This window comes from Acomys minous (genome assembly GCF_964271855.1).
Source record: "Acomys minous genome assembly, chromosome: 6".
Taxonomy (NCBI): domain Eukaryota; kingdom Metazoa; phylum Chordata; class Mammalia; order Rodentia; family Muridae; genus Acomys; species Acomys minous.
The window spans coordinates 119901195-119962142 of record NC_140487.1 but is presented as its reverse complement, the minus strand read 5'-3'; the positions used below and the strand labels follow the sequence as shown (position 1 = coordinate 119962142).

Below are 60948 nucleotides of genomic sequence, written 5' to 3'. Positions count from 1 at the left end.
TGGCGGCCTTTTTTTTTTCTTCAAAGCGTCAAATTCAGTATTTATACACACACAAAAACCAAAAACCAAAACAAAACAAAAAACAACCAGCGTGTGGTTCTAAAACCATAAAACCAATAAAACTAGCCACACATGCCTCTGTGTGAGTCTCCCTTCTGCCTCATAACAAGGAAAGCATAGATTTTGTGCTTTCCCCTTCAAAACAAAATAGTAAATATAGTAGAAAAATAAATAAAAACTGTAAAGCAGAACTGTTTGTTGTTGCATGTGGTCCCTCTTTCTCCTGTAGTGGAACAAAGTCAAAAGCTTTTTTCTTTTCTTTTCTTTTCTTTTTTTTTTTTCCTTTCTTGGCCTGGGCTGGGCCCCCGCGGCTGAGTCCCTGTAACTTTAAACCTGGCCTGAGGTCATCTTGTGATGCTAGCCAAACAGAATTCGGAGGGCGGTCCTAGATCTTTAGGCTGGGACCACCTGACGCCCACCCGCTCCCGCCTCCGGGGTCGGGAGACATAAATGCTGACTGAGCCGAGAAGTTGCCAGCTGCCAAGTTTTCTGTGCCTTCTGTCTCGAGCCAAGGAAGCCCGGGCACTCTTTGGCGCTGGGACTTTTACGCACAGCCTTCCAGCCTCCTCCCGAGAGCTCTTCCTGGCTGGGCCCGTGGCTGCGAAGCCTTTTTAAATTTTTTTTTTTTCACAACCCACAAAAACCACTAGCTGCTGAGGCTCCAAAGAGATCAAGATGTGGACGGCGCCAGTGTTGTTCTGGGTTTTGGGAAGCGCCTGGTTCTGGGACTCTGCGCTGGGAGGTAAGCGCCCCGCGTGAGTAGCAACCCGCACTTGATGTTGGAGATGGAGGGGAGGCAGGGGTGGCGGCGGGTAGATGCCTGGGCCTGGGATCGGAGAGAGAGAGAGAGCTGGAGCAGCTTAGATGGGGGTAGATCCCCAGGAATGACCCAGTGGGTGTGGCAGAAGGAGCAGGGAGCCACAGGTGGTAGCGGTACGTACTGGCGCTTTCCCCTGTTGCGGGCGTCCGGGTGGGGGTGGGTGGGTCGGGAGGGTGTCTAATGATATGGGAGGGTGACGCCAAGAGCAACTGGGCTTGGCCAAAGATGAGAGGATTAGAGGAAAGTTTCTGAAAAGAGGAGCAGGTGGGGGGGGGGGCGCGGGGGGAACAGAGGTTGGAACTCAGGGTCCCACTCTCGAGGACAGACTTGAAGAGGCCTCGGAGGACGGTGGAACAGCTTTGAGTGGGCGCACTGAGGGCTGCTGTCTTTGTAGCGGTCTTGTCTCTTTCCTTCTTCTTTTTTTTCCCCCCCTAGCACTGGGAATGGATGGAACCACGGGGGAGGGGGGGGGCATCTCGCGTGCTAGAAAGCGCTCTGCCTCTGAGCGACCCCTCCTAACCTGGAGGGTTGCAGTGAGCACTGAGGTTTAAGTGTGTTTGAGGCTAGGCGTTGAACTTGGCCAAGGACTCAGATGGCTGAATTAGTGTCAATAAAAAAAGACCAACGGATCTGAGAATGTAGCTCAGTTTGCCTTGCATACATGGCGCTCTTGTGTTTCATGGCCAGCAAGGTACAAAAACCAGCATAGTGGTGTTCAACGGTGTGATCTCAGCACTGGGCAAGTGGAGACAGGAGAATCAGAGGTTTAAAGGTCATGGGGGTGGGGGGTGGGGGAAGGCGGCGGTGTATATAAAGAGTTTGAAACCAGGCTGCCGAGAAAAAGACTGATGGGACCACCATCAAATCTCCCTCTTATGTCTTACATCTCTCTGCCTGGTGTGCTTTGTGTGTGGCCTCCATGACCGCTTCCCATTATTTTATTTTATTTTATTCCCATTATTTTATTTTATTTTTAATTTAAAAAAATTTTTTTTTGGTTTTTCAAGACAGGGTTTCTCTGTGTAGCCTTGGCTGTCCTGGACTCCCTTTGTAGACCAGGCTGTCCTCGAACTCACAGCGATCCACTTGCCTCTGCCTCCCTGAGTGCTGGGATTAAAGGCGTGGGCCACCACTGCCCGGCTTATTTTCTTTCTTGCTTGAAGTTTTTTTAGCTGCATCTGTTTTCCTGCTTTCGGAACCTAAGCTTTAACCTTGATCCCAGGGAGCCAAAACATCATCTGATCATATGTCGCTCATTAAATACTGACTGAAGTCCTCCTAAGCAAGCTAAGTGGTCTTCGGCAGAGGGGGAACTGTCCTTCCTGGTGAGGGACTGATCTGAGTGAGATGAGTGGGCCTAGCCTAGGCTTCTATAATTCTCCACAGACAACACCTACCTAGTGTGAGGGAAATTATATATAGAGTGTACCGGGCAGGACTGTCTGCTTCCCAAGGGATGAAGCTATTCTTTAAGGGGCTCTGGTCTACCCTGGCAGTCCTATCTTTGAAACTTCTCCTCGGCACTAGGATATATATACAGTTCTGTATTTTGGTTCCATTTCCGTCTTGGCGAGACGATGTGTGTTGAGGACATGGCTTGTCACTCACCAGAGCCAAGGGAGGGGAGGCCCCCACCCAAACCACATCCTAGAAAAACCAGAGGCTGTGGCTAACAACACCCTTCCAGGCAAGGGGAGGCTGCAGCTCTCCTAAGCCAGCTCCGGAGGTGCTCCTAAAACACAGCTGGGGTTTGGTCCTGTCGAGGAAAAGTCACCACTCAAGTTATCCTGGAAACCGGACAGCTAAAGAAAGAGGCCTGGGAAAGGGGTGGCCAGAGAGACGGCCATGTGGCCACTTGTAGGCAGGCTGTTCTGTGGCAAGATTGAGGCCTGCAGGGTTTTTGTGTGAGGATAATGAATATGGATGAGTAACTCCATTGAGTTAAGCTATTAACTGGGGAGCCGGGCTGGGAGCCATTGTGGTGTGCTAATTCTTCTATTAGAGTCATGTGCCACCGATGCGGTGCTATAACCCAACCCCCTTTGCCATCTCTAAGGTGATAGTGGATTCTAAAGAGGCCCATTGGCCTCACATCTGGCATCTCCTCCGTTGCCAGGCCCCACCCTCACTCTGAGCTTTCATCCAAAGTCTGATACCCCAGGGCCTGCCCGTTAGAAGATTTTTTTTTTTTTTTAAATAAGACTCTGCAAGCTGCCGCTTGCCGCTAACCCGTGTGTGCTCTTCCGGGACCAGTCCGAGCAGCATTAATCATGCGGCAAAGAAATCATCCTGTGATTTCCCTGAAGTTCTTGCCAGTTTTGGGGGCCCTGGAATCCTCACAAGTTGCTGAGGGCTTATGTGCCAGAGGCCTTGAATAAAGCTGGTTCTGTTAGAGGTCCTGTGAGGGCAGCTTGGGCGGGTGATCCCAGACTGAGTCCAGAAGAGAACACCTTTGAAGGCCCCGTGTCCCATGGCAGAAGAGGCTGAATGCGCCCGTGTCCAGCAATGCCAAACTCAGCCCAGCACGGACTATGCTGGCACATGTAGAGACCCACATCTCGGCGTGACTCGGGGTGGCCCTGACTAGCGGGCAGGATACCACCTCGTTGCGTTCCCATCCCCCACCACATTTCTAGGAATGTCACAGGCCTACCTCACTTAAGCCCCACAACTCCTGTCAATTAGACACTATTATCTCAGAAGCTGCTGGAACCGGGATTCAAGCTCTTCACTATTACCGAACATCAAAAAAAAAAAAAAAAAAAAAGGGGGGGGGGCTGGAGAGATGGTTCAGAGGTTAAGAGCACTGACTGCTCTTCCAAAGGTCATGAGTTCAATTTCAGCAACCACATGATGGCTCACAACCATCTATAACGAAATCTGTATACATAATAAGTAAATAAATCTTTAAAAAAAAAAAAGACAGTTGATACTAAAGTTGGACTCCACTTTTAGCCCCTTAAACATGAATACAGAAGTTGTCTAGACTTCAGATCTTCATTCAGTTACACACTCCCCCACATTAGAATGGATTTGGCACGGTACATTAAAATGGATTGCCTTAATTCATCCTGCACTCAGGTGCTAAGCATCTTAGAAGGCGAGGGTGCGGCAGGTTGCTGGGTGCAGGGAGGCACCTGCCGAAAAGTGTGCCCTGCCATCCTCGCCGGCCAGGAATGAACCTGTGCTCCGGAGTGCGCTGGCTTATCTGAATTTTTGTCATATTTCTGGCTTCTGAGAGCAGGCATTCCAGGTTACAGCCTGTGGAAGTATTCTCGGGCAGGCTGAAGAGGGAGCAAACTCAAATGCTAGTTTTGTCTGGAACCCTGCAGAGGACACCCACAGCCCAGCCCATCTCCCGAGGAAGCCCATCTCCCTGAAACCGGTTAGGGAAGGAGCCTGTGTGGTCTCCTTAGATGAGGGGCCAATGATTTCAGGGAGGTTGAGATTAGAGGTTTCTCGTAGGATTCTTGTTTGGTACACAACAGATAAAGAGAAGCTTTATCTTGCATGAAATTTTAAGTACTCTCAATAGACTTCTTTTTTTTTTTCTTGTTTGTTTGTTTTGTTCTTTTCTCGAGACAGGGTTTCGCTATGTAGCCTTAGACTCGCTTTGTAGACCAGGTTGGCCTAGAACTCACAGAGATCTGCCTGCCTTTGCCTCCCAAGTACTGGGATTAAAGGTGTGCACCACGCCTGGCTTTTGTGCCCGGCATTGTATGTAAGCCTGGGTGTTGGAGCTCAGATACTCACGCTCACATGGAGAACACTTTACTGACTGAGCAGTCTTCCCAGCCCATGGAATGTTCTGGGGGGAAGGAAAGTTGGTAAGGCTTTGTCATCCAAGAGCTAATACAGGATAGAGCCAGGTTAGGAAACAACTGGCACTCTGCCAAGTTCATCCAGGGCAGGAAATAGAGGTGGCTGTTTCCTCTCACTGTCTCATGACAGTGCCTGGCTGTCCATTATCCCAGACCATTGATGGTCAGCCAGGTGGTAGGAAACTGTTAGACATCAACAGAAAGAGTAGACCAGGCTTGGAGAGGCTTCTGGGTGGGTAAAATGCTTGCTGTGCCAGCATAAGAACCCAAGTTTGGGGCTGGAGAGATGGCTTAGAGGTTAAGAGCACTGTCTATTCTTCCAGAGGTCCTGAGTTCAATTCCCAGCAACCACATGGTGGCTCACAACCATCTACAATGTGATCTGATGCCCTCTTCTGGCTGGCAGGCAGAACACTGTATATATAATAAATAAATCTTTTAAAAAAGAACCCAAGTTTGGTTCCCAGAGCCCTTGTAAAAATGGGAGCTGGTAGCAAGGACTTGTAATCCCATTGCCAAGAATATTGACAGCCACATCCCCAGGCTCCCTGGCCAATCAGGAAGCTCCTGGCCACTGAGATACCCAGTCTCAAAAAAGAAGGTGCCTGGGGAATAATCCCTGAGGTTACCATTAGAACACACACACACACACACACGCACACGCACACGCACACACACACACGCACTCGAGGTAGGAAGATGGGTATGTTTGCATTTGCGTCTGGTCCAGTGTCTTTGCCTGGGAGAACCATTTGTGTTTGGAGATGAGTCAGGTTAAGTTCGGAGGGAGGCTTTCGACCTTGGCCAGCTGATCACTTCGTTGGAGAAACAGAAGGCAACCGTTGTTGAGGCGAGGCAAAGTGGATGCAGTTTCAAAAACAAAACCTCCGGAAAGGACAGTTGCCTTTCCAGATGAAGATGAGCTTTCGGCTTCTAGCCAGAGGGCCAGAAATTGCGGAAAAGCCTGGAGATCAATCAACCTGTGCCATCCCGGGGTTCTCAAAGCCCTGCTGTGTTGGCAGGGTGCAGGGGAATGCCAGTGATTGAAGTACAAACGGAGGCCAGGGAGGGTTGTGTGTGTGTGTGTGTGTGTGTGTGTGTGTGTGTGTGTGTGTGTGTGTGTGTGCGCGCGCAAAATGTGTAAACAGTACAGAGGAGAACAGGGTATTTCCCAGAGTCCGTTGGGCCGAATTCAAAAGCTAACAAGCAAAGCTGTGAGCCGGAGGAGTGTCCCTCACAAAGGAGAAAGGACTTAGTTTGCCTGGGATAGAGAGAGAGAGAGAGAGAGAGAGAGAGAGAGAGAGAGAGAGAGAGAGAGAGAGAGAGAAAAGGAACAGCACTTGTTGACATGAAAGCTGCCCTGCCCAAGGAATTTGCTTATTTGACAAATACTTATAAAACTCTTGCTGTGTGTCCAGGCATTGGAATGTGACGTTACCCCTGCTTTGAGCTCCTACAGGGAAGTCCTGTCTGGCAGCCTTGGTTAGGGTGGGTCCCCGAGAATCAGGAATCTTTTTTCCCTTGCCCTGTAAACACATTCCATCCAGTGCTTTTGCTTTACAGAAGACCCAACAGCTCTGTAAACTTTGTCAATTGAGAAGAGTGTGCCAGGTAGCACACAGAAAAGTATGTGTGTGTGTGTGTGTGTGTGTGTGTGTGTGTGTGTGTGTAGGCCAGAGGAAAATCTCTATCTTGTCCTCCTTGTTTTCTTTCTTTTAAGATTTTTTAAAATTAATTTATTTATTATGTATACAGTGCTCTGTTTGCATGTACACCTGCCAGACAGAAGAATGCATCAGATTACATTACAGATGGTTATGAGCTACCATGTGGTTGCTGGGAATTGAACTCTTTTAAGATTTTAAAAAAATCATGTGTAAGCATACGAGTTTGTGTGTGTGTGTGGGGGGGGGTATGTGCACATGAGTGTAGATGCTCACGTTGGCCAGAGGAGTCCGACCCTTAAAAGACAGAGTCACTGAGAATTGTGAGCAGCCTAAAGTGGGTACTGGGAACCAATCATTTGGAAGCATAGTACAAGCCCTCAAGCACTGAGCCATCTCTCCAGCCCCTCTACCTGGTTTCTTTGAGACAGGCTCTCTCACTGGTCTGGACCTTGTTACGTATGCCTGACTGGGTTGCTCGCAAGCCCTAGAGAGCCGCCTTGTCTCTTCCTCCTCAGCACACCAAGTCACACATTATTACACATATTTTTTTTGGTGATGTTTTGTTTTTTTTTTTAAATAACATGGTTCTGGGGCTTTAGCTGAGGTTCCCGTATTTGCTGGTTTGCATGAGAATAGCCATATGTTTGAATGCTTGGCCCATAGCTGGTGGAATTGTTTGGGAAGGATTAGGAGGCATGGTGTGTCTCTTTCCTCTGTAAGTTGCCCTGGTCACGTGACTCTTCACACCAGTAGAAAAGTATTAAGACAGTGTGCTTACAAGGTAATTAATTACTTTGCTGTCTGAGCCATCTCCCCAGACTCTTGTGGCTCATTCTTTTGATTTTTCGAGACAGAGTCTCTCTGTGTAGCCTTGACTGTCCTGGATTCGCTTTGTAGACCAGGCTGGACTCGAACTCACAGTGATCCACCTGCCTCTGCCTCCCAAGTGCTGGGATTAAAGGCGTGCGCCACCATGCCGGGCTACTTTAACCCTATCTTAATCCTATCTTAATTCTTTCCCTTTGGGGAACACAGATCAGATTAAAACAAGTGTGTGTGTGTGTGTGTGTGTGTGTGTGTGTGTGTGTGTGTGTACAGAAAAAGAGGGCGCTATGTCAGTCTGTGCTAGCTGCTGCCCAGGCAGCCTACGATGTTGGTGAGGTGGTTGTCCATTTTCTTGATGAACTTCACCTCCTCATCCAGGAAGTGGTTTTCCAAGAAATCCCAGAGATCGGGATCTGTGCGAGCAGAACCCGGGGACTGAAGATCCAAGAGAGCCGGGTTCAGGTTCTTTTCAGGTTCTTCTCCAGGGCTGAGGCAGCTTCCGTGGTCTCCTGGGTTTTACCCTACACATCCTGGGAGAGAGCGCGGGCCGCCGCACTCGTTCTGCAACGTGAGGAGATGCTCAGCGGTGTGCTTGTGCTTTCTCTCGGCCAACTCTTGGAGAAAGTGGCCTACACCCTCCAGAACCTCCTCATCCCCCATCAAAACAGTAGCCCAGAGAGAGATAGATGTAGGAGGCCCGCAGGTGCAAGGTGACCAGGCGGTTCACGGCAGCATCCACTTCAGTAGAGTAATTCTGACGAACCTGGGAGGTCCTGGCTGATCCCCAGTATGGAGCTGACCTCAAAGAAACAGTCCTGGCTGGTCCTAGAAGCCTCGTCCTGGAAATGGTCTCCGAGGCTGCGGCTGAAGAGACTGTAAGGTGGATGGAAGCTAACAAAGAGAGAGTCCCCGGGTCTGTTCTGTCCAAACACTGTTGAAGCTCAAGACACAGATCCGCCGGACCTCCAAGGAGCTGCTCTCTCCCCCCCCCCTTTTTTTTGAGACAGGGTTTCTCTGTGTTAGCTTTGGCTATCCTGGACTTGCTTTGTAAGACCAGGCTGGCCTCGAAATGACAGTGATCCACCTGCCTCTGCCTCCCAAGTGCTGGGATTAAAGGCGTGCGCCACCACGCTTGGCTTCGTTCAATTTTTTATTTTTATTTTTTATTTTTTTGGTTTTTCGAGACAGGGTTTCTCTGTGTAGTCTTGGCTGTCCTAGACTCACTTCGTAGTCCAGGCTGGCCTCGAACTCACAGCGATCCGCCTGCCTCTGCCTCCCGAGTGCTGGGATTAAAGGTGTGCGCCACCACGCTTGGCTTCGTTCAATTTTTTAAAAAGTGGGATTTAAAAAAGAAATTGTTGGTCAAAAGCATTGACTTGAACAGTTTTAACCAGCTGTCTGAGAGGCAAAGACAGGTGGATCTCTGTGAGTCCGAGGCCAGCCTGGTCTGGGATAGCCAAGGCTACACAGAGAAACCCTGTCCTGAAAAACAAAACAACACAACAACAATAACAACAAAAAAACCCCCAATATTAGATATTGGACAGGTGTGTATTGGTGTATACTTTTAATCTCACCGCTTGTGAGACAGAGGAAGGCAGATCTCTGTGAGTTCAAAGCCATCTTGGTTTGGTCCACATAGTGGGTTCCAAACCAGCCAGGGTCAGGTGGTAGTGGTGCATACTTTTAATCTCAGCACTCAGGGAGGCAGAGCCAGGTGGATTGCCATGAATTCGAGGCCAGCCTGGTCTACAAAGCAAGTCTAGGACAGCTAAGTCTATACAGAGAAACCCTGTCTCGAAAAACCACCACCACCACCAGCACCACCACCACCACCAACAACAAGAAAAAGCCAAACCAGCCAGGGTAACATATGGAGACTTCATCTCAAAAAACAAACAACAGCCAGGTGGTGCTGGCACATGCCTTTAATCTCATCACTCAGGAGGCAGAGGCAGGTCGATCTCTGTGAGTTCCAGGCCAGCCTGGTCTACAAAGCAAGTCCAGGACAGCCAAGGCTATACAGAGAAACCCTGTCTCAGAAAATCAAAACCAAAACCAAACCAAACAACAATAACAAAAAAAAAAAAAAATAAATTAAAAAAAATTAAAGACACTGGATTTTTATTGGGTAGCTGAACACATTCTTCCCTTAGTTCTGGGGTGTAGGGCTTTAATTCTGGCAGTAGGGCTTTGGTGCTTTTGCCGTACTTTTATGTGAGCCACGGAGCAGCTCCATTCTTTTTTTTTTTTTTTAATTTATGTGCGTTGGTGTGGGGGTGTCAGATCTTGAGTTACAGACAGTTGTGAGCCGCCATGTGGGTGCTGGGAATTGAACCCGGGTCCTTTGGAAGAGCAGGCAGTGCTCTTAACCACTGAGCCATCTCTCCAGCTCCCCACCCCCTGTCCCAGCTCCGTTCTCTGCCATGTGGCTGGTCACATTCTGGGATGAGAAGATAACTCCTCCCCATTGACCATCTTGGGACTTTTACCAAAACCAGCTGCCTGTGAGTCTAAAGGTTTATATCCGGATTCTATTTCATTCTGTTGATGCAAAATCTGCAGTCATTTGTTTAAAAAAATTTTTTTTTGTAAAATAAAAATAAAAAAAATTCCCCATTGCTGGAAATGAAAACACAGGGCCTCTACAGGCTAGGCGCTCCCTCTGCGACTCCTCTGCTCCAAGCTTATTTATATTTTATCTTTTTTTTTTTTTTTTTTTTTTTGAGATAGGGCTCTCTCTGTGCTACACACACTGGCTTTGAGTTCCTGGGCTTATGAGATGCTCCTGCTGGGTTCACAGAGAGACACCATGTCCACTGATGATCAGCCTTGGATTCTGCAGCTTTGCCCCATGTTTTGAAGTCAGAGTACATGAGGCCTTCCCCTTTGTCCTGTCTTAAGAATTGCTTTCTCTCCTCTCATCGCTGTATTTTAAGTGTCTGTGAACCAATCTTGCCTCTTAGGAGAGCCTTAAAAGGACGCTGGGGCTGGGTTGTGGCTCGGCAGTAGGCCACTTGCCTGGCACGGGAGGCCCCGTGTAAAAGCATCTGCTCAGGCTACCGTCAGCATCTGTTGGGATGAAGTGCCCGGATGTGGTATTATCCAAAGCCTTTGGCAAGAAAGGCAGTGAGTACAGTGTAAGGCGGGAGAGATGGCTCAGCAGATGAGAGCACTTCCTACTTTTACAGAGGACTGGGTTCACTTCTGTGAAATCACACGGAGGCCTACCACTGCCTGTACTTTTAGTTTTAGGGGATCTGATGTCCTCTTCTGGACTCCGACAGCACCAGGCACGTGTGCACACATAATACATGCATACATACATACATACACACATACACACATACATACATACATACAGGCAGACACCCATGTACTCAAAATAAGAATAAACCTCCTTTAAAAGGAGGCAGATGCCATGGCAAGTTTGTCACCACTATGGCCAGATACCTGATTGAAGAGCAGCTTAGCGGAGGAGGAAGGGTTTATTTTGGCCCATGGTTTGAGGGCATGGGGTTCATCATGGGAGGGAAGATGTGGGTGCAGGGGTGTGAGGTACCCTGCCACACTGGCTGTCAGGGAGCAGGCAGGGAGGTGAATGCTGATGGCTCAGCTTACTTCCGCCTTTGCCCTTTGTATTCGGTCTGGACCCCAAGCCCACAGGTGCTGTCACTCTCACTCAGTGCTTCTCTCCTGGGTCACACCTCCTTCTACCCTCAGAGACATAGCCAGAGGGGTGTTTTCTACTTGCCTACACATCCAGCTAGCCAATGAACCCACCCATGCTCAATATCTGTGAAAATCCGGGTGGCAAGGATGGGTTGATGAGTTTGGCCGATGTTTGCCCCTACGTTAGACTCTGAGGTGATGGGCCTTATCCATCAAGATGTATCTTACAGGCGCGTGGGGGCCGGTATGCTGAGAGGGTCTGAGCAGTGAGCCAGGAGGTAGGGCTGAGTGCCTGAGTCTTCCATATGCAAGAACTCAGGGAGAAAGACAGCGAGGGAAGTTCTGAAGAGACCTTACTAGCCCACAGCAGCTTTAAAAAAAATTCCTAATCTACCGAGGGCTGAGGTGAAATTCAATCACAGACAGTTGCCTAACCCTGGGTTTGACTCTCCAGCACCATGAAAACAAAACCAAGATTGTTCTAAAACAAAATGAAAATCTCCCCAGATGCAGCTTCCAAAACAGGCTTGAGGATCAAGGCCAAGAGCCGCCACATTGTGCGCCCCCCGCTCCCCTCCACCCCCATCCCCAAACGCTGCTGCTGCTGCCCTGGGCTCTCGGTTGGGCTGTCTGCTGTCTGCATCACAGGTCGGATCTGAATGAGGCACAGCTGCCACTCTTTCGAAATCCCAGCCACTCAGCTGAGGTCCCTGAGTAATCAGAGCTCAGAGTCTAGCTCAGTTCCCGGCATGTGGTGAGTGTTCCTACCCCACTGTGATGTGATTCTCTGGGCAGCACCCCTAAAACATCCTGTGAGGTCACCACTCAGCAATCCTTTCTAGAAGGTGGCCTTTCGTGCATGCCTCCAGCTTGTGCTGGGTCTGGAAAAAATTTTTCTAGGAGGCCTGATTCCTGCCCACAAAACTGAGAGTTTGTTTCCTCTTTTACAGGAAAACTGTCTGCTCTTAGTCAAGAGCAAAAAAACAGTCTCCCCGAGTTGAGTAATAGTGATGAAAGCTGGACTCAGCTGTTTCTGTCTCACCGCTGAGGAGTTGGGGGGCGGGGCGGGGCAGTACACTGATTCACTTCCCGGAGCCCTGAAAAGTGTATCTATCACTCACCTAGTCATTCTGTGTCCTCAGGGTGTGAGGGTGACTGGACAGCAAGCGCAGCAGTGTGGCAGGTCGCTTAAAAGAAAGTTCTAGAACAGTGAAAGGAAGACAGAGTGAATGGTCCAGTCCTGGGCTAATTCATGGAGACACTTCCTCCTGGCTTCCCTGTGGAGACAGGGGCTTTCCCCTGGACAATAGGTATGGTGAAGGATTTGAGTGGGCAGCAGTGGTATTGGAAGATGGACCTCGGCAGCCCGGCTTCAAGTTCTTGTGGAAGCCACCCGTGGTCAGAAGTTTACCCAGCTTTTTCCTTAAAGGGGTAGAGGCTCAGGCCTGGGAAGATGGCTGATTTGGTAAAGTACTTGCCTCGCAAGCATGAGAACCCATGGCCACTTGCTAGCATCCCCACAAAAAGCCAGGCATGGTGGCAAGTGTTTGTAATCTTAGTGCTGGGGAAGGCAGAGGCAGGAGGATTCCCTGGAGCTCGCCAGCCAGCCAATTGGGTCTAATCAGCAAGCTCTGGGTCTTAAGTGAGACACTGCCTCAGAAAACAAGGCGGGAAGATTCTAGAAAGTGTGTCTGAGGCTGACCTCTGGTCTCCATATATATGTGCACACACCTGCCCACATGTGCTCACACATGTATCTGAACATCTAAGGAAAAACACACAGTAGTCTTGTAGTCTTGGCTATCCTGGGCTCACTTTGTAGACCAGGCTGGCCTGGAGCTCACAGTGGATGTGCCTGCCTCTGCCTCCCACGGGCTGGGATTAAAGGTGTGTGCCACCACGCCCAGTTTGTGATGCACGTTTATAATCCAGAGGAAGAAATAGGTGGCTCTCTAGCGGGTCTTGGTTTAGCCAGCTTAGTGGAATTGGCAAGTTTCCATCCAATGAGAGAGTTTGTCTCAAAAAATAAAAATGTAGACAGCATTCTGAAGAATGGTGTTGAGGTTAACCTCTTACACACACACACACACACACACACACACACACACACATACACACACACATACACATGAACTTGACACAATTACAGACACTCAGAGAGGGGAAGTTTCCCAGTGCCTGTCTCTTGGTTAGGTAAACAATTTGGCAAGAAGTGTGCAAGGAGTGAAGAAGAGACATTTTAAAAAAAGAAATCCAGCCGGGCGTGGTGGTGCACACCTTTAGTCCCAGCACTCGGGAGGCAGAGGCAGGTGGATCACCACTGTGAGTTCGAGGCCAGCCTGGTCTACAAAGTGAGTCCAGGACAGCCAAGGCTACACAGAGAGACCCTGTCTCGAAAAACCAAAAAAAAAAAAAAAAAAAAAAAAAAAAAAAACCAAAAGAAATCCTTAGCCGCACCTAGCAAATACCAGGTATCGAGGAGCATGGCTTCTGGGAAATGGCTTTCTTATCAGAGGACTGCTGTAAGTATCTACTGCTGCTGCAGCATCTGAATTCCAAAGAGCAACGCAGCCAGGAGCAGGGCCCGTATAGAACCGTGGTAAGCCCAGGAGAGCTCCTAAAGGAAGAGGCAGGAGCTCCTGGGGACCCCAGCTAGCGGTCAGCAGGGGCCAACACAGTCTACAGGGTGAGGTGTGTTTATTTTGAGATACGATGGGGAAATGAGATGCAAAAGCCTTTACGTGGGTAAAGGAACAAAGAGAGGGCTTGTTTTTTCCAAAATGGATTCTGTGTGTGTGTGATGTAATGTAAGGGTTCATGTGCATGTGTGAACTGTACACACGTGTGAAGGCCAAACATACGTGTTGCTTCTCCACTTGTTTTCTTTCTTTCTTCCTTCCTTCTTTCCTTCCTCTTTTAAAATTATGTGGCTGTGAACGAAGGTGTCTATAGTCAGTCAGACTCCCCTGGGAACTGGAGTTTCCAGCAGTTGGGAGTTGCCTGACCTGGATGCTGAGAACCGAACTCAGGCCTTCAGCAAAGGTTTACACATTTACTTATTTCCTGGAGGAGGAGCAGATGCATGTCACCGTGTGCGTGTGGAGGTCACAGGGCAGCTTTCAGGAGCCGGTTCTCACCTTCATGGTGTGAGCCCTAGGTATTTGAACTCAGGTCCTGAGTCTTGGCTACAAAGTTCCTTTATCCACTGAGCCATGTCACTAACCCAGGGGCCTTATTTTTCCTAACTAAAGATTTCAGGTGAGGGCTGGAGAGATGGCTCAGTGGTTAAGAGCGCCGCCCTGCTCTTCCAAAGGTCCTGAGTTCAATTCCCAGCAACCACATGGTGGCTCACAACCATCTGTAATGTGATCTGACGCCCTCTTCTGGCCTGCAGGTGTACATGCAGGAAGAACACTGTATACATAATAAATAAATAAGTTTTTAAAAATTTCAGGTTAGCATAGGATGGGCAGCACCATGGCGGCTGCAAACATACGTGACATTTTGCTTTGTTCTCAAGTGCCTCTCTACTGTCCCTCCCCAATTCCCCCCACCCCCCTGCCCTTCGCGCCCCTCCCCCTGCCAGCTCCCTTTCTTCCCCATTGTTGCTTCTTCTCCTTTCCTTATTGTGTCTCATTGTCTATTTTTCACCTCCCTTAAGATCTCTTCCCCTTAGGATTTTCTTTCTAGTTTTGTGACTTACACACACACACACACACACACACACACACACACACACACACACACAGGATTTTAAATTTAGGTTCTGCCTGTGTGTCTTCCTGAGGCTGGATTATTTCAGTAAACATAATGATTTTAGTTGAAAATGAGCTTTTATATTTTTATCGCTTTGGGGTTTCCGAGGGAGGCTGTTTTGGCTTGATTTTTTTTGTTTTGTTTTGTTTTGGTTTTTTGTTTTTATTTTTGTTTTGTTTTGCTTAAGACGGTTCTTCCTGTGTAGTAAGCACAGACTAAATTCAAACTCGGGATCCTCCAGCTTCTACCTCCCAATCACACCAGAGGAAACCCTCACAAGTAACTCACTGTGGGTCCTTCCCCAGGGGGTGGGGGGTAGGGGGTTGGGGGGAGGGCACGGGGGGAGGGGGGCTGGCTTTGTGTGGAAGAGATACCTCAGTAGAGCTGAGGTGCCTGAGTTCTCTGGTCCAGCTCCTGGCCAGTGTGTAGGTTTCTGCGCACCACAGGGTGATGACAGCCACTGTCCCTTGGCCATCAACTGCCCAGTTCTTTCCTGGCACATTCTTCCTTCAGAACAGTATGCCAGCATTTGTCTTGCAGGACACATGAAGTACAAGATGCTGAATCTTGGATGCTTTGGTCCTGGGAGTCTTACTTTCTTTGTTAAGGGCTTTGTGACTGCACACGGGCAGGCATCATCTTCTTTAGAGAGATTGGAAAGCTTTCAGATTCTGCTAGCTCTTTTGGGCCCCAAACCACCCAGACACAGTAGTATCTGTCAGTCCAGGAATAAATATCCTTCTCTCTTATTTTTATTTTTATTTATTTACTTATTTTTAAAAGATTTATTTATTTGCTTTGTTTATAATGTTTTGCCTGCGTGTACACCTCCACACCAGAAGATCTCAGCATAGGTAGTTGTGAACCACCGTGTGGTTGCTGGGAATTGAACTCAGGATCTTTGGAAGAGCAGCCAGTGCTCTCAACCTCTGAGCCATCTCTCCAGCCCCCTTATTTTTATTTTTTAAAACAATAACCGAGTAGAGAACACTCAGATTGGATTCCCAATGCATCCACGAACAGACATGCGCTTCTACTCTCCAGGCCTCCCCGCTCTATAGCAAAATGCCCTAGGGCCAGGCTTGGTGGCACACACCTCTAATCCCAGCGCCCAGGACAGCCAGGGTGACACAGAGAAATCCTGTCTCGAAAAACCAAAACCAAACCAAAACAAAACAAAACAAGACTGCCCCTCACCCAACAACAGATAACACCCTGTGCGGGTCAAGACACCTTGCTTTGTGGGAAAACATTGCTTGTCGTTGCCACTGATTCGGACCACAAATTTCTTCCACTTTTCACCTGGAACATCAGCGGCTCCTTCTGTGCCATGTATCTATCTATTTATCATAGAAAGTACAAAGTCTATGTTCCTCATCCACTTCAGTCACTCTCTGACAACCGTGTCTGGGAAGGAGAGATTTCACCTTCACCTTGACACGGTTCATCAGGCACAGCTGTACCATGAAAAAGAGGCCCTTACACGGTTATTTCTGTTGTTTGCTTTGAGTCAGGGTTTCGCACTGTGGCTCAGGGTGAACCTGAACGTATGAGCCTCCCGCCTCAGTTCCGGAGCACTTGTGAGATTACAGGCATCAGGAAAAAAAGCTCTCTTTGTGTTCTGTTGTATGCATGTGTGTAAGCATTATTGGTTTATTTTATGTGATATTAGGGTGTGCACCCAGACGTTGCATGCTTCTAGGATAAATTACATCTCCCCTTAATCCACCTTCCACCGAGGAATGCGTGGCTCCATGACCCCATGACAGCTGTAATGCCATGTTTGATCTCCATTTTAATCTTACAGAACAAATGTTATGCACTGAATCCTGTTACATAAGGCACACTTACGTGTTCCTGTTTTATGGACCGCTTCAAGTAAACACAGACAAATCAAACTATTAAGAATGCAAACAGAGACTCAGGAAAACAGACATGAGTATTCACATAACCTGAGGAGGGCTTTGTGAATGTGGCGTCAGAGGGACAAAGTAAGATGTTTGATTTCTGACCCAGCTTGGCTTTTGCAAAAGAGATGCAAATGCCAACGAATAGAAAAACAGGCTGTAGCATCTAAATAGTGTATTTTCTCCCTGTCTCTGTCTCTCTCTCTCTCTCTCTCTCTCTCTCTCTCTCTCTGTGTGTGTGTGTGTGTGTGTGTGTGTGTGTGTGTGTGTGTGTGTGTGTGTATACCTGTATACTAGTGCAGGTTTAAGGCTGATCTTGGGGTGCCTTCCTCAGTTACACCCCATCTATTTTTTTTATTGAAAAATAAAATCATTCATATTACATCTTAATTGCTATCCCATCCCGTGCATCCTCCCATTCCTCCCTCCCTCCCGCTTTCACCCCATTCCCCTTCCCTATGACTGTGACTGATGGGGTCCCCATCTATTTTTGAGACAGGGGCTCTCAGGGAGCATTCCAGTTCTGCTAGACTGGCTGGCCAGTAAGCTCTAAGGATTGTCCTGTCTCTTCTTGCCACCAGCACCTGGGTTACAGATGTGTGTCATCATTCTCGGCTTTATTGTTGTTATTCATTGGTTTTTTTTTTTCAAGGCAGGGCTTCTCTATGTATCCCTGGCCATCCTGGAACTTGTTTTATGGACAAGGGTGGCTTCGAACTTAGAGATTTACTTGCTTTTGCCTGCACCATTGCTGCCCGGGTATACTCAGTTTTTAAAAACCAATTTCTTTATTTTATGTGTCTTTGTATATGTACATGCATGTTAGTGCAATACCCACGGAGGCCAGAAGAGGGCATCAGACCCTCTAGGACTGGAGTTACTGGCAGTTGTCAGCTTCCATGAGAGTGCTGGAAACTGAACCTGGGTTCTCTGCAGGAGCAACAAGTACTCTTAACCACCGAGCCAAAAATCATTCATAGGGTCTGGAGAGGTTGTTCAGTGGTTAAGGACACTTAACCTTGCAAACCTGGGTTTGGTTCCCAGGACCCGTGTCACAGGTCAAAACAGCCTGCCAACTGTGCCAACTGTGCACAATAGTCTGGTACCCAGTTAGAGCCTTGGCTCCCAAGGTTAAAAACCTTAATGTAAAACTGATTAGTTCAATGGAATGAGTTCAAATTTTGGCCTAGCCTGCCTACCCCATTTATTTATTTATGTATTTATTTATGTATGTATTTATTTATTTATCACTTTACAGCCTGATCCCAGCCCCCTCCCGCTTCTCCCAGTCCCACCCTCATGCTCCCTCCCTCCCTCCCTCCCTCCCTCCCCTTCCTCTCAGAGAAGGGGAGATCCCCAAAGTGTACCAACCCACCCTTGTACCTCAAGTCGCAGCAGGACTAAGTGCATCCTCTCCCACTGAGGCCTGACAAGGCAGGCCAGCTAGGGGAAAGGGACCCAGAGGCAGGTGACAGAGTCAGAGACCGCCCCTACTCCCATTGTTAGGGGACCCACATGTTGACCAAGCTGCACATCTGCTACCTATGTGTAGGGGGTCTAGGTCCAGCCCGCGCATACTCTTTGGTTGGTGGTTCAGTCTCTGTGAGCTGCCCTGGGCCCAGGTTAGTTTACGCTGTGCTGTAGGTCTTCTTGTGGTGTCCTTGACCCCTCTGGCTCTTTCAATTCTTCCTCACACTCTTCAACAACCCCCACTCTTACCCCCCCCCACCCCCCGCTACTGAGCTTGGCCTATTCTTTTTTTAAAATATTTTATTTAATTTTAACTTATATGCATTGGTGTGAGGGTGTCAGATATTGGCGTTACAGACAGTTGTGAGCTGCCATGTGGGTGCTGGGAATTGAACCCGGGTCCTTTGGAAGAGCAGGCAGTGCTCTTAACCACTGAGCCATCTCTCCAGTCCCCTTGGCCTATTCTTTTTTAAGTAATTTTTTTGAGGCTTGTTTATTTTACGTGTGCGGATATTTGTCTGTATGTCTCTTTGTACGTTAAGTGCAAGCTATGCCCATGAATGCCAGAAAAGGGTATCAAATCCCCTGGAACCGAGATTATAGATAGTTATGATGTGTCAGGCGGGTGCTGGGTGTCAAATCTGGGGTCCTCTGTAAGCAGCCAGTGCTCTTAATCTCTGAGCCACACCCCTCCCCTCCAGTCCTCTGCCTTTGCTGATAAAAATGCCAAGGGGGTAGATTTCTGTCATGTGGAGAAAAATCTGTTGAGTCTCACTTCCATGCCAGCTGCAGCTGAGTGCGTCAGGAAAGTGTACTCAGGTGACTGGGAAGGGATACAGATGTTTCCAGAACTTTCCTGGCGAGCCAGACTGTGAGCCTTGGTTGTGATCGCACATTTTTCCCTCTCCACGATAAGCATTTTGTATGCGGGCATGGATGTGCAGCCCTGAATGCTTGTGTGTTGGTGTGTGTATCCTAGGAGGACACTTGAGTCCAAAGACATCAGTCCATGGCTTGAAGGTCACAAGAAAAGAGAGAGGGGCATGTCAGCTGCTGGCTGGAAATTCAGCAGCTGGCCTAGTAGACGCTCTCCACACGGGGAAGCCTTCAGCCAGAATAATTGAGAATCTCGTAAAGCTAGTTTTCCCATGAAGGCAGAGAGACAAAAGACACGCATTGTAATCTTGATGCTCATTCATAAAACACCCTTTGTCTATTCAGGGCCACTTCAGTTCTCGGCTCCTCGGGCCAAGGAGAAGAGAGAACAAGGAGGAATTTTTATCAAGTTACTCTTTCAGTGAACAGAGCTTTCTATGAAGGAATCGAAGCCAGCTTCATTCAGAGCTTTTGTTTTTAAAGCAAGGCTTGTTTTAAGCTAGAGACACCGAATGGAAAAATGATTTTGCCGAATTGATTCCTTTTTAGCAACTTTTTAATATCTGATTTTTTTTTTTAAAGAACTGAATTCAATCCAGGGGATGAATGGTTTGGTTTAGTTTGGTTTTTGTTACTTTTTTTTGTTGTTGTTGTTGTTGTTTTTTGTGTGTGTATGTGTGTGGTTTTTGGTTTTGTTTTGTTTTGTTTGTTTGTTTGGTTGGTTGGTTTTGGTTTTTCAAGACAGGGTTTCTCTGTGTAGCCCTAGCTGTCCTGGACTCCCTTTGTAGACCAGGCTGGCCTTGAACTCACATTAATCTGACTGCCTTTGCCTCCCAAGCACTGGGATTAAAGGTGTGCGCCACCACTGCCCGGCTTTGTTATTGTTTTTTTTTTTAACATTTTCTATTAGCATGTATTAAATGTGGATGATACTGGAATTTATTATGACACATTCGTGCGTATACACAGTGTATCCTGGTCATATTCGCCTCTCTCTCTGGTCCCTCCCAGCCCTTCTAATCTCCTTTCTCTTCCAAACTAACGGACTGTCCCCTTTCCGAGTTCATGTCTTCTTTGTGTGTGTGTGTGTGTGTATGTGTATGTGTGTGTGTGTGTGTGTGTGTGTGTGTGTGTGTGTGTGTGTGATCCAGGGAGTTGCTAGGGCTGCCTACAGGGGCACGGGGGAGGGTCTGCCTGCAGGAGTGTGGATACCTTACCAGTGACTATGCCACTGAAGAAATGTTTGCTCCATGGGATGCTTACCTCTTATTACCTAAGGATTACTTGTCTGCAAAAATGACATTAGACATGTCTACTCCACAGCCATAAGACCTGCCCTCAGCCCACAGTAGCAAATGACCACGTGGGGAGGCCTAGCATTTGTATGCACCAAGTTTTAACCTCAGCTGTCCTAGACTTGCTTTGTACACCAGGCTGGCCTTGAACTCACAGCGATCCACTGCCTCTACCTCCCAGGTGCGGGGATTAAAGGCATGCGCCACCACGCCTGGCTGTTTTTAAGGTTTTTAAAGCATTTGCTGAGATTTTTTTTTTAAAGATGCCTGGGGGTCTGGATGGTGGCTGGAGAGATGGCTCAGTGGTTAAGAGCACTGAATGCTCTTCCGGAGGACCCGGGTTCAATTTCCAGCACCCACATGACAGCTCACAACTGTCTGAACTCCAACATCTGATACCCTCACCCAGGCAAAACACCTATGCGCATAAAGTAAAAATGAAACGAAGGATTCCTATGCTAGGGAGCTCATCCGAAACCATCCATCAGCAACTGAGATAGGGCCAGCTGCAAAGAGAAGGCTCTGGAACGGAGCGGCATTGCTCTAACCCCCTCCCCCCGCCCCCGCCCTGTTGGCATGAGTGTAGTTATGATCAAATATTTATTAGCCATGCTTCTGGCTGGGCCATCTTAACAGAGGCGAAAATAAAGCTTCCAAGGAAGGATTGCTCAGCAGGGCAGCCTCCGAGACTTGGACAAACATCTGCTCTTTAATTACACAGAGCGCTCTCCAAGCACCCTCCCTGCCTTTCCCTGGGATACTCTGGCTTCTTTCACAACTGCATTTAGTCACGGTGTTTCCCGAGCTGTTCCAGTCTAGGGAGGAAGCCCGTAGCCACTGAGTCAGATCTGTAACTCGTGAAAAGGATTAGGTGCGTTAAGAGCAGATGTCACGGTACGGTTAATACAGAAGCTTGTCACCTCTCGCGCTGTTCGGGTCCAGCCAGTGTCCATTGCTGTAACAAATACCCCCAAGCCATGTAATTTATAAAGAATAGATCTGTAGTCTCCTCATGGCTCTGCAAACTGGCAAGTTCAAGAGCACGGCCAACATCTTGTAATGGCATAATTTTGCAGAAGATGTGAGGTCTCCGTAAGAGTGCATGTGTTGCTGGGCATGGCAGCGCACGCCTTTAATCCCAGCATTTCGGGAGGCAGAGGCAGGCGAATCTTTGTGAGTTCGAGGCCAGCCTGGTGTACAAAGAGAGTCCAGGACAGCCAAGGCAACACAGAGAAACCCTGTCTCAAAAAAAACAAAACAAAACAAAAAAAACCAGACTGCATGTCAGTTCAGATCTACCCTCCTCTTACTAAGCCACCAGCCACCTCCTGGAGACCCCATCCTGATGACGTCACTCAATCCTCATCACCTCCCCAAAGCCCCAGCTTCAAACACCATTGACTTAATGACTGTGAGGGGGGGGGGGTATGTGATTTCTAGCACACGGGATCTGGGGAGATAGATTCAGGCCATGGCGCTCCTCCGTTATGGAATTCAACCTGCTGCTGCCTCAGCCCATCCATCAGCCCCCCCACCATTCATCTAAGTGTGAGTGCAGACCAGTGAGGGTCAAGGCTGGGGAGATAACTCAGTGGGGTAAGCACTTGCTCGGGTCTTAGTTTGTCTCTCTGCTGCTGTGATAAGACATCGATCAAAATACAGTCTGGGGAGGCAAGGGTTTTTTTTGCCTTACAGATTACACTCATCATCAAGGGATGCTTCAAGGCAGAAGCCTAGAGGCTGGAACTGAAGTAGAGACTGCTTTACTGCTTACTGGCTTGCTCGCCATAGCTCTCTACCCCTTCCTTCTCCCCCTCCCCTTCCTCCTCCTTTTTTTTCTTCTTCCTCCTTTATTCTTCCTCTCCCTGCCCCCCTCCTCACTCCTTCAAGACAGGGTCTCACTGTGTAGCCCTGGCTGGCCTGGAACTCACTACGTAGACCTCAGTCTGCCTTCTTATACAACCCAAGACTATTTCCCCTGGGGTGGCACCACCCACACTATACTGGACCATCCCACAATAATCCTACATGATGATCCAATAGAGGCAAGGCTCTGTCTCAAACAAGGTAGACACAGAGAACTGATGTCATAGGGTTTCATTCCTGTGAGGAGACACTGTGATCATGGCAACTCTTTATTTTATTATTGTTATTTTATTAGTCTATTATATTTTATTTTTTGGCTTTTTTCTCTGTGTAGCCTTGGGTAGATCAGAGTAGGGGTTCGATGTTTACTACTTGTATTGTCCTTGGTCAGTGCAATAGTTTGAGCAGAACCCCCTGAGCCCCGATCCACCCATCACGATGTTCTTCTTGTAGGTTTCTAGGACCCTCTGGGTCCTTCTATTTTCCCATCTCCTATATTTGTGTCACTTAGAGTACCAGTAAATGTCCTCACGTCTATCCCAATCTGGTAAGTGAAGACTTTCATGGGACAGTTCTTACAAAGGATAACAAACACTTAACTGAGAATGACTTACAGTTTAGTCTATTATCGTCATGGTGGGGAAGCATGGCGCTGTGCAAATAGACGTGGTGCTGGAGGAGCCCAGAGGCTCCTTGATCCACATCTTGATCCACAGGCAGCAGGAGACTGTGTACCACACTGGTCATAGCTTGAGTATAGGAGACCTCAAAGCCCGCCCCCACGGTGACACACTTTCTCCAACAAGGCCACACCTCCTAACAATGCCACTCCCTATGGGCCAAACATTCAAACACGTGAGTCTATGGGAGTGATACCTATTCAAACCTCCACAACTGACACCTAAGGTTTTCTTCTGACCTCTACACACATAACATAGCACATGCATGCACGCATGCGTGCATGCAGGGCAATGGGATCAAATAAATTTAGCTTTTGGTACTAAGCATCCTGTTGTCTCAACACCTTTAAGTGTACTGCTGACTCCATTATGTCACATGGTAGCGCACACCTTTAATCCCAGCACTAGGAGGCAGAGGCAGGTGGATCTCTGTGAGTTCAAGGCCAGCCTGCTCTACATATTGAGTTCCAGGACAGCCAGGGCTATGTAGAGGGGGCCCTGCCTCAAGAGGTTGAAATGAATCTATGAGGTCAGTGAGTCAGTGATTTCAATTATCCAAGTCTGAGCAGAAATCTCAATTAAATAGTAATGGAGATTTGGTTTGTTGTTGTAGCTTTTAAGTTTTATTACATTTTATTTATTTATTGGGGGGGGTGGCAGAAGAGCCATGGCACACATGGGACCATTAGAGGACAACTTTGCAGGTTGGTTTTCTCCCTCCACCATGTGGGTCCCAGGTTTGATCTTGGATTATCAGGCATGGCAGCAAGCACCTTAACCTTCCCAGCCATCTTGCCAGCCCTGTGTTTTTTGGTTTGGTTTTGACTGATTAATTAATGCTTTGGTGTTGGGAATTAAGACCAGGGCCTTGGGCATATCAGGCCTATGCTCTGCTGCTGGGCTAGTCCCCTAAACCTGAGATTTTGGTTATAAAAAAATCTAACAGATGTTCATTTAGTTGGACTCTGGAGGTTTGCACAGAGCATGGACCCAGGCACATTTAGAAAACCTTTCAGATGATTCTGTGGAGCTTTTCTGGTCTGTCCTTTGAGTACGTTAGCCAGGAGGACCTTAACCGAAAAGGGAGGCACAGGCATGTCTGTGCTGACTGCCCAGCTGGCAGTGTCACCGTGTGGTTCCATTTTTTTTTTTTTTTTTGCTTCTCAGTGGGGACAGGCCATGGTGTGTGCCAGAGGTACCACAGGATAGTGCTGTTGGCTTCGGTACTGTGACAGGTCTGAAAGGGCCACACTGCTCGGTGTAAGAAACAAAATCATGCCGCATGGTGGTGGCGGCGGCGGCGGCGGCGGCGGCGGCGCACGCCTTTAATACATACATACATACATAATACATACATACATACATACATACATACATACATAAAAACACAATCATGACTATGAGTGGCCAATTAGCTTCTTCCATGTCATTTGCACACCACAACCCTGACAAGTCGTTCTTTTTCAGGAGCCGTCGGCCGACTAGAAGATGATGTTGTGACCCCAAGTACAAGAGATGGCATGGTGAACCCAGGTCTAGAAGACAGGATAGCCACCACGGCTCCTACTAGAGGAGTGAAGGAATCTACTGGCAAGGCACCTCTGGTGAGTTTCCAGGGTAAAGAGGAGGTGGCATCAAAGGCAGGCTGTCACATGCCAGGGTCTCATGTGTGTTCACGTATGAAAGCAGCTGCCATACAAAGAAATAATTGTGTGGCTCACAACAGGAGTTACATCCAAGTTTCATCTAGTGAAACTTGGGGGCCTGGCCTGGTGGGCACAGATAATTTAAGAGCAACAGACTACATCTTCCCAAAGTAGTAAGAAACCAGATCAGTATTTGCAAACCTGAGCTGAGGCCAGGAGGCAGAAGCAGGCAGATCTCTGTAAATACGGGCCAGCCTGGTCCACCATATTTTTCAGACCATAAGACACACCCAGTTTTTAGGGCAGTAAAACATTAAAAAAACAAAACAAACAAACAAAAACAGTAAAAACAGTGATCGAACCATAAGGCACACCCTAGTCCTCCCCCCCCCCCCCACTTCTGCGGGGTGAGTGTGGGAGGCAAAAAGTGCATCTTATGGTCCGAAAAATACGGTACATAGTGACTTCCAGGATGGTCAGAGCTACATAGTGAGATTCTGTCAAATAAATAAATAGACTGACTAACTAACTAACCAACTAAAAAGGACTGGGTTCGGGGAGCTTTGGTAGGTTCTGGGAAGTAGGGAAAGGTTCCCCCAGAGAGGGCGTGGTCCTGAGTTCAATCCTCAGAGCCAGGCATGATGGTGTATCTGTTTGTAACCCTAACTCTGGCCAGGCAGAGAAAGGTGGTTCCCCAGTGGCTGCTGGCCAGCTAGCTTAGCCTAAGTGGCAAGCCCCAGACCTATCTCAGGAAACAACAAATACATGTTCCCATGCCCACCTCCGCCCTTACACACATTTCCACAGAAAATCAGAACCACTTCCGAGCCTTCCACTGTCAAGGGAATGGCTGTGAGTTCTGGCACACTGTGAAATCCCTGCAGCTTTGTTCATTGACATTACTTCGTAAAGCTGTCCACCGTGGGAATGCACTTAAAGGGCCAGCTACAAAGTAAGCTGTCAGTGGCGGCGAGCTTTCTCTTTCCTCATGGTTCTGCCAAATCAATGTAATGAGAGGAAAGAATGGGGGGGGGGGGAAATGGGGTGCAGAGAATGAATTAGGTGTGAGTTAGCTGGTGGGTTTGTTGTTGTTTGTTTGTTTTGTTTTTTAAAGAATTAAGAGACGTGAAATATCTTAATATTGAAGACTCGTTTCTGGATCAGAACTAGTGTTATAGCCGGGCGGTGGTGGCGCTTGCCTTTAATCCCAGCACTCGGGAGGCAGAGGCAGGCGGATCACTGTAAGTTCGAGGCCAGCCCGGTCTACAAAGTGAGTCCAGGACAGCCAAGGCTACACAGAGAAACCTTGTCTCGGAAAAAAAGAGAACTGGTGTTATTCCCACCTGCGCTCTTGGTTGTTGCTTCCACCTGGAATTTATATGGGTGCTTTTTGAACATTTGCTACCTTAAAACCGTTCCTTCGGGGAGCCAGACACTGCGTATTTCAAACCTTCTATCTTCTTTTTTCGCCTCCCTCACGTCGAACAGGTACCAACACACACACAGAGTGGAATAAAGCCAGCCATCGAGGAACTGCCAACCCCAGGAACCTCAGACCACAAAAGTACAACCACTGTCAAAGTGGTGACCAGCCACTCGGCGGATGAGAAGACAAGTCACCCCAGCAGAGGTGGGGCCGCGCTTACGTAGCACACTTTTACTGAATCTTTTACATTTGCACGCCTGCGCACATAGCACTATCAACAATATTTAACACGTGGAAGCAGCTCAGTGTTCATGAACAGATGAGCGGATAAAACATACATACACACAGTTGGATATGCCGACACATGTGACAATATATGTGAGGCTGGCTCAGCCAGACACAAAGGATGATATTGTGAGTCAACTTGGATGAAACACCTTAAAGTGCTGAACGCAGCAGACACAGACAGCAGAACGGTGGCTCCTAGAAGCTAAGGGAGGGATATACGAGGAATTACTGTCTAGTGTGTTTAATTTCTAAAATTAATTTATTTTTATGTCATGTGCATTGGTGTTTTTGCTTGGATATATGTCTGTGAGGGTGTCAGATCCCCTGGAGCAGGAATTGCACACAGTTGTGGGTGCTGGGAATTGAACCCAGGTCCTCTGGAAGAGGAGTCATAGTGCTCGTCACTGCTGAGCCATCTCTCTGACCCCTAGTCTGGATTAGATCCTTGGCACATTAAAAAAAAAAAAAAGACATTCTCCACTGGTGAGTGGAGAAGGAGATCTAACTTCCACACAAACTCTGGTGCCCCATATTTGAACATGTCCCTTGGATGGAGATGCCTGGTGGCACTCAGAGGAAAGATAATAGGTCACCAAGGAGAGACTTGATACCGTATGAGCATATACAGGGGGAGGAGGTCCCCCTCAGACGCAGACATAGGGGAGGGGAGGGGAGTAGGGGGGAAGTGGGAGGAAGGGAGAATGGGAGGATACATGGGATGGGCTAACAACTGAGATGTAATATGAATAAATTAATTTAAAAAAATACTTAAAAAAAAAAAAGATTTCAGAGCCTGGAGTGGTGGCGCACACCTTTAATCCCAGCACTGGGGAGGCAGAGGCAGGCAGATCTCTGTGAGGTCAGGGCCAGCTTAGTCTACAAAATGAGTCCAGGACAGCCAAAGCTAAATAGAGAAACACTGTCTCAAAAAACAAAAAAGTTCGGTAAATGGATGGAGGTGACTGTTGTACATGATATTCTTTTTTTTTTTTTTCAAGACAGGGTCTCTTCTGTGTAGCCTCGGCTGTTCTGGACTCACTTTGTAGACCATGCTGGCCTTGAACTCACAGTGATCCACCAGCCTCTGCCTCCCAAGTGCTGGGATTAAAGGTGTGAGCCACCACGCCTGGCCGTACATGATATTCTTAATCCCACTGATCTTAAAAGGGTTTATGTTGGCTGGCACGGTAGCACACACCTTTAATCCTAGCACTCAGGAAGCAGAGGCAGGTGGATCTCTGTGAATTTGAGGACAGGCTAGTCTACAAATCGAGTTCCAGAGAAGCCAGCCAGGGCTACTCAGTGAGATCCTGTCTCAAAACAAAACACAAAACCATAATTAACGTCATAATTTTCTTGCCACATACATTTTTGTTTTTTTCCTCACGTGCCGTAGGGTTCTGTTTGTTTATGGTTGGTTTGGTATTTGGGGATGCAGCACCTTCTTCATGGGTAGGCAATGGCTCTACCGCCAAGCTACCCCCTGCAAAGTGCTTTGGAGCAAATCAGAAGCTTGCTGCAGGCGGTTGAGAGAACATTAACACTAACTGCCGGGCAGAACCCAGTCAGACCGAGCAAGGAAAGGATAAGGAGCATCAGAGCACATCGTAGGGAATCCCTCATTTCTAGCGCGATTCAGCAGCCAATAGGAAAGGCGGCCTTCCCCATTCATTGCGCATCCCTGCTACCGTGCCAGCTGCCGAGTGCAGGAGAGATGGTTCAGTGGTTAAGAACGTTGGCTGCTCTTCGCAGAGAACCTGGGTCCAGTTCCTAGCAACCACACAGCAGCTAACAACCATCTGTTACTCTAGCTGACCCCTTCTGGCCACTGCAGGCACATGGTACACATAAGCTCGCTCTCTCTCTCTCTCTCTCTCTACACACACACACACACACACACACACACACACACTATAAATAAATAAATCTTTTAGATAAAGAAATAGTTGGGCAGGGCTGGAGAGATGGCTCAGAAGTTAAGAACACTGCCTGTTCTTCCAACGGTCCTGAGTTAATTCCCAGCAACCACATGGTGGCTCACAACCATCTATAATGTGATCTGGGCCCTCTTCTGGTATGAGGGCCGAGTACTGTATACATAATAAATAAATCTTAAAAAAAAAAAAAAGGAAGACAGAAAGAAATAAAGAAATAGTTGGGCATGGTGGTACACAGCTGTAATCCTAGCACTGGGAGGAGGAACTCCAAAGAGAGAGCGGATACTGTGTCTATGAGCCTGGACTGCACGTAGAAAATCTCAAGGAACAGGGCTGGGAGCCACGAGGGACCAGTTCTCATGCAGCTTAGCAGGGCAGGGCAGGCTGCTGCTGCTCCGTGCTCCGTGAAGTACAGATCCGAGCCCCAAAGAACGACCAGAGAGTAGACAGCAGGAGCTGACTCATGGTCCGGGTGGCCTCTTCCCAAACTAGAAGCCTGCTCCAAACGGCTCAGATGATCTTATCGCTTTCAGTGTTTTCCAGCGTCTTGGTAAGAAGGTGAAGCAGCCACGCCTGGATTCTTTTGCTATCTCCATGTCTCAAAGCCCCCACCATTTACCTCACAGTTCTGTGACGTGGGGTCCTTGACTCTTAAGACTAAGATAAGACAAAATGCAATGCGTGTAAAAGTGCAGAGACCGTGTAGGTGGGGAGTAACAGTTGATGCTAATAGTCACAAAAACAGCCATTTATCAGGGTTTTTTTTTTTTTTTTGAGGAAATTACCGTCTTTGCATATGTTTTGTTACATTCCACTTAAGGTAAATTTATCTGCCAACTGCTAAATTGTAGTCAATAATTCTCTTGTGGCATTTTTCCTCTTTCCAGATAACGCAGATGAGGAGACACAGACAACAGATAAGAAAGGTAAATGAGCTTGTGGTATTCCGTTGGCAGATACAAAGAATATTTCTTTGAATCTAATTGTTTTTTTTTTTCTAAGAAGAATTCCATTCTTTCTTGGATCTCAGACAAGAACAGAATGGAACACCTTCCAAAAAGATGGTGCCCTCCTCCCTCCCTCCCTCCCTCCTTCCCTCTCTTCCTGCCTACTGCCCTCCCTCCCTCCTCTCCCACTTTTTAAAGTACTGGGAATTGAACCTTATGCAATGCTAAGCCAACGAGAAGCCACTAAGCAACATCCCCTGCCCACTTCTAACTTTTTACTCTGAGTCAGACTCACTAAGTTTTGCCCAAGCTGACAACTCAGTAGCCCAGGATGACACTGACTCATCTTCATGGGCAGCTGAGATTAGTGGCCACTCTGCCAGGCCCAGCACCTTCATTTTTTTCCCTCTCTTTTTCCTCTCTCTCTCTCTCTCTCTCTCTCTCTCTCTCTCTCTCTCTTTCCTCTTTCTTCTTTTTTCTTTTGTTTTGCTTTGTTTTTGTTTTTTGTTTTTTGTTTTTTGAGTCAGGGTTTCTCTGTGTAGCCTTGGCTATCCTGGACTCACTTTGTAGACCAGGCTGGCCTTAAACTCACAGCGATCCACCTGCCTCTGCCTCCCAAGTGCTGGGATTAAAGGCATGCGCCACCATGCCTGGCCCATTTTGTTTTTGTTTTTCAAGGCAGGGTTTCTCTGTGTAGCCTTGGGTTTCCTAGAACTCTGTAGACCAGGCTGGCCTTGAAGTCACAGCGATCTGCCTGCCTCTACCTCCCAAGTTCTGAGATTGAAGCTGTGCACACCCAGCACACTTTCATTTCTCTAGTTATTAAGAGAGAAAAAGAAATTGTGCATATTTGAAAAGAAATAGGGCGGGGCCATAGTTCAGTTGTAAAGTACTTTACTAGTATGGGATCCCAGGACTATATAAATGCCTATGTGTGCATGCACAAACACACTCCCCCAGCCCCAATCACACACACAAACAAACATACACACAAACGCACTTAGTGTATTTACTTAATGACACCATATCATAGTTACTCTATTATATTGAATAAGCTGCATCCTTATTGTTCATTGTGGAAATAATTTGAGGTTTTTCTCACTAAAATAATGTTGGCTATAGGTTTGTCCTGTGGCCTTTATTTTGTTGAAATATGTTGCTTCTATTCTGAGTTTTCTGGGGGCCTGTGTCACTGACTAGCCATAAGGAAGGCTGCCCATCAGTGGTGAAGCCAGGGTGCTCTGTGTGATGAATCTAGGACTCGGAAACCTCTCGATTCACAAGATGGGGTTACAGTGGGGCTGGGGCTGGGGCTGGGGCTTGGTGGCACAGTGTTTGGCTAGCATGCTGAAGGCCTGGGTTTGCTTTCTGGTACCAAGAAGAGAAACATAGCTCAACGGTCCCACACTCAACTCAGCTGGTCTTGGGGGAGGAGCACAGCGCAGCAGGGCAGTGTGCTAGCGCTGCTTGTGAGCTGTGACTCTGCGCATCTGGTTCCTCCCGAGACCCAGGATTCTCTCCTGTTCCCTTCAGATGGCTTGGCAGTCGCGACCCTGGTTGGCATCATAGTCGGCGTCTTGTTAGCCATCGGCTTCGTGGGAGGGATCATCATTGTGGTTATGAGGAAGATTTCTGGAAGGTTCTCGTAAGTGACCTCTAATCCCCGTGTGGTGTGTGAATGTGGGTAGTCCTGCTACTACTCAAACCTTGGCACGCACGGAAGAAACCCCTGCCCAAGGTCCTCTTGAGAAGCCCGTGGCCCCCAAAGGCGCAGCCTCTGACATTTTCCCTGGACAGATGCCATTATTGGCTTTAGAAGTTTCTAAAAACACAAGCCTGATTTCCTTTGAAGTCTCAGCGGATTTGCTCAGTGGCCCTAATTTTCCAACTACTGAAACTTGAAAGTAAATCCGAGTTTTAACTTGTTTTCCTAATCTCCTTGCTCCGTCCGCCTTCAAAGGCTAGAGTCAGGCTGGGGGGGGGTGTGAGCGGGTAGGGGGTGTTTGGGGAAGCACCTGTCCCAGCGCCAGGCCCCGGGGCTGAGGAGGGATGGCACTGAAGATGGTGGGGGGGGTGTCTTTTGCATTTAGATACGTCCCTCACACCCGCGCCCCCCCCCACACCTGCACAGCCCCCCCCCCCACACACACACTTGCACATGCTGCCACCACACAGGGTCACATCATTACATACTCCTGGCGTTCATGTTAGGAGGCAAGTCTGACACCTGCTTAAACTTCCTTGGAATTCAGAATGTTCCAACTCAGGACCAGAGGAAAACCAGAGAAATATAATGGGCGGGGAGAGGAGAGGATGAGTCATTTGCAACCGGGAGGGGCACTGGTACACAGCTGTCCATCCATCGTGTTTTGGAAATGTCTGGGGTCCTGACCCCCAGCTATGTAAGGATTAGGTGTGGAGGGGCATATCTGGGGAGCAAGGGAACAAGGTTCTGGGACTGAAACCTCCAGGGAGGGAGAGGGGGAGACTGTAGCATCAATGGCTATGGCGCAAGGAGTGGCGAGTCCCAACAACAGTGAAAGAAGTAACCGTGGGGCTGTAGAGATAGCTCAGAAGTTAATCACTTGCCCCTTGCTCTCCCAGAGGTCCTGAGTTCAATTCCTAGCAACCACATGGCGGCTAACAACCATCAGTAATATGACCCAATGCCCTCTTCTGGTGTGCGTGAGGATACCGTACTCATATACATAAAATAAATAAATAAATATTAAAAAAAAAAAAAAGAAGTAACCGCTCTCTTTATTTTCACAGGCCCTAAAGAGCTGACAGGATCAGGTTGTCCTCCCAACATATCTGAAAACGAGAGAGCTTCCAGCTTCCCCTGCTGCCCGTCCTCTGCTTGTGGAGGAAGATGACCCATGGAACACCCACCGACTCACAACCGTTGTGATTCCTTCACTGGCCAGCAGTACCGAAAGAAGGATACAGGACAGGCCATGGCCCCTCAAAGCTTCTGCCTTTGGGGAACAAAACATTTTTAATATAAATTTTATAATTGATGATTCAAATGACAACATGTGTAGAAAATGGAGCAAAGCCAAAGACAGTGTCACCAGTTGGCTTTAGTAACTGTAACCATGCCTTTGCCCTGGCCATGCCCTGTTACCATTAAGAGGCAAAGGAATCTGGAAATGTTTATTGAATTTGTCGAGTCCTCGGATCCAGTGTTACGTCAAACAGGCACGGGTTTTTTTTTTTTCAGACCTGTTGGTACATTAGCGTTCCAGTCCAGCGGGATCTGTTTTCATATGTGTCTGAATCATTGCATTGAAAGTGTAAACTTAAAATCAGGGATGATAGGCAGCCCTCTAAGGAGTTTGACTGGACCATTTCAGAAAACTTCCACTGTGGGCTTCACTTTCCAGGAAAATACTTTGCTTTTTACAAGTCTCCCAGCTATCTCTAAGCCACTGATGTCTTGATCCAGAAGTCAGTCTCCTCTGTCTCTCTTGGGTGATTGAAAGCCCAAGTTAAGGACCATGTCCTCACCTCCCTGTGACTCAAACCCTCAGTTCAGCGGCTTCTCTCTGCCCTCTGGAGGTCTCATCCAGATGCTTGAGAAAGCTGTTAGATGCCAGAGGCTCAGCAGCTTTAGAACCAAGGACGGAACTCGGTCCTTAAAGAGTGTGTCCTGTGCATGCTTTGGTATAGGAAGTATGTTGATCATTGCAGACAGTCAGCCTGTCAATCTTTCCCACAGAAGTAAGACCGACCGGTTTCAGACACCCGCCTTCTGCCTCCAAGGAAAGACAGGGAAAGCAAAAAATAATCTTATATAATCTTGATTGCTTTTATATGGTTGGATGTAACAGTCTGGTAAAAGGTTAAAGTAAAAGATACTTCCAATCTTCATGACATACCACATCTTTCCATGGGGACTCAGTGCTGCTGGGACAGAGCTGTGGTGTCTTGGTCACCTGTGTTGGTAGTCAATACAGTGTAGATAATCTTTTCAAATAAAATATGATTGTGTACAAGCGTGAGTCCAACCTTTGACTGAACACTTCCGTCAACTTTGGATGTCATTTCAGCTAATATTATAACTTTTTTTTGTTTGTTTGTTTAGTTGTTCGAGACAGGGTTTCTCTGTATAGCCCTGGCTGTACTGGAACTTTCTTTGTAGACCAGGTTGGCCTCAGACTCACAGAGCTCCACCTGCCTCTGCCTCCCAGGTGCTGAGACTAAAGGTGTGCACTACCATGCCTGGCTAAGATTATATCTTTTACACCTTAGTCACAGAAAGTTCATCCTAAGGAAGGAATCCCAGCACTCGGGAGGCAGAGGCAGGCGGATCTCTATGAGTTCGAGGCCAGCCTGGTCTATAAAGTGAGTCTAGGACAGGCAAGACCACACAGAGAAACTGTCTCAAAACACCAAAAGAAAAAAAAATAATAAAGATTTTATTTTTATTTGTACCTGTGAGTGCAAATGTCTACAGAGAGGCCAGAAGAGGGTGTCAAATCTCCTGCAATTGGAGATGTAGACAGTTATGAATTGACCAACATAGGCTGTTGGGATCCAAACTTAGATTCTTTGCAAGAGCCAAAAGTTCTCTTAACCCCCGAGCCTTTGCTTTAGCCATTTCTTTGTTTTAAAGGCAGTGTCCCAGGCTGGCATCAAACTCCACATGTAGCCAACAGTGACATAGAACTGTTTTGTTTCCCCTGTCTCCACTTCTTGAGTGCCAGAATCAGAGTTGTACTCTACCATGGCTGCTGGGGGTCAAACTCGGGAACTGCCCCATTCTAGGCAAGTGCTCTACCAACTGAGGGAACAGCTTTAGCGCCACATTTGTTTAAGATCAATGTTCTCCCCACTAGCTTTACCTTCATGCATAACTCCTTCAGCCAATGGAAGAATAAGAAACCTGCGCTTTTGGGTAGGAAGTACTTATTAGTGCATATAATAAGTGTATGGCAGTGGCAAAGCTCTGTCACTCCTCATCCATCTCAAAGCAAGTTGCAACCCATTCTATGTAATTATCTTTCAGAAATAAAAACTTGCGTGTGTTCTTCCCTGGGCACCTTCTGACAGCAAAGCTGAACTTCCCTGTCCCCCAGAGGGACCACCCTCCTACATTGGATGCATGTCACCTTGAACCAGACACGTTCTTACTCCACGCGTGTGCATCCACAATCAAAGTATGGTACTATGTATGTCCGGGAGGTAGTTCTGTGACAGAGAGAACACTGTGCAGCGTGTGAGGCCCAGGACGCCACTCCCAAACAAGGGATCTTTCTCTAGAACTTGCTTCCTCTGGCTGCATTCGGTCTGTGTGCTACATCTTTGTTGAGGCACAAAACCCGGATGCATCCTGGCAGCTGGTGTGGAGAATTGGGTCATGGCTGCACCACCATTCATGATTTCCCCCATTAGTGGGTATCCAGGCTACTTCTAAATTTTTAAATCTAAAGATAACACCCATAATTAATGAAAATTTATATTTTCCAGAGAACAGAATTTTGTTCCCCACAAAGAAATAAAAGTGAGTTTATTTGTTAGTTATTATTGCTTTAGACTGTTTTTTGTATTGTTTTGTTTTGTTTTTTTTGAGACAGGGTTTCTCTGTATAGCCTTGGCTGTCCTGGACTCCCTTAGACCAGGCTGGCCTCGAACTCACAGCGATCCCCCTGCCTCTGCCTCCTGAGTGCTGGGATTAAAGGCGTGCGCCACCATGCCCAGCTAGCCTTTATTTTTAAGTATGTGCATGTCTGTGAACATGTGTTCAGGTGTCTGCAGAACAACCTGCAGCTGGAGTTGCAGGTGGTTGTCAGCTGCCAAGTGTAGGTGTCAGGAACTGAACTCAGGTCCTCTGTAAGAACGGAAAGTGTTCCTAACTGTTGAGCCGTCTCTTCAGCACCTGCCACCCAACTTTTTGGTTTTGATTTTTTTAAATATTTAAATATTTAGCATCTTTCTTGTAATCTCGTTCCTAAGATCTGAATTAATTGCATTTCTACAGCCAATAACTTCATAATGATTCTTTTCCCCTCTTCATCTACTTTACTTTAGGTGAATATCTGTGTGACTTCATTTCTATATAAAACTATTTGGAAACAGCGTGCTTATTATTTCTTTTCAAAATGATAGAAATGTCTCATCTACACTCCATAAAAATTTATTTGGAGCTGGTAGTTTAATATAAATACAACTTAGCGAAATTGAAGGACTGCATTTGCTTGTAAAGTATAAGACAATTTATCAAAAAGTGGGAACAATTTTCCTCGATTTTGCTGGGTTTTAGGTCCAGGACAAGGGCTGAGGTGCCTATTGAGCATATCAAAGTCAACTTGGCCTCCTGGTTCTCCCAGCATCCCCCAGTCCTTACCTGGCTCAGGGCGTGGCTGGCACACTCTGCCCTCTCCACTGAACTTTCCAGCGCAGCGGCAGGGCTTCCTGTACCCCAGAGGCTCTTCACTATATAATCCAGATGTTTTGGTTTTTTCTCCCCACTCCTTTCTCTCTGGGTGTGACCGATCTTCCCCCTCCCCCTCTCCCTCCACCGAATCTCTGTCTCCCCAGTCTGCATGGCAGCTTCCCTGGCTTCATTCCTTGGGACCAGTGAAACTGCCTGAGAGCTGTCCCCAATAAATCTGGCTTTATACTTTAATTTGGCTTGAAGTGGATCATTTCATTGTCAGGAGGGGGGCGTGTTAATTTTATTTATTTATTATTATGTATTCAGTACTCTGCCTGCGTGTACATCTGCAGGCCAGAAGAGGGCGGCTGATCACATTACAGATGATTGTGAACCACCATATGGTTGCTGGAAATTGAACTCAGGACCTCTGGAAGAGCAGTCAGTACTTTTTTTTTTTAAGATTTATTTATTTATTTATTATGTACACAGTGCTCTGTCTGTATGTACTCCTGCAGGCCAGAAGAGGGCACCATATTACATTATAGGTGGTTGTGAGCCACCATGTGGTCGCTAGGAATTGAACTCAGGACCTCTGGAAGAGCAGTCAGTGCTCTTAACCTCTGAGTCATCTCTCCAGCCCATATGTGTGTATTTGTGTGGTGTATACACACATGCTTGGGGGGTGGAGGTGGGGGTGGGTGAGGGAGAGTGTGCATGTGTGCCAGGCATGGGAAACCTTTCCAGTTGGTGGTCAGGGCAGTTGAAGAGACTCCCCAAAACAATACAGGATACTGACATTGTTCTTGGTTGTCTCTATTAGTTTAAAAAGACCTTATTATTAAAGGCACCACAGACACAGGCTGGGGAGGGATCCAGCTGGAACTGACGTGGAAGTCTTATGAGGACTAGCTCTCAGGGACCCAACAGTGCCAGGCAAGTTGCCAAGGGAGAAAAGCAAACAGTAATCCCACCCAGGTGTAAAGTCTACAAAGCACAGAATGACTGTTTCAGCACCGTCTGCAATGGTGCAGTAGTGGCATTTACGTTTTGGGTGTAACAAACATCTGTCTAATTGGACTTAAGGCCTGTACAATGGGAGCAAATTCATGCCTGGTACTGTCGCTGTAACCAACCACCCATGGCTACAGAGGTCACAGGCACTAAAGGGCAAATGCAATGGCCCTGTTCCTAAATCAATATAGCCTTTTACTGTGTTCTAATATTTATCCATAGTCTCACAGAAAAATTCCCACCCCACCCCCAGGGATAAGTCTCCTGACAGCATGTCTAATCCCAGTGGTCAACCCTAAATAAATGTACATACAAGCAACACTAAACGGACACTCTCGGTTGTCTGTATAAATGTGACAACATAATTATAGAAGAAGAGGTCATGAATTTGAAAGGTGAGGCACAGGAGGAGCTGGAGAGAGGAGAGCGAGGGATGAAAATGATGTAAATACAGTGCTCATGGATAACATTAAAAAAAAAAAAAGTCAGCCATAGTAGTGAGCACCTGTGATGCCAGCAACGGGGGAAGGAGAAGAGGGCAGGGGAAGACTAAAGATCCCGGGGGCTTGCTGGCTCCAGGTTCACCTGGAAACCTTGTCTCGAAATATAAAGAGAATAGTGATGGAGCTGGATCTCCCATGCCAGGAAAGGAAGGAGAGCTATCCCGAGCTAACCCTAGCCTGGAACCTGCAGAAGCTGGAGGAGGCTGGACCACTTCCCCAGAGGCCCCTGGCTTGGCCCACTCTTGATCGATTGCAGGTGTGAGTCCTCAGGAAACGAGAGAGAACAAACTCCTGTTGTTTCCAAACGTGCAATCTGTTGCCAGCGGTCACAGCTGCCCTGGGAAGTCACCGCCCCTGTGAGTAACCCACCTCACTTGCCGGAGGAAGCTCCCCACTCATGCCCAGCCCATCCCAGATGGAAAGCCACCCCTAACCTCTTCCCCTCTGACCCTGAGCCACTCACCTGATGCTGCCAAACAATGGGCTGGCGGGCACTGCGCTTCCTTTGTGACCAACAGATGTTCCTAAGCCTTACCGGACTGTCAGTCCAATTTATTGTTATTGATGGAGGGATCCATGTTGAAAGACGCATGGCCCAGAACAATAGGCCTAGCCAAGCCTGGAATGGACAGTGAAATTCAAGGGCAGACCAAACTGAGCCAACTTCTACACTTGTCATGGTTCCTAGCCTTAAAACACCCTCCCTACTCAAAGCTTAATTCAAATGTACCATACAAGCTATGGAACGTTCTGACGTAAATCAAAGCCCAACTTCTACTCAACGAGCGCTAAAGACATACTTTCTGAGTATCTTCTGTCACGAGACCTATGCCAACCATGTTAATGATAAGACGGATTCCTTCTCTTTTGATTTTGTTTGTTTTGTTTTGTTTTTCTGAGACAGGCTTTCTCTGTGTTAACAACCCTGGCTGTCCTGACTCATTCTGTAGACCAGGCTGGCCTCGAACTCACAGGGATCTCCCTGCCTCTGCTTCCTGAGTGCTGGGATTAAAGGAGTGTACTCCCATGCCTGGCGAGAAAGCATCCTTCTAATCAAAGTATGTGGGGGCCCTTTGTCCTTTGGGTCTGTGGCTAACAGGGCGAGGTTCTCAGGGCTGGGGCATTCTTCATTCACAAAGCCCTGAGCGGATTAACTTGTGAAAGCGTTTGTTGACTGGCCCAGGCGGCATACTGTTGAAGGTAAACACCCTGACAGGCAGACAGATAGGAAAGGGGCCAAGAGGAAACAACTTGGCAACTTTCAAGCTGCTTCTTCATTTCAAACAAGGTGCCACTAGCAGCCACCCCCGCCTTCCCCCTCCTGACTGGCTACATAACGCCCAACATCAGTCCAGGACAAATCTTAGCACGCATGAAAACGCAGGCCTGCCAGCTTCCCCCTTCTTCATCTAAGCTGGCCAATCAAAAATGAGAGGAAGAGACCCGCCTAATACCAAAAAGGCCCTTAAAAGACCCAAGCTCTCCAGAGCAGTGGGTTCGCATCCTTCCTAATGCTGTGACCCTTTAATACAATTCCTCACATTGTGGCGACACCCGCCCCCCACACACCATAAAATTATATTTGCGGCTACTTCATTTGTTTTTTGTTTTGTTTTGTTTTGTTTTTTGTTTTTCAAGACAGGGACTCTCTGTGTAGCCTTGACTGTCCTAGACTCACTTTGTAGACCAGGCTGGCCTCGAACTCACAGCGATCCGCCTGCCTCTGCCTCCCGAGTACTGGGATTAAAGGCGTGCACCACCACACCCAGCTTGCGGCTACTTCGTAACTGTAACTTTGCTACTGTTACAAACCATAGCACGGTACAGGGATATATGATATGCAACCCCGTGGGGTTGGGACCCACAGGTTGAGAAGCCATGCCCCAGACGGACTTGGCTTCCGGTTCTGAATCGCTTGTCCACTTGCGGGGAGTCTGTCCGTCCGCGTGACTGTGCACAAGTGCTTCTCCGTTTTTAAGTGTGTTGCCTTCCGTGCTTAAGGTCCTTCCTGCCTTTTAATGCCTTAACACGGCAAAGAAAGCAAAGCCACTAAAGATGTATGGACAGTAACGCACCAACCAACTGCAAAGGTGGCCCTAGAGAAAGCAAGAAGAACTTCCTCGCTGCTTCTTTTCCTCCTGGTCTCGGGCTCCTGTCGCTGCCTGTTGCCAGGAGCCTGCCCTCACGGGGCTGCCAAGGGATTCTGCTAAGGGGAGAATAAGCAGAGAGTGCGTGGAGTTCGGTGTGGACAGATGGGAGGCTGCTGTGTGAACAGCACCTTTCCTGTCTGTGAAATAGAAATACTGTCCCAGTCCAGCTCGGGAGACCACACCCACCTAGAGTAGACGGACAGTGCAGTGGCTGTACCCTGCACAGTACAAACCTGTAGGCTGCTGCCACCAGCGCTATCTGCTGCCCCTGATGAGTCCTGCACCCAGATACCCCAGCTCTTAGCCTTTGGCTCTGCTGCCTCTCAAGGTCACTGCCTCACAGCCCTCTCCATGACCACCTCCCTATGAGGCCTTGAAGCATCAACACCCCCTGCTTATTCACGGCCACTGTCACTACTGTGCACTTGTGGCTTTCCGTGTGCTTGGTTGTGCAATATCCCTTCCCCAGCTGGACCGTAAACTCCCACATGAATTGTCTACGGCCAGTGCAGCAAAAAAGCTACACATTGGATAGTGTAAAAAACAGCTCCAGAGGCCACTGGTCTGATTTCAGCTCATGGGTGGTCCAGGGGAGACTCTTGCCTCTGTCAGTGCCAGGCGTTTCAGTGGCTGCGTTGCTCCACTCTCCACTGTGCTGTGAATTGATCTTTCCCTGTTCCCTGTGTGCTTGTCCGCTGTGTATATGACACCAAACGTCTTTTACACCTCCATTCCTGGAATACAGGTGCCTGCACTTAGAGCCTACTCAGATAACCCAGGCTAAGCTCCCCTGACCCCCAAGAACCTTAATTTGGGGCTGTAGAGCTGCCTCAGTAGGTAGAGCACTAATCTTGTAATAGGGAGGGCCTGATTTCGATTCCCGGAACTCATGTAAAAAGCCGGGCACTATGTAGATGTTTATGATCTAAGCCGCAAAGGGACACAGAGACAGACAGATCCCCAAAACCTACTGGCCAGCTAGCTTAGCCTACTTGGCAAAGTTCCAGGCCAGCAGCTGGGCTTGTCTTCTGACCTTCGTGGATACCTGCACAGATTGGCACACCTACATCTACCTACCCAGACATACACCTGAATACTCGTGCACATATGTTCATGCATACATCCATACATGTGCGTGCACACCAACACACACATAAAAGATCATGTTCACATGTCCGCAGGGTTAGACTACCCAGTGCAGAGACCAACTGTGTGCTATCCTCACTGTATCCAAGAGAAGATAAGGTCCCCTGGGCACTGAGCTCTCCAGCAAATTCTTATGAACCGGGCAGGTGTCCTGGGATCTCTTTGTATGGGCATTTTGGTATTGCTGTGTTTTGTTTTGTTTTGTTTCTGTTACTATCACTGAATACTACAGACTCTGTAATTTAAAAAGAGCAGAGGTTCATTTCGCCTCATAGTCACAGAGGCTGGGATGTTCCTGAGCATGGTGCTAGCATCTTGGGTGGTCTTCTTGCTGCCTTGTAACAGCGTAGAGGACAACATGTGTAGAAACCGAGCAAGCACGCCAGAGAGAGTTTGATTGCATCCATTCTAAGATGGCCCAGTGATCTACTTATGAAGGTGAGTGTCCACATGGCAAGTCATTTCCTCAACAGTGCCATGTTGGGAACCAACTGAAGGACACCAAGCTAACTATATGCTGTATTTTTTACTGCAGACTTCCCTGCCCTTGGCTCATGTGTTTGAATACTTGGTCCCTAGCTGGTAGTGCTGTTTGGGAGGATGGTGGGAGCGTCTACAAGCCTCAGTGTGTCTTGAGCTTTAGAGCCCATGCTGCCTCCTAGACACTTTCTGCTTCCTGTCTTCAGATGTAATACAACAACCAGAGGGCCTTCAGCTCCTGCCGCCATGCCTTCCCTGTCCACTGCCATGCCTTCCCTGCCCACTGCCGTGTCTTCCCTGCCCACTGCCATGCCTTCCCTGTCCACTGCCAGGCCTTCCCTGCCCACTGCCATGCCTTCCCTGTCCACTGGCACGCCTTCCCTGTCCACTGCCATGTCTTCTCTGCCCACTGCCATGCCTTCCCTGTCCACTGCCATGCCTTCCCTGTCCACTGCCATGTCTTCCCTGCCCACTGGCACGCCTTCCCTGCCCACTGCCATGCCTTCCCTGTCCACTGCCACGCCTTCCCTGCCCACTGCCATGCCTTCCCTGTCCACTGCCACGCCTTCCCTGTCCACTGCCATGCCTTCCCTGTCCACTGCCACGCCTTCCCTGCCCACTGCCATGCCTTCCCTGTCCACTGCCATGTCTTCTCGGCCCACTGCCATGCCTTCCCTGCCCACTGCCATGCCTTCCCTGCCCACTGCCATGTCTTCCCTGCCCACTGCCATGCCTTCCCTGCCCACTGCCGTGCCTTCCCTGCCCACTGCCATGCCTTCCCTGTCCACTGCCATGTCTTCCCTGCCCACTGCCATGCCTTCCCTGTCCACTGCCATGCCTTCCCTGTCCACTGCCGTGTCTTCCCTGCCCACTGCCATGTCTTCCCTGTCCACTGCCATGCCTTCCCTGCCCACTACCATGCCTTCCCTGTCCACTGCCATGCCTTCCCTGCCCACTGCCATGCCTTCCCTGTCCACTGCCATGTCTTCCCTGTCCACTGCCATGCCTTCCCTGCCCACTGCCATGCCTTCCCTGCCCACTGCCATGCCTTCCCTGCCCACTGCCATGCCTTCCCTGTCCACTGCCATGTCTTCCCTGCCCACTGCCATGTCTTCTCTGTCCACTGCCATGCCTTCCCTGTCCACTGCCATGTCTTCCCTGCCCACTGCCATGTCTTCTCTGTCCACTGCCATGCCTTCCCTGTCCACTGCCATGTCTTCCCTGCCCACTGCCATGTCTTCCTTGTCCACTGCCATGCCTTCCCTGTCCACTGCCATGTCTTCCCTGCCCACTGCCATGTCTTCCTTGTCCACTGCCATGCCTTCCCTGCCCACTGCCGTGTCTTCCCTGCCCACTGCCATGCCTTCCCTGCCCACTGCCATGCCTTCCCTGTCCACTGCCACGCCTTCCCTGTCCACTGCCATGCCTTCCCTGCCCACTGCCATGCCTTCCCTGTCCACTGCCACGCCTTCCCTGTCCACTGCCATGTCTTCCCTGCCCACTGCCACGCCTTCCCTGCCCACTGCCATGTCTTCCCTGTCCACTGCCATGCCTTCCCTGTCCACTGCCGTGTCTTCCCTGCCCACTGCCATGCCTTCCCTGTCCACTGCCACGCCTTCCCTGCCCACTGCCATGCCTTCCCTGCCCACTGCCATGTCTTCCCTGTCCACTGCCATGTCTTCCCTGTCCACTGCCATGCCTTCCCTGCCCACTGCCATGCCTTCCCTGCCCACTGCCATGCCTTCCCTGTCCACTGCCATGCCTTCCCTACCCACTGCCGTGTCTTCCCTGCCCACTGCCACGTCTTCCCTGCCCACTGCCATGCCTTCCCTGTCCACTGCCACGCCTTCCCTGTCCACTGCCATGCCTTCCCTGTCCACTGCCACGCCTTCCCTGCCCACTGCCACGCCTTCCCTGTCCACTGCCATGTCTTCTCTGCCCACTGCCACGCCTTTTCTGCCCACTGCCATGCCTTCCCTGCCCACTGCCATGCCTTTTCTGCCCACTGCCATGCCTTCCCTGCCCACTGCCGTGTCTTCCCTGCCCACTGCCATGCCTTCCCTGCCCACTGCCATGCCTTCCCTGTCCACTGCCGTGTCTTCCCTGCCCACTGCCATGCCTTCCCTGCCCACTGCCATGCCTTCCCTGTCCACTGCCACGCCTTCCCTGTCCACTGCCATGTCTTCCCTGCCCACTGCCACGCCTTCCCTGCCCACTGCCGTGCCTTCCCTGTCCACTGCCATGCCTTCCCTGTCCACTGCCGTGTCTTCCCTGCCCACTGCCATGCCTTCCCTGTCCACTGCCACGCCTTCCCTGCCCACTGCCATGCCTTCCCTGTCCACTGCCACGCCTTCCCTGCCCACTGCCATGCCTTCCCTGCCCACTGCCATGCCTTCCTTGCCCACTGCCACGCCTTCGCTGCCCACTGCCATGCCTTCCCTGTCCACTGCCACGCCTTCCCTGTCCACTGCCATGTCTTCTCTGCCCACTGCCACGCCTTCCCTGCCCACTGCCACGCCTTCCCTGTCCACTGCCACGTCTTCCCTGCCCACTGCCATGTCTTCCCTGCCCACTGCCATGTCTTCCCTGCCCACTGCCACGTCTTCCCTGCCCACTGCCATGCCTTCCCTGTCCACTGCCACGCCTTCCCTGTCCACTGCCATGCCTTCCCTGTCCACTGCCACGCCTTCCCTGTCCACTGCCACGCCTTCCCTGCCCACTGCCACGCCTTCCCTGTCCACTGCCATGTCTTTTCTGCCTACTGCCACGCCTTCCCTATCCACTGCCATGCCTTCCCTGCCCACTGCCATGTCTTCCCTGCCCACTGCCATGCCTTCCCTGCCCACTGCCATGTCTTCCCTGCCCACTGCCATGCCTTCCCTGCCCACTGCCATGCCTTCCCTGCCCACTGCCATGTCTTCCCTGCCCACTGCCATGCCTTCCCTGCCCACTGCCATGTCTTCCCTGCCCACTGCCATGCCTTCCCTGCCCACTGCCATGCCTTCCCTGCCCACTGCCATGTCTTCCCTGCCCACTGCCATGCCTTCCCTGCCCACTGCCATGTCTTCCCTGCCCACTGCCACGCCTTCCCTGTCCACTGCCACGCCTTCCCTGTCCACTGCCACGCCTTCCCTGCCCACTGCCACGCCTTCCCTGCCCACTGCCACGCCTTCCCTGTCCACTGCCACGCCTTCCCTGTCCACTGCCACGCCTTCCCTGCCCACTGCCACGCCTTCCCTGTCCACTGCCATGTCTTCCCTGCCCACTGCCACGCCTTCCCTGTCCACTGCCATGTCTTCCCTGCCCACTGCCACGCCTTCCCTGCCCACTGCCATGCCTTCCCTGTCCACTGCCACGCCTTCTCTGTCCACTGCCGTGTCTTCCCTGCCCACTGCCATGCCTTCCCTGCCCACTGCCATGCCTTCCCTGTCCAGTGCCATGTCTTCTCTGCCCACTGCCATGCCTTTCCTGTCCACTGCCATGCCTTCCCTGCCCACTGCCATGCCTTCCCTGGCCACTGCTATGCCTTACCTGTCCACTGCCACGCCTTCCCTGTCCACTGCCATGTCTTCTCTGCCCACTGCCATGCCTTCCCTGCCCACTGCCATGCCTTCCCTGTCCACTGCCATGCCTTCCCTGCCCACTGCCATGCCTTCCCTGCCCACTGCCATGTCTTCTCTGCCCACTGCCATGCCTTCCCTGTCCACTGCCATGCCTTCCCTGTCCACTGCCGTGTCTTCCCTGCCCACTGCCATGCCTTCCCTGCCCACTGCCATGCCTTCCCTGCCCACTGCCACGCCATCCCTGTCCACTGCCATGTCTTCTCTGCCCACTGCCACGCCTTCCCTGCCCACTGCCATGCCTTCCCTGCCCACTGCCATGTCTTCCCTGTCCACTGCCGTGTCTTCCCTGCCCACTGCCATGCCTTCCCTGTCCACTGCCATGCCTTCCCTGCCCACTGCCATGTCTTCCCTGCCCACTGCCATGCCTTCCCTGCCCACTGCCATGCCTTCCCTGCCCACTGCCATGTCTTCCCTGCCCACTGCCATGCCTTCCCTGCCCACTGCCATGTCTTCCCTGCCCACTGCCATGCCTTCCCTGCCCACTGCCATGTCTTCCCTGTCCACTGCCATGTCTTCCCTGCCCACTGCCATGCCTTCCACACTGTGTTACACTATATCCTTCAGGAACTGGAAGCCAAACCAAGACATTTTTCCATTAAGTTTCTTTGTAACTTAGCAACAAGAAAGTAACTAAAACAGAATCTTAGGTTTGTAACATAGGGAGTCCCCTTTTTCTTCCTCTTTGACTGCATTATCATTGTCCCTAGGGGCTGAGCCTCTGGCAGTTAACTCTGGATGAGCAAGCTCACCTCTTGCTGAATCTTTTCACCACTCATTGTAGATTTATAAAGGCCCCTAGATCCCAGGGGAAAGACTCATCCAGAACTACCTATGTCCTAGCAAGAACACAGGGAATGGGGCTTGTCTGTGTGCCCTACCATCTACGTCCAGGAAGCCTTGATGAGACCCAAAGACCCCCACTTCATAATAAGAGCTCTGGAGTCTCAGAGTACCCAAAATAAAGGCATTTCTTCTCCACCTGACCCAGTCGGGCATCAGCCTAGACCAGCAGGCGTGCTGCCTGAGATAGGGTGCAATCCTTCTAGCCGTGGTGGCATGGTGCTTACCCCTTTTCTGAACAGCCAGGAGGGTACAATCTTCCAGCCATTTGGGTCTCCTATTCCCCTCTGTTGCTTGTGTTTGTCTTTTTTTTTTTTTTCTCAACAAAAATGAAGCATGGCTCATCTCTACATTTTACATCCTGTTTATCTTAAAGTTTGTTAGTTGAGTGCAAGCTGAGCTGCAGGAGATTTTTCTGCTCTAAAGTTCATGTATGTGTGTGTGGTGCATGTGTGTGTGTTGGGTGCATGTATGTGTGTGCGCACCTGTTCGCACATGTGTGTGTGTGTGTGTATTGTGTGTGTGCACACGTGTGTGCATGTGTGAGTGTGTGTATGGGGGGTGCTTAGCAGATTTAGGGTGAGAAGGTAATAATTAGATGAGCAAGTGTGAGCAGGGGTCCAGTGTTTTTGTTCATCTATAGCTGGCCCTAAGTTGGATGGAGGCACCTTTGAAACGGAGCCATTAGATTTTATTGCTAGAACTTGTTGGAAATGATGCCGTTTAGGGTACACTGATGTGGCTTCAACTATCAGCCCCCAGCACTTCTGTGGACGTGGAACTGGATTCCATCAGAGCCTTCTGCCCTCCTCCCTGCCCCCCCTCCCTCTCCCCTCCCCCTCCCTCCCTGTGATGGCTGATCTAGGCTGTCAGCCTAACTGCAGTGTCATCTTCACACCTCTCCTCTCGTTTTCATCATCACATCTGACGTCACAATTCCTAAGCGTGGACGCTGACAAGATGGCTTAGCAGTTAAGGCCGGGTCCTGCGTCTGCGAGGTATCTGAGGTCACCTCTCTTTTTAACGTTTCCAAGGAAGAAGGCATAACCAATCCATACTCATATCCGCCCCCCAGCCCCCCTGCCAGTTGTATTACCATGGCTCTTAGGACTTTTCTGCAGTGTTCCCCACCTTGGTCTCACTCTTGTTTTCCACACACCCTTCACTTATTTTAGAAACTGGATCTCCTTGCCTGTCCCACTCATTACATTGGTTTGCCATTTTGTTCTGGAGTCATTTATCTTGTTGGCTGACATACAGGCTCAATTCCCCATTGCAAGGACACACCATCGGCGCCCTGCTCATGTGTCATCAGTGTCCCCTTTCTGTTTCCTCTCCTCCAGAGGTCCACCCACGTGGACGGAGCAGGTAAAGGCAGGATACTTTCTCCACTGTGATTTTCAACATCCCCGCTCTCCTTTGTTTTAGGTTCTCTGGTTCTTTTAGCTGTTTGCTTCCCCCCCCCCGGGGGGGGGGGGGGGAGTCTCATGTAGCTCAGATGGCCTTCAAGCTCTCTGTGCAACTGAAACCAGCCTTGACTTTCCCATCCTCCTGCCTCCACCTCACGGGGGCTGGGATTATATTCAGACACCATCATACCCAGCCCCATCAATTGACTTTTGCTTGTTGTTATTGTTATTGTTATTATTATTATTTTGTTATTATTATTATTATCACAACAACAATTCTACTATTTTTTGGAGAGGTTTGAGACAGGGTTTCCCTGGGTAACCTTGGCTGTCCTGGACTCGCTTTGGAGACCAAGCTGGCCTCGAACTCACAGCGATCCACCTGCCTCTGCCTCCCGAGTGCTGGAATTAAAGGCGTGTGCCACCACCGCCCACCTCCAACTCTCCTATTGTTATTACTAATATTGCTGTTGTTACTATTACTGTTTACCTCTGCATCAGCCTAACCTCTGGACTGGCTATTCAGCAAAGGAAATGATTGTGTTCCCCTTGCTGCTTCTGTCATCTGGGACCCCCGTGTGATGTCAGGCTTTCCCATACCAGTAGGGACATCTGACAATGGCAATGACAGTGCACACGGAAGAGGAGGGCTCTCCTGAGACCCTTTGTTCTTTCCTCTTAGTGACCAAGCCGGGATTTGGTGTCCTGGCTGGGTCTGGTTGATATGATTAATATATTTCTTTTTTTCTTTTTTTTTTTATTAAAGATTTATTTATTATTTACATAGTTGTCTGCCTACACACCAGAAGAGGGCTCCAGATCTCATTATAGATGGTTGTGAGCCACCATGTGGTTGCTGGGAATTGAACTCAGGACCTTTGGAGGAAGGGACAGTGCTCTTAACCTCTGAGCCATCTCTCCAGCCCGATTGATATATTTCTTGAGCTGCTGGTTTTCTTTCTTTCTTCTTTTTCTTCCCTCCCCCCCCCTTGCAGGTTCCTAATTTATTGTACAAATTGAATATTACATGATGAGTTGACATCAGGGTCTTCAGGCATGGGACTTAACAGATGAGGTCAGACATTTCAAAATCCATTTATGTTGCTTTCACAGCAGGAGTTTTTTTGTTTTGTTTTGTTTTTTTGTTTTTTGTTTTTTTTAGGCCTTAACTTGAAGTATAAGACCAACGAAGCAATGCTTCCGTATGTGGCCAGGACACAATTCATTCTACCTGTGTGAGTATAAGAGTTGAAATACTTTTTAATACCAGTGAACTGGAACTGGCTATCACTTTCTGTACTGGCCATGACTTCAGTCTTCGTCCAAATCACAAATTCCACAGCCGATGTCCTTCAACAAACCCAGCAACCAGCTCGGCCCGACCGGAAGACACCCTGCCCCCTTTTTTTCTTCTTTCTTATCTCTCTCCATTTCACCTGGATTATTGTAAATCCACTGAAATTTAATATGTATTAGCCAATTATAGCCATTCTTTAATTTTTAAACATTTTATGCGTATGAGTATTTGCTTGCATGTATGTGAGTGTGGCACATATGTGCAGTGCCCATGGCGAGCAGAAGAGGATGTAGGATGCTGGGAATTACAGACAGATGGAAGAACCCTGCAAAAACAGGAAGTGATCTTTACCGTGAAGCCGTCTCTCCAAGCCCCTCCAGGCCTTTTTTGAGTGAAAGGTAGGAATCACATGTAACCCAAGCTAGCTTTGAACTTGTTCTACGGTTTAAGAAATTATGGTCCTGAACTTCTGCTCCTCCTGCCTCCACTGTTGGAATGCTGGCACCTCAGGTATGTGGCACCCCAGCCGGTTTCAGTTTTTGATGCTCAGACTATTTTTGTCTCGGGCCAATGGGAGCCCCTCAGCTTGGGTTTCTGGTACAACCCCTTTTTTTCTCTTTTTGGTTTAATCCTGACTTTTAAAATTATATCTATTTATTTTTATTTTCTGTGTGTTTGTGAGTGTCAGAATGTATGTAAAGTGCACCATGTAGATCCAGTGACCACCAAGGATGGGAGTGGGCACCGGATTCCCCCAGAACCGGAGTCGCTGATGGATGTGAGCTGCCTTGTGGATGCTGATAACTGAAGCTGGGTGCTCTGGGAGAGCAGCAAGTGTTCTCAGCCACTGAGCCATTACTCCGGTTTCAACATCCTGGCTTTGAGGGTATCAGAAGCAGGACCAGAAACACCCCAGAAAGTCCTGTCGCGTAACCTTCAGCATCTCTCCTGGTGCTCTGGTCTGCTTGGGCGGAGATGTCAACGTTCATTGCTACTGTGACCTTGCTCTTCTACAGCCTGATTTAAAAAATAACATAGTCTTCAAAATACGAAAAGCCTCAAAACTTCACAGGAAAATTTCCCCCTTTGAACCGAATACCTGACCGGAGGTTTGACTGTGTCATTTCAGCATTACGCCTGTATGGTTTTTCTGTCTAAATTCTTGACTCCTAACTACAGTTATAATTGCTGTGATGATTTACGAAGCTGCTATATGTGCACGGTGACCGCAGACACCAGCCTTGTTACTAATAAAAAGGCTGCGGGTGGAAGTTTGCATTTTCTTTGCCGCTGTCTTTTAACTGTGGAGTGCATTCCACTAATGCTTTCCTTTGGATGGGCGCTCCAAATGCCAGATCGGAAAGTAACTTGAAATAAGCCTTTTATCTTAAAAGTGCACCATCAACTTGATACATAATTTAGTACTTGTTTTGATTTCTTTCCAGCTTTTTAGGGGGTGCTTTCTCGTCTCCTTTTTAACTTCAAAAAAATCTGAACATATAAAATATTTAAGCAATTCCAAAGTCAAGGCTTTACAGCAAGATACATTCAGAAAGACTTCGTTTCCTTCTGCTGATGCTTCCACCGGCCTATCTTTCTTATTTGCTTTTGAAAGTGTGGAAATATGTTTCTGTACATGCATGTGTGCATCTATATTTGCTTTTGGAGACAAGGTTTCTCTGTGTAGCCCTTGCTGTCCTTGAACTCCCTCTGTAGGCCAGGCTGGCCTTGAACTCAGAGATCTTCCAGCCTCTGCCTCAAGAGTGTTAGAACTGGGCTGGAGAGATGGCTTAGGGGTTAAGAGCACTGACTGCTCTTCCAGAGGTCCTGAGTTCAATTCCCAGCAACCACACGGTGGCTTTATAATGAGATCTGGCGCCCTCTTCTGGCCTGAAGGTGTAAATGCAGACAGAGCAATCTATTTTTTAAAAAAAGAGTATTGGAATTAAAGGCATGCACCATCATGCCTGGCTTCTTTCTCCTTCTGTATGCTACACTATACATACATCTTGTGGGTAGAAGTTTCTTCTATGGAAATGTGTTAGCCAACACTCCCATTAACTCCACACAGAAAAGTCAGCCTGAGGTTGGTTTTAAGAGCTGGATCTCTCCTGTAAGAATATCAGAACAAGGAGGCATTGCAATTTCTAGTAACTGACTTAGCAGGGGTGGGAGCTCAGCCAATTAGAAACACCCAGGCTGCTGATTGGTTACACACCTAAGAATCTTCCATTAGACCATTCCCAAATAAGGCAAATACCTGCTGTGAGCAATCAGGCGAATAGCAGCTCCTGCTCATACAGCTGCCTTGGGCTCTCTAGGCCTTTTCTCTGCACGCTGCTCTCTGCTCAAATAATTTGTGGCAAATTTGTTGCATCTACAGTGTTTCTTTTACCACCTCACAGGCAAACATGTGTTCCCCACTCCCTTGGAGTCTCTATAGTGTGCCTCTTATGTCAGTCAATCGTTTCTTTATTGGTGGATGTTAAGTTGTTACCAATGTCTTATTCTTATAAATGTTGTAGTCAATGACTTGATATGCCATTTTGGCTATGTGTATGTCACACCACACACACACACACACACACACACACACACACACACACACTCCCCACTTGGAAATAGACCTCAAAATAGTGTTGCTGAGTTAGGGGATAAATGCATCTGTGATTTTTTTTTTTTGCATATTGCTAATTTTTCTTTCACAGCCCTCATCTTATTCAGTATTTCCACTGTATTAGTCAGAGTTCTTTAAAGGAACAGAGTTAATAAGAATGAATTATATATGTGTATATGTGTTGATTAGGTTGCCTGTCAGGATGCAGACCAGGTAGTCTAACAATGGCTGTCTCACACTGGGGAGGCCAAGAAAGAACCAGCAGCTGTTCTGTCCACTAAGCTAAATGTCTTGGCAGTACCAATCCAGTGTTGAGGATCTGGGGGATTCCTGGGGAGCTGACGGTCCTCAGTCTATCTTGGAATCCCAAAGCAGTTGGTTTTAATATAGGTAAAGGAGTGATGCAACTACAGGATGGAGGGACTTGTCAGCAAGAGTGAGGGCAAGCAGGCAAAGACCAAAGTTTCCCTCATCCGGGTCCTTTTCTGTGGGTTGCCACTATAAGGTGCCGCCTGGATTTAGGGTGACTCTTCCTGCAGCACAGAATCTGACCTAGAAAAGCCCTCCTAGGAGAGTCCTGTGGCGTATGCTTCAGCTAATTCAGGCCCAGCGAATCGCCACCGAGATTAGCCTTCACACCCACTGGTGATGTATGCAAGTCCTTGTCTCTTCCGTAGCCTCACCTGCAGAGTTTGGTCAGTTCAAGAAGTGACAGACAGTGCTTCAGTGTAACTTTCTCAGATCTTCTAGTATGAGTGAGTTGGAGAACCCTTTTGCATCTTTAAAAATTGTTCTAGATGTGGTGGCACAGGCCTTTAATCCCAGGACTTGGGAAGCAGACTCAGGAGGATTTCTGTGAGTTCCGGGGTCGGCCAGGGCTACAAAGTGAGATCTTGTTGGAAGGAAGGAATGAAGGGAAGAAAAGAAGGAAGATCGGTTGCTAGATCAGGAGTCACTTGGTGGAAGAAAGTTTTTCTAGAACGCACAGAGTTCTAGAATCTATTCCCAGGACTAGAAAAAAAAATGTTTTGGTTTTTTGTTTCGAGACAGGGTAACAGAGCACTGACTGTCCTAGACTCTCTTTGTAAGACCAGGCTGGCCTCGAACTCACAGAGGTCTGCCTGTCTCTGCCTCACAAGTGGTAGGATTAAAGCCGGGAAAAAAAAGTTTTTTTTTCACTTTGATGTTCTGTGAGCTGTAACTTTCATTTTTTAAAATTAGGTGTTTTTTTTTTCAGCATCTAGACATTCTTGTTACATATTCTTTGAAATGTACCAAATGTTTGTCTGTTTACTGTGTGCCTTTTTAAAGAGTAAGTCATTAAAATGTTTAATACTTGAACCGCCATCATTTATATTGCTTCTACATTGCAAATTATAATAATATATGCACATACACACACATATATATTTAACTTTTTATTAGTTCTTTGTGAATTTCACATCATGTACCTCAATCCCACTCATGTCCCTGTCCCCTAGTACCACCCTCCACCCTTGCGACCCCCCCACCAAAAGAAGAAAAAAAAAACCCCTCATTCCTGCCTCTGCCTCCCAAGTGCTGGGATTAAAGGCGAGCACCACCAGAGGAAGGCTCTGGAAGTGGATCACAGGTGGTTGTAAGCCGCCATGTGGACGCTTGGGACTCTGTGGGAGAGCAGCCAATACTCTTAATTGCTGACCCGTCTCTCCGATTCCTGTGATTTCCCTTCAACGGCTGCAAAGAAGACATCCTCAGCTTGTAGAAATGATTAATGTTTGAAGAGACAGGATGCTCATTATCCTAATTTGATCATTACTCATTGTCGACATTTATGGAATTACTATAATGTACTCGTAATGATGTACAACTAATACTTTTCAGTTTAAAAAAAGAAAAAAGAAAAGAAAGAAAGAGGAATGCTAATTAAAAATAAATCTTCAGAGGCTGGTGAGATAGCTCAGCGAGTAAAGCATTCCCGTGCAGGCCTGACAACTGGAGTTTGAGCCCTGGGACCCACATAGTGGAAAGAAAATTGACTCCTGCAAGTGGTCCTTGAACCTCCACATTGACACTATGGTACTGGCAACCTCCCCCGAAAGTAATGAAGGAAATAAATAAGTAAAACTTAGATCTTAGGCTAGAGGTAACCTTGGTGACCATGCAGCAGATGGATTTTTTTTACCCCCCTCTTCTCCAATTGTCTGAGATTGATTGTGTGTTTGGATCCATTGACATGACTGATGTCCTGGACACTGGATCAAAAGTAAAATTGTTTCCATTGCCAACTTCAGCACCTAGCCTGGCGTGGTGGTGCATACCTTTAATCCCAGTACTCGGGAGGCAGAGGCAGGCGGATCGCTGTGAGTTTGAGGCCAGCCCCATCTACAAAGTGAGTCCAGGACAGCCAAGGCTACACAAAGAGACCCTGTCTCAAAAAACAAAAACAAAAAACAAAAAACAAAACAAAACAAAAAACCAAAGCAAACTTCAGCAGCTTGTGACCAACAGGCTAAGAGCTAAGAACATCCTGATAAGTATATGGCAGTACTATAGGAAACTATTGTCACCTCCTGGCAGCCCTGTCATTTAGAGTTCCACAGCTCCACTTCTCACACTGCTGTCTTAGTGTCTGTACTATGCACAGTGACATCTGAGCTGACAGGATGATGTCCTCCCATTTCTTTCAATAACATATTATTTCCTAGGCACAAAGGGAACAAGAGAATCCAACCCCTGCTGCTGTAAAACAGAGATGGTGACATGCCTCAAAAAGCTTTATTCTTGAACACAGGGTCTGTCCTTGATCTCCATGCAGGGAAGTCACTTTTATAAATGCAGTAGCCTGGAGAAAGAGAGATGGCGCAGTGAATAAAGATGCTTGCTGCCAAGCCCTAAGACCTGAGTTCAATCCCTGGGACCCCCAAAGTAGAAGGACTAACTTTTATAAGTTATTGACTGACCTTCTCACAGGCATTATGATACTCCCACCAAATAACTAAATGTAATAAAAAAAAATCTATAATCAACATTTCAGATGATCAACTGAGAGTGTTGTAACCAATGATATATCCCTTGTTTCTTTGTTTGGGGTTTTTTTTTGAGACAGGGCTTCTCTGTGTAGCCTTGGCTGTCCTGGGCTCACTTTGTACACCAGGCTGGCCTCAAACTCACAGCGATTCATCTGTCTCTGCCTCCCGAGTGCTGCAATTACAGGCGGGAGCCACTGCACTGGGCTAGTAGTCATCTATCTCTTATCTGCTCGATTTTGTTTTTTGTAGACTTTGAACTTTTTCAAACTTACTTTGTTTGGGGTTCCTTAATACTTAATACCTCCCTTCCAACCCACCGACCCTAGATATGAGAGAAAAGAGGTCAATGGGAAGAGAAGCAGACCGTTTTAGACTCGGTTCCTTGGGGGTGATTCCGCTGTTTTTCGTTAGGATCCCAGGAAGGATGGTTAAACAGTAAACCAGCAATTCAGCAAAGGTGACGGTCAGTCTCAGCAGCTGGAACCCAGAACCTCAATGCATTCTCTGGAGTGTTTCTTTCTAGGAGTGTCTCAAAGCAGAGCGACGGACAGCCAAATAAGGGGAAGCAATAGCAAACCCAAAAGGCCCAGCCTCGTGTTTTGAGCCCATATATATCCTCTCAGACTCCATACTAAAGACCATGCCCGCCCCTCACAAGAAGCAGTTCCTCTTCTAGTAGACAAAAAAAACAAAACAACAAGAACAAAAACCCCACATGTCCTCTCACAAGTCTGTTTCCAGTGGACAGACACCACACACCCACGCACAAGTCTCTTTCACATCCCACACTTGGGATCAAAACGAAACCATGTTTACATCCACTACAGTTTCTAATACAGAATTCATGATAACAACACCATAGTAAAATGAAACTTGATGTGAGAAAATTTTTAAGGTTTTGGAATATATATGTGTGTGTGTGTCTTGATCAACAAATAGTCCTTTCCTTTTAATGACAGAAATCCGTATCTCTTTTCCCTTTTGCCTGTATTTGAAGTATCCAGCAGAGAGGCAAGAGAGTTGGCTCAACAAGGTTGGGCATTGACTACTTTTGCAGAAGACCCAGGTTTGGTTCCAAACATCTTCATGGCAGCTCACAGCCATCTGAAATTTCAGTCCCAGGGGATCCCATGCCACCTTTTGGACCCAGAAAGCACCAGGCACACACATGGTGCACAAACATAGATGCAGGCAAAACACTCATATACATAAAATAAAATAAACACATCTGAAAAGATGTGGCCAGGAGGTAGCCAACAATGCTGAAAGGTTCACAACACCGCACATTTCCAGACATGATTTCAGTGATCTCTTGAAGATGCTCAAGTGTTGGAGGTTGGCTTGGTGTATTTTGATGTTAATTACTGCTTGCTGTCTCTGTGTTCCACCTGTACCTTGCCTAACAGCCTAACCTGTTTGACCAATAAAAGGCCATTACACCTGGGCAGGGCAAATGGGATGGGCGTGGCTAAGGTTCCAGGGCTAGGGGAGACAGAGAGAATCTTGGGAGGAAGAAAGACTGGAGAAGAGCAGAGGAAGAAGGAGGCTGCGTCATGGGTTAGGTGGAGGAGAAGCACAGGACCAGCATGGATGGAGACTTGGCCCAGATGATGATAATTAGCAAGTATTTGGGATTGTGGATGGGAGGTATCTTGACAGAAATTATTAGAAGCAGATGGCATGGGATCGGGGTAGGTATCTCTTACCTGCCCCACTATGGAAAGTAGTTTAGGAGATTAATATCTGCCGTACCCCAGGTTAACTAAGGCTATTTTAAAAATACGACAGGTGTCTTTGTCTTGATCGATTGCTAGTGGGTTAGAAAATACTGTTACAATAATAATTATAGGCCTAACAGTAAGCATTATTAGGTCATAGTGGTAAAATAACTGCAACATCTGAGTATAGCCACTGCCTCAAAGCAAGCTGATCAAGGTGCAGTGAGATGGCTCAGTGTATAAAAAGCCCTGATGCCAAGTCTGAGGACCTAAGTTTGATCCCCTGGGACCCACATGGTAGAAGGGGTAAACTGACGCCTGCTAGTTGCCCTCTGACCTCCACACAAATCAAGTTATAAGGAGCATTACCAGTGGAGTAGAAAGATGAATCTCACATATTCATACTCTAATGATTTTACTGGAGGTTGTCACCAAATACACACACACACACACACACACACACACACACACACACACACGGACAAAATACACACATTAAAAAAGTAAATAAATCATTAAAAAAAAAAAAAGAACAACCTTGAGCAGAGCGTGGTGGTGCACACCTTTGATCTCAGCACTTGGGAGGCAGATGCAGGTGGATCTCTGTGAGTTCGAGACCAGCCTGGTCTACAATGTGTATCTAGGATAGTCAAGGCTGTTACACAGAAAAACCCTGTCTCAAGAAACAAAAACAAGGGGCTGGAGAGATGGCTCAGTGGTTAAGAGCACCACCTGCTCTTCCAGAGGTCCTGAGTTCAATTCCCAGCAACCACATGGTGGCTCATAATCATCTATAATATAATCTGATACCCTCTTCTGCAGATGAGCACTCATATGCAAAAAATAAAAAAATATTTTAGAAAAAGAAACAAAAACAAAAACAAACAAACCCCAAAAGCAACAAAAAGGGATATACTAACAAAATTCATAGGAAAACATACATCCTACAATTCAACACGTGCAGACGTTATAATGTAAAACAGTCAAATGGAGCCCTGGCTAACTACCTCTGTTGCTTTGTTGAGGGGGAGCTCTTACAGCACAAATATTGTGACTAGTGTTGTCATCATTGTCTTTTAAAGATCTCTGGCCAAATCTTTTGAAGGAGTCCAAAAGTATATTAAAATAAATGCGTGTTCCCCAAATGAAAGTGATGATGAAGTCAGAAATTCTACTCTTGGAGAGGCTCAAGAAGTCATCTCATTCGAACGGAAATCGCTGAGGTGACAGGAAAGACAGAAGTTGCTGCCGCCGTGTTGATCAGTGGTCCAGACTTAAAGGTATCTCATCAAACACAGGGAACTGCGGGTGGCTGACCATGGCCGGTGTGGTGTCCCTGTGTGCTTGCTAGATGGAATCCTAGCACCAGCTAGTGGCAAGAAGGAAGGAGGACGTCACTTGCTAGGAGGAAAACCGAAACAAAAACCAAGAAAAGGCACTTGGCATCGGAGGAGCTTAGGTCTGCTTCTCAACTTCTTCTTAGGCATGGGATTTTTGCCCACATGTGCACATATCACACATCTACACTTAAAGCATTGAAGGACGAAGGTGAGATGGCTCAGTAGGTCAAAGGTGCTTGCTGCCAAACCCGGTGACCTGAGGTTTTCATCCCTGGAACTCCCATAATGGAAGGACAGAATGAACTCTTGAAAGTTGTCCTCTGACCCCTACATACACACGCTTGCTGGAACACACACACACACACACACACACACACACACACACACACACACACACAAGGAATTTTGTTGTTGTTGTTGTTGTTGTTTAAGCCGAAGGATTTTAACAGCTTAAAAAAAAGCCAGCAAGCAGTCCTGACAGTTGTTGGACTCCTGAGAGGATGGTTCGGGTGGAAACAAGTACAGAAAGGAATGTAAAAGCTTTTAAACATTTTTTTTTAATTATTATTTTAGAGGCTGGAGAGATGGCTCAATGATTAAGAGCTCTTGGTATTCTTTCGGAGGACCCAGGTTAGGTTCCCCACATCCACATGGTAATTCAAAACCATCTATAACTCCAGTCCTAGGGAATTCAACGCCCTCTTCTGAACACGCATGCAGGCAAAGCACTAGTAAGCATAAAATATGAACAATACGTATTTGGCTTTTTGAGACACGGTTTCTCTGTGTAGTCCAGCTATCCTGGATCTAGCTCTGTACAGACCAGGCTGGTCTCAAACTCAAAGAGATCCACCTGCCTCGGCCTTCCAAGTGCTGGTGCTAAAGGTGGACACCACTACTCCCAGATACTTTTTTTTTAAAATTTTAAATGATGTATGTGCATGTGTGTGCAGTTCCCGTGGAGGCCGGAAGAAGGTGCTGCAGTTACAGGGAGTTGTGAACAACTCATTGTGGGCACTGGGAACTGAACTTGGATCCTCTACAAAAGTAGTCGGGCCTTATGATCACCAGGCCATCTCTCTAGCCCGGAGAGAGCTTTGTGTTTGGTAAAAACCCACCGTCAATCTGCACAACCTCCAACAGTGACATGCACAGATAGCAATGTCTTCATATTCCCCTCTTTTCAGCCTAGAGGATTTCTCACCTGGCTCTCCCTGCCCCCTGCCCACCCCCCCCCCCCGCCCCTTCCTGCTCCAGGTCTTTCATCTATAGCTCCCCCAAACCTGCCCCCTCTCTATAACCCATGCCAAGTCCTGTCAGGAAATTGCACCATCTTTCAGCCCTTAATTCTTGCCTGCATCTGAAGCACCAGCCCCGTGATTCACTCCGCGCAGCTGCATAGCGAGAAAAATAAACCTCACTTATCTTGCACTCATGTAGTAGTGAAAGTCGTCGGGGTCCCAGGTAATCTTTCAACTCTCCACAGTCAGTCAGTCAGTCAGTCAGTCAGACAGATGGACATCTCATCTCTTAAAAGGCAACCTCCGTATTGTATCTCTTATCATTTAAACTCTAACGTCAGCATCTCAAACAAACCCGTAAAACAAATTAGCTGCAATTGTTCCACATGGCCACGAGGGGGCTCCGTGTTCTACGCAGACAGCATCGCTATTAGAAAGGAAGGGAATGTTTCAGATTTAGCAGCAAGCGCGACAAAAAGGCTGTAGTTAGTGTTTATGTTTAGAAAGAGGAAGAAAGGCAGAGGAGATGAGAAGGAGGAAGAGAAGAAGAGGTGATTTAAATAGATGTTACTTCTGCTGCTAAAAATCGAAAAGGAAACAATACAGTGCTGACACTGGCCATCTATTCTGGGGACCAATATATCCCAGTAGTTTGCTATCTTATTCTTGGTCCTCAGGGAGACATTGTGAAGTGGGAGCAGTGATAAGTACCCTGAGGTGACAAAACTGGGTCAGAATGGGAAAGCCTGGGACTTTCCGCGGCCTTTAAAGGGCTATATGCAGCTAGCTGGCCAGTAAGGGGAGTGGATTGGAGCCAACATTGAATAAATCAAAGAGAAATTGGTGGGCGTCCTCAGTGGAGTAGAGGGACACCACCAACAGGGGGCGGGTCACGTCTGACTGCGCATGTTCCAGATTATAACAAAATACCATGACCAAGGCAATTTATGAAAGAAAGCATTTAGCAAGGCGTGGTGCGGACACTTTTAATTTCAGCGCTGGGGAGGCAGAGGCAGGTGGCTTTGAGATTTCGAAGCCAGCCTTATTTACACAGTAAATTCCAGAACAGCAAAAAGAAAGAAGTGGACCCATGCCCCCATCACTAAGCCAGAAACTAGCTCCAATTGATAATTGCTTGTAAATAATAATAATAATAATAATAATAATAATAATAATAATAATAATAATAATAATAATAATAATAATTTACTGCTGGAGAGATGGCTCAGAGGTTAAGCACACTGACTGCGACTGCTCTTCCGGAGGTCCTGAGTTCAATTCCCAGCGACCACATGGCAGCTCACAATCATCTATAATGTGATCTAATGCTGTCTTCTGGCGTGCACATGTACATGCAGGCAGAGCACTGTATACATAATAAATAAATAAATAAATCTTTAAGGAGGAGGAAGAGGAGGAAGAAGAAGAAGAAGAAGAAGGAGAAGAAGAAGAAGAAAAAGAAGAAGAAAAGCACTCGGGAGGCAGAGGCAGGCAGATCGCTGTGAATTTGAGGCCAGCCTGTTCTACAAAGCGAGTCCAGGACAGCCAGTTATACACAGAGAAACCCTGTCTCGAAAAGCAAAAAACAAAACAAAAAAACAAAAAACCAGCAAACAACAACAACAACAAAAAACCCAAAACAAAATTAATTTTTTCCAAGGGAGCATAACTGGGAAACAAACTACTCCTAAAGTAGGTGGCATACCCAGCAGTAGATGACAATTTTGGAAGTCCCTTGTCTCATGATGTCATAGCAAGGCTCTTTATTTTAATTTTTAATTTAATTTAATTTAATTTTATCCTATAGGTTTTGCATATATTATAGTTTTGGAATTTGTGTGGGTTTTTTTTTTTGTTTTATTTATTTATTTATTTAGGGTTTGTGTTTTTATGGGATTCATGTGTGTGTGTGTGTGTGTGTGTGTGTGTGTGTGTGTGTGTGTGTGTGTGTGTTTTGAGACAATGTTTCTCTGTGTACCAGTCTTGGCTGTCCTGGACTCACTTTGTAGACCAGGCTGGCCTCAAACTCACAGAGATCTGCCTGCCTTGCCTGAGTGCTGGGATTAAAGGCATGTGCCACCATGTCAGGCCAAAAAAAAAAATCTATTTTCAATAAAAAAAAGAGAGCATTTCATGTGGGGCTCACAGTTCCGGAGGGTACCAGAGTCCCTGCCCATCATGGTTAGGAGCGTGGCGGCAGCAGGCAGGCATGGTGCTGGAGCAACAGCTGAGAGCTCACATGCTGAGAGAGCAGTCATGAGGCAGAGAGAGAGAGAGAGAGAGAGAGAGAGAGAGAGAGAGAGAGAGAGAGAGAGAGAGAGAAGAGACTGAGAAAGGCTTGAGTTTTTTGTTTGGTTGGTTTTGGTTTTTCGAGACAGGGTTTCTCTGTGTAGCTCTGGCTGTCCAGGACTTGCTTTGCAGACCAGGCTGGCCTCGAACTCATGGAGATGCACCTGCCTCTGCCTCCTGAGTGCTGGGATCACAGGCATGCGCCACCATGGCCCGGCTCCATATCCCCACTTGTAAAGCAGGCACGGTGCCTTTGAAACAATGGTTTCCTTATGCCGACCTGGATCTGCTGCCACTCAAGCTTGGGGTGTCATCTGCAGAGACTGTACAGTACTATGTAAGCAGAGGGTTAGCTTCCTCCCAAAGTTTAGGATGCTCCAGTCAAGGGCAGTGAGGCATAGACCTTGCAGATCAAAGCACTTGTCCAGTGCTGGGGAGATGGCTCAATAAGTGTAGTGTTCGCTGCATAAGCATCAGGAATTAAATCAGATTCCAGAACCCACAGAAAAACCGGGCACAGTGCACATCTGTAACTCCAGGGTTTGGGGTTTCAGGACAGAGACAAGGGGATCTCTGGGGCTCACTGACCAGCCAGTCTAGCCAAACTGTCTCAAAAAATTAGACCAAGGCAGGTGTGGTGGCACACACCATAATCCTAGTATACTCCGTGGTGAGCATCTATCTCCAAATATATATAATTATGTTATATTATATTTATACAAATATACATACATACATACATGCATACATACATACATACATACATTTGCAGACGACCTATGTAGAACAGGCTGGCTTCAAACTCACAAAGATCCTCCTGCCTCCCAAGTGCTGGGATAAAGGCATCCACTACTATGCCTGGCCTCCTGCCACCATTTTTGGTGACGTAGACTGATGGATCTTTGTGAGTTCTGGGTCAGGCTGGTCTACAT

The 60948-nt window shown here is 48.0% G+C and overlaps 1 protein-coding gene across 1 annotated transcript; it reads left to right on the top strand.

Moving 5' to 3' along the window:
* The first annotated feature begins 468 nt into the window (after positions 1-468).
* Positions 469-32957, top strand: PDPN (podoplanin). Its single transcript, XM_084788212.1, has 6 exons — positions 469-802; positions 24183-24319; positions 25850-25991; positions 28900-28938; positions 30493-30604; positions 31732-32957. The coding sequence occupies exons 1-6, from the start codon at positions 736-738 to the stop codon at positions 31736-31738; spliced, it is 504 nt and encodes a 167-aa protein (XP_084644338.1). The 5' UTR covers positions 469-735; the 3' UTR covers positions 31739-32957.
* The last annotated feature ends 27991 nt before the right edge of the window (positions 32958-60948 follow it).

Coding starts and splice junctions, on each gene's coding strand:
- PDPN (XM_084788212.1), top strand. CDS start 736: ATGTGGACGGCGCCAGTGTTGTTCTGGGTTTTGGGAAGCGCCTGGTTC. Junction 24,320..25,849: donor CTACTGGCAAGGCACCTCTG/GTGAGTTTCCAG, acceptor CACGTCGAACAG/GTACCAACACACACACAGAG. Junction 28,939..30,492: donor ACAGACAACAGATAAGAAAG/GTAAATGAGCTT, acceptor TGTTCCCTTCAG/ATGGCTTGGCAGTCGCGACC.